Consider the following 72,089-nt stretch of genomic DNA (forward strand, 5'->3'; position numbering starts at 1 on the left):
GAGAACAACAAGCAGGCAGCTTGTCAGAAGTGCTGTGTGACTCAGACTGACTTCCACAAGTCCTTCTGCGCCATTAAATGTCTGTATTGTCCCTGCACATGTAGAGTAACAGATGATTAAACACAACCTTATTTTAGGAATCAAGTTAACGAAGCGAGCGCCGTGCAACGTGAAGGATTGTTTCACAAAGGCTTCTGGAGTCTCACAGTGACATTCTTCCCACTACCCTGACTTAGCAGGTGTATTTATTACCTGGCAGCTGTGGGCTGGGAGAAAACCCCCATACTGAAGTCATCTTTAATACAGAGCCAAATTAACATAAAACATGAAAAACAACTATTACAAGCTCAGTGCAAGCAACCAGCTGTGAAGTCTTGTAGGAACAAATGTAATTTCTGTAACTGGCTACTAATTGCCTGTAATATTTCCACACATCCCTTTCCCTGTGAATTGTCCAGCAGGCTCTTGGCTACTCTCATCCTTCAAATACAGGCAGTATTTTCAAGTACCACGTTTTGGGAAAAGGTGTTGAAATTCATGTTGTCTTTCACTAATCAACAGCTATTCCAGCCTGAAATGATGTTTAAGAGCCCATTTTAAGCCCTGCCTTTCATTCACTGTAACTGAAATTGCAAATCTTAAACACTTATAGGAGAATCACAGCATCAAGTCTTAATTTATACCTTTTGCAGAGGAAAACTTTTTACCTACTCTGATGTTTGGAATCAGATTTCCTTTCTCACCAATTTAAATGAAGGGAAATTGAGTTTTGCCCATTCAAAAGACACAAAGACTGACATCTGAATAAAAGGAAACTACGCTGTGAGATCTCCTGCTGCTGCCCTCTACTACAGCTCTTTCAGTCATCCAGGTTTCTCTGCAGCATTGCACCAGACACTACATTTGTAAGGGGAAAGGAAAAAAAACCCTGAACTAAATGCAGGATCCCAACCCTGGACCTACAGAACAGAGCTTGCCTTGCACAGGCATCTCCCTGCAGATGCCTATGGGAGACCATCCGATAGAGAAAAGCCCAGGAGAGCTGGAGGATGTTCAAGAACCATCTCTTCTAGGTTTAATAATGGTCTATGGCTACACACAGAAAAGCAAGCAGAGGTGACAGAAGGCATGGAAGCATGAACAAGGAGCTCCTGACTAGACATGAAAAAGCAGCATACAACAGGTGGAAGCAAGAGCAGGCCACCTGGAAAGGTGCAACAGCCAAGCACACACAGGTGGGGTTAGGAAAGACAAAGCCCAAATGAAGTGGAATGTGGCAAGGAAGGTGAAGGGAAACAAAAAAAGATTTAGCAGAGAGATCATCAGCAACAGGAAGACTAGGGAAAATATGCACCACAGCTGAGTGGGGCAGAGGATCTGCTGAGAGAAGACACAGAGAAGGCCAAGGTACTCACTGCCACTTTTGCTTCTGTTGTCAGCAGCATGAGCAACCCCCAGGAGCCCTGGACATGCTGCAGATAATGGCTACACCTACCAAGCTGCCCAAGTAGTGCTGCACTACTGACAGGACCCCCATCTGCTTCTGCCAACTCACCTGCTTGAACTTCACCCATCAGCGTTTCTCAGCTATGGTGTCCTTCCTGACAGGAGGGCTGCATTTGCATTTGCATCCATTGTATAAAATGGGTATTCAGCATATTTTAAGTAATGCAGTCAACCTTAATGTGACTTCTGGATGTGTAGAATGAAAACTGAACAAATACGTTGCTATGTCGTGTATTTCAACAAAGTGTAAAGATGCAAAATCTTCTGCTGTACAAAGTATTGACAAAAGTACACAACTTCAAAAAAACCCAATTTATTTTACTGCCAAAATTATTAAACACTAAAAAGACAATCTTGTAGCCTATACATTAGGAATGTAAGTTTCATGTACAATTAAGAGAACACTTCAATGCAAAAAAGGTGAAAAACTGTGCTACTAAAACAGTGTCACATAATGAGCTGAAGAATGAAAGTGTGGCAGTTGCTTAAATCCAGGTTCTCATGTGAAGATCAACATCTATAGACTGATGCAGATATTCCACAGACTTCAGGGAATATCAAGAAATGTGCACATCTAGTCTTAGAAGTAGAATTATACAAATACAAAAGGCAATATATTACACATCTATTTACAGCACTGTAAGCCTCAAACACTGGCAAAAGGTATTGGACAATTACATTAGAAATTTCTAGAATTTCTCATAGAAAACCTCCTTAGAGAAAAGTGTGGCTAAAATAGCTCTGTATTTCTGTACCTTTCAAATTTGTTAGGTAATCAAGGCAATTCAAGACATTTAAATCCATTCAGAAAAGTCACTGCAGTTCTACAGCAAGTGGTGAGAGGCCATACACTTTTTGCACAAATGTTACATATTCTCACAACAAAAATAATTCTTAGCTTCAATGAGTTTTGCAAGTGTTGCTGTTCAAAGCCATCCTTGGAAACAGTGCCCTCTGATTTAGAACAGTAAGGTCAGTTATAAACGCCAGCATTGAAACAACTTCTCTTGTTACAATGTGAGATGATTCACTCCTACATAACATTTTCCCTGCAGAATGGTGCAGCTGTGTACGTTTGGAAGGTATTCATCAGAACTACCCACTCCCAGGCAGGCTGTAATATGTGGTGTCTTAATAGGTTTCCTTTACACTGTTAGAAGACATCTACTTCTTTAACAAAGATTTTCCATTTGACAGTCTGAAGTGATTGTATAATGCTCAAACCCCCAGAGTCTGACAATTTTAGAAATATCTGCTTCCTGCCCTACTTCCCTCTCCCCACCCCTCTCCTAATCCTGCACCATGGATATTTGGACAACAAATAATTCTGCCCTCACTTTCCCTTATTGTGCCTTTTTTTTGTTTTCATTGTGAACTTTTCAATTTTTGAGAAAAGAAAGAAGCACAACTCAAAAGTTTTGGTACTCAGGAAAGAAATTCTTTAGACTGATCAGTAGGAAGGTGTGATGTCAGTCACAAAAACACACTCACTGGGTAATGTGCTCCAGAGAGCAATACATATGTGTTTATAAGAAGCCATATATGTATGGACAGAATAGTCTTTAGTACCAAGAACCTTTCATCATTTTCTCAAAAAAGCATGAAGATTTATGTTATTTCAGTTGTAGCAATACAAGCCTATGTCTTGGGTTCAAGCCAGACCAGCTGGGTAAAATAAAAGGATAAATTAACTTCATTTCAACATCATTTGGCTTGTAGCCAAGAGTACTGGAAACATTATGCTGCATATCTATACTTTATGGCATTTTAGATCCTAATTTGAAATCCTAATTATTTAGAGCTAAATCTTCCTACTATAATAAATATCTTTTATACCAATACCCAGCCTGAAAGAGTGTCTACCATGGAGGTAACAAACAATTATGAATTAAATGAAACAAACCAAAACCAGTAGAATTCTCAAAAATTCTAGCCCCTCAACACTACCTCACAACTAATACCATAACAAATATTTCTCTACTGCAAATTTATTTATCTATTCTAGTTTACATCAATTTAAATTACTGCAATTTTTTTCCAGCGTACTCTTAGATCCTGCAAAAGTGGAGTAGGAAACTGCTGTAAGTTCAGCAGGTTGTTTCTTTCCAACATCTAGATGCAATTTCAAGAGAAGGAAGAGCTCTACATTCAGTGTGTGTAGAGACAGCCAATGCCTACTATCAGCTGCCTAACACCCTGCTGCTGCTCGTGGTTAAACATGTCCAGCAGCCAGATGCATGAGTCAATGTGAAGCAAATGCTCTAAATGTGTATCGCAGAAAAACCTATTAAAAAAAGGCTGGATTTTCTACTGTAGGAAGTATTTACAAAAACAACCTCGAAGAACCAGTTTTTCTCACTGGCCAAAGTATTAAAAACTAAACAGGGCAATTTGCAGTTTATCCATTAGGAATACAAGTTTTCATGTAAAATTAGGAAAATACTTCACTGTAAAAAGGTGAAGTACTGCATTACTGGAATAGAACAGCGTCACACAACGAAATGAAGAACAAGAAATTGTGGCACATCCCTTTGAACTCGGGCTCTCAGGTAAATACCAACACCTACAGGCTGATGGGGTTGTTCTGCGTACTTTGGTGAATTCTCACAAATGTACACATCCAGTCTCTGGTCATATTAGAACAACTATACAACTTACTTACTCTTTTCATTAATTAACCAACTTATTAATTGCTATAAACATGAATAACATTAGCTGTTTAAAAGTTACTTGTGCTTCAATTTAAGTCAAAAAGAAGTATCTAAACTTATCTCCACGCAAGTGGGAAAGTCTACCAGAATTTTAGTGTTTGTTTTTCTTAACAATGTTCTTGACAATAATGGATTAACAGCTGCAGAAATCTGGACAGTTGGGAGCAACTATGCCTTAGATCTTCATCCTGTTTCTCCATTCATAATAATATATTGTCTGTTCATCAGCTAATAACTGCTACTGGAGTGGTTTTGTCAGCTACTGCTGCTTCAGATTTTTGCATAAGAAGTTTTAATGTCCATTTTTAATTAAAATCTCAACATTATAAAAGTTATTGTCAAACTCACTGAAGGTTAAAGGTTAGGTAAAACCTTGAACAGGTTGCTGGTTTAGAATTTTAAACTAGAAAAATAATAGATATAAAAAACCCTACGAATTACAGTGCTAGTTATATTTACATTGTAATTTCCCTTTGTGCTTGCAAGTTACTGAAAGTAGACATCCTTTGGTAGTATTCTCTTAGTCTCAAGCACGAAACTCATGTTAAGCACATTCACACTCCTGATTTGCTTGAGTCAGTGCAAAGGGCTCATATTTCTACCTAACATTGGTACATAAGCACATCTCTTCCCCACAGACAATAAAAATACTGATGACCGACTTTTCAGTGGGTAGTTTTGGAACTGGTATTTAAGAATCCTAAAGCAAGAGTCTGTTGCGTAATTTTTAATCTAAAGAGTGACTACTATAGCAATTGATAATAACTCCCAGCCACAAGCACTGCTGCTGTATTACTTTAGGCCCAGTTTTGAAGACATACAGGTAAACCAAAACGCATCTAAAATTGGACTTACACAGGCATAAAGACGTATGAACATTGCAACATGTACTAACTACCAATACAAAAGCCACCAGAACATCAAACACTGAAGTGATGCCTCTAGTTTAACCTTACATGTAAGCACAGCTTGCTCATGGCTAAAGTATGACAATGTTTGTTCTTGCAATGCTCTTCCAAAATTGCATGACAATACTGCAAGACTCCTCCTAAAAAGAACCCTAAGTACTTGCAGTTTTGCCTATGCCAAGTGGTAGGCAAAAAGCAGAATCTGGGAGAGAGGCTCTATTTGTTCCCTCATTGTACATCTGTAAGAAGCCACACACCTTGGTCAGTGACAACCAACCAATTAATGCTTGTTCAGTTGGTGAAGGTATAAACTTTTCATGAAGCTGTAAAGCTATCAGAAATTGACTCAAAATAATTATAACTGTTGTCTATTCACTATTACTGTCAAACATGAGCCAAGTGAGAATTTACGGGTTTGAGATTTAAGGAAGTAATGTATGGCATATTAAAGAGCTTAATGTACCAATATCAGGATAAAGTCTCAGTAATTTATTTTTCATACTGGCCAATTTATTATCAATCTGTTGACAAAGTTATGCTAATACTAGGAGGTCGCTGCTGATTAGGTTGTTTGCTTAAAATAGGAAGATCTGTTCTTTCTGTTCCATATATCAAATTTTCCTCCTGAAGACTGCAAGCTGAAAACCTGTTTGCCTCTGTACCAGAGACACCACCACGAATGTTTGGAACTGTGACACCACTGACCTGTTCAAAGGATTTACTAAACACAGTAGTGGTCGTTCTGGCCAGGCTATGGCTGCCAGGCTTAGGCAGGGACTGGCTGGTTGTCAGTGTCAGTCTCTTCAGAGAGACAAGCTCTAGATTCTCACTCATGGCTCTCTGAGTTTGTTTTCGTGATAAGTGCTCTCTGCAGGTTTCCCCTTCTTTTTCTTTTCCTCCAGGTTTGCTTCCTCCAGACCTTCGCTGGCTCTTCCCTAAGAGGTTCTTGCTGCTCGTGGTGCTGCTGTTAGATAGGGCAGACTGACTTGTACTGGAAGTAGCCCTGGAGTAAAACCCTTCATCGGTTTCAGATACTTCTATCAGTTCTTCTTCAATTGCTAACTCAGAGTTATCTGTATGATAGAAGCAGAAATAAAAAATTAGCAACTGACTGTCTCACAAACATCGATTTTACATATTGCTCAATTTTGATATTTATAAGCATGAAGCCATAAAGCAATAGAACAGAGAACAGAAGACAACACTTACCTATTCCATGACATATTGGAATTAAGGTTCATTAGGATACAGAGTTACAGCACGTAATGCTGCATTAACTACATCAAAAAGCATGCCCCCAATCTCATTTTGTTGTGATTTTGAAAGGGAAAAAAAAAAAGAAATGCAGTCTTGTTAATTCATGCAGGAAATTAGAAACTTAGAGATTAGAAAGTACCATACACAACAAAAAAAAAGTGTAAATCTCATTTTGAGCAAGTGATCCACTACACAATTTGGCAAAGCTTGTTAATTACAGAGGTATGTGATCAATGCCCCAGGACACCCAATATGGCACCTGCATGTTTAGCAACCCAAGAATGCTTTAGGACTGAAAGGTCACTCTCTGCATCACAGGTCTGGTGGTACCAGCTGGAAACTCAAGCACCACATGAGATCTCCAGTACACCGTGAAAGGTAGAATTTGGGAAATCTGAGTTACATAGCAAGATAGCTTTTACATCCATTTTGATGGATTTTTCATACCATTGATCACTGGATTTTGTAAACTCAAATAAATATGCTTAATAAACTCAAAGGTATGTTGAGTCTTGGTGTATCTTTCCAGATTAAATAGATCTACTTGTAAGTATGTCATTATCATCTGTGGCACAGACAAAGCTGTGTGCAATACATGCAACTGTGTTATTACACATGCAAATATATTAACTGCATACTTTAATTCTTGAAACATGCAGCAGTGACCCTTTCAATCAACAGCAGTACCTTAGAGTGCAGCTACAAGTGCTCTGCTAAAACTGCACTCTGCCAGATGAGTTTATTCCATCCTCCATCATTTTTCTTACAGATTTTTGCCTCCTGATTTCTGGCATGCTTTTGCTGTCAGTTCTAGGATCTGTAGCTGTTTCCTGTACTCCCTGTAAATGCTGAACATCATTCTCTGCTAGAGCTCTGCTCTTTTCCCCATTCCCGGTCCTCTCTCCAGCCACACTTGTGACACTAATCTCAGGTATGATAAAGTTGCCCAATTCAGTAGCATCATTACCATTCTCTGGTTGTTCTAGAATTAAAGATGGATAAGAAAAAAAACAAACAAAAGATGTCTGAAACAAAACATGAAACAAAAGCCAATAGATACAGATGACTTAAGCATTATAAATTAAAGCAGATGTACACATATTAACCTCTTGTTAATTAGCAACATTAGCAAGTATGGAACTTTGCTTTATTTCTAAAGTTGCAGTCTTCAATCTTCCAGTTACTAGCCTGCACCACACACTGGAAAGGCCCACACTTGGACTTTCAAAACTGAAATTTCTGAGGGTCATGAATCAGATTAACAGAAACCAAAGAAGAGTTCATAATTCCCTTTTATGACTATATTTTCTGTATCACCATGCTAGAGTGAAACTTACTTTTACAATGAAATGGCATATCGACTTCATGTATTATCATTCAAGACCAGAAATTCTACACGTACAATGTCACGATGCTGCACCACGGTCAGCCTCAAAACTAACAGTAAAACAACTAAGCCAACTCAAGCACACTTTGACTTCCATTTTCTTCCTACATTTCAAAAAACTATATTCAACCAGAAAGATATTTCTGGATACCCCAGAAAAACTAGTGGAGAAGAACGCCTGGCACAGAAACTTCACAAGACTAAAAATGCACAGCTCAGAATAAAGCTCAGCTGAATCTCTGTTTTATTTGTAACGCAGCTCTTTCAGACCAGAGGATTAAATAAGGACCACCCAGACTACACTGCCAGTCTGCTACTGCACATGACAGAAGCTGGCAGCACATTGAACTGACAGTATGAAGTCCAAAACCAGAGGAATTTACAATGAGATCATTTTTCACAGTGGCATCTCTAATGCTTTTAACTCGAGGGGATCCCCTCTTCCTCCTGTCCCCTCACTGAAGACTCTTGTGTAGGCACAGTGTACTTCTAGGTCAGGTGGGCTCCAGCACTGGGCTTTTCACTACCTTTGTGCTGTCTGCACTGATCACAACTGAGCCAGAATGTTATTCTGGCAGGGATGGACATCAGTGTCCCCTGGTGTAAGAGCTATCCCTTATTTTACCTGAAAATTCTAATCATCATAAGTCTTTCTAACTAATCAATGACCAATGAAAGTATCTATTTAACAAGCTGCACTATCCAAAGGAAATTACATTAATAACTGATGCTATTTGCCACTAAATTCCTGGTATTTGGGAGGAAACTCAAAATAAAACCATTTACTCCTAACAGCACTTTCTGCAAAAGTCTTCTATTGTTAGTAGCAAAGGTAACAAGGAGCACCATGAACTGCAATAATAATGATGTAAATAAACAATTGTGATAACGATACCACCATCAAATATAGCCTTTTTTTCCTAAAAACACAGGAGCAGAAAGGTTAGTGAGAAGACCAATGCTCTGACTGGCCTCAGTGCTCTAAATTCACCAGGATGAAGAACATGTGCCTTGCCTATGGCAATTTTCAGAACTCCTTCCTGCTGCCCCAGAGAGAGAGAAGGACGGAACAGAGTTTAACTGTCAGTCCCTTCCCCACCAAGAGCAGAAAAGCACCCATTATCCAACTCCAACGAAAGAAGACTCAGAGCACACAGCAGGAATCAGAAAAACAAGAAGATTGTTTTTGTTTTGTAAAAGATTTTGTATAAAAGCAACAGACAGTTATTGTTATTTGGTGGTGTGCATTTCTAAACAAAACATCTTGCTGTGGTATCAGCACTTTACCCACCATTGCTGCATTCCCACAGCTGTGTAACCATTGCTACAATGGACTGAGGAAAAAAACCCCAAAAACTTAAGTTTTACTCATTATCATTACATCTAAAGGAAATACACCTTTCTCCAAGTTTAACTGACTACAGGAGGAAACTAATGGAAAAAATGGGATGCTGGGTATCTCAACTCCCATTAAGACTGTCTACCATAACACCTACAGTCTCTGGGCAGGGATAACACTACACAATCCATGCCCTTTAGAGCAGCAAACTCTCCTTATTTTACAGCTCTTAAAACCATCCAAACCAAACTCTCAGCTTCATAGTGCTTGGTTGTGAAGATAACGCTGCTTTCAAGCTAGACAGCTCTGGGGGTCTAGCCTTGGAGAGAGAGATATTAATACCCAGTGCAGAAGGTAATGTAGCAAAAGAGAAAACCAAGGGCATTGCTGGATAGTGTAGAGACAAAACTGAATAATTATGTCAGTTTGAATGTTAACATAAATATACCCATAGCAGTTGAAGGAAAATGAATTTGGTGTCACATTTCAGAACGCTTTGAGTAGTACAATCAACCCTGATAAATGCATTTCATGTTTACTAACTGCTAAAACTTAATTCAAAATTACAGTCTACCTTTTTACTACACTTGCCCAAATTATTTACCTCAGTCTGCAAAGGCAAACTGCCCATTCAGATTGTAATTCCATTTTAACCCCCACAAGCTCAAGCGGCATGTCCTGCACAACTGTGTTAGCATATTTAATTAGCATAAAAGCATCAGGCTTATACTCCAAGATTAGCATTAATTTCAGATTCTTGCAAGTTACAATTATTTCAGGAATTAATACTGTTTAAAAAAAAAAAAGTAAGAAAATTCTCTCCACAGAGAGAATTCAAAGACTAGTATTTCTAAACCCTGTGTACTACATGAAAGTCAATTTCTGCAATGAAGAAAAAAGTAACTTCTTGTCCTTCTTCGCTAGTTGACGTCTTTGTTCTTGTGTTACCTATCTTACCAACATGTGGTTAGCTCTTCTCAGCCTGTTACATCAGAGTGTTTCTGTTACACACACCTCTACACACAAGAGCTAATGCTCCCCTTCCGCTGTGATAATTTACAGGCAATCCAACAGCACTAAATAATTTGTTGCTAAGTAGTGGCTAGTATCAGCTCACTCTATAAATGCTACCCATTTGTGATTAGATGGATCCATTTTGTAAATCACCCTCACCTTTAGTACCTCTAAGGTACCTATCTGTAAAGTCTGAATTCACAATACTAATTGAATTTAAAAAGTCCTTTTAAGTAAGTGCTCTTAATGAACAAATTACAGGGTTAAGTATCCCAAGAAGAGTCAATCTTAAGCTTTATTCAAAACTTACTTCAATCTAGAGTTCTAGCAAAGGCTAGCAAGATCTAATGTCTGAAAACTTTTATAGTGAAATTAATTTTTTAAAAGATAAAGAAAAAAAAGCCCATGCTTCTCAGCTGGAAATGTGATTCACTGGGATTCTTCTATTTTATTTTACACACAATTAGTGACTGAAAATTGCTGCCCTTGCTTCCCCAAGAGATAATTTGCTTAATCAGATCTCTGAGTCCACATAATGTATAACATCAAATACCTCTCAGCTGTCTCCTCTGACTTCCTAATCCATTTAGACTCATTTTTATTATATTAAAAATAAGAATAACCCCCCAAATACATTTTTCCCCTTACACTGTGAGAGAGAGAATAATGGTCAGGAGGTGCAAGATTTGTCATCTAATTTCTACCAATTCCAGTATTCATTTTAATTCAAGCAAGGATATCTAAGCACAAGCCTTGTTATTCTTTCTGCACGCCGACCGTGAAGATGTATTTCATACCCTTCTTTCCTCAGGAATTGTGTGGCACTGAATTCGGTTAGTAGGAATTTTGAAAATGGGATACCATCCACTCTGACTTTAAAAAGGCTTTCCAAGTCACAAACCAAAGTTTTGTTAAGATTTTATAATGAAAATTTTGAGGAGATTCACCAAAGTGATTTACGCATGGAACATTTACCATTTGAAACAACACAATTGGCAGTCACTTAGCTAGATACCACAGATTCAGCTTTGGACTCTAAATTAGCCTAATATTTGCACAGGCTTCAAATTTACCACTACTCCCACAACCTGCCACACATTCCACTCCAACCCACCCTAACAGCAAGTGATTTTCTTCCTCTTCATTAAATCCTCCACTGTTGAGACAAATCCAGCATTTTCTCAGAAACCCAAACAAAATGTTCACATGAGCTGTTTTGAAAAAGTCCTTCAATCTTCATCCCTGAACACTGACTACTCCTTGCTTGGATCACCCTAACTAGATTATTGCTGCTTCTCTCAACTTGTCCTACTTTGTAAGACTCTTATAAAACACAGCATTCCACCCCACTTCTGAGTTCAACTGGCATTCTCATTTCCCTTTCACCTTCCTGTTATCTGCTGCAGGGCACACTTGTCCCACACTTTTCTCCTTGAACTTCACCAAGCCACACTCCCTGCAAGGAGGCAGTAACTGTAAAAACTTCTCTATTTCTGTATTTGCTGAAAATTTTGCATTCTTATAAGGATGTCTCCAATACTCATTTTGTAACATTTTGGTCTCCTGTAAACACAAAGGGAACGTTTATTTTAATACCCTTTCAATTTCTCTGGATGAGCTAGCACTCAGTATCTCTGATCTGTGTTACCCTCCACCATCTCACTTGAACAAGCATCAAAACCACTCAGAAATAATACCTAACAAAATTGCCAAGCTTCAGATGACATTTGTCCATTTAAAAGCTAAGACAGCATACAGTTCTCTCACATCTGGTCAACAGTCCGTGCTTAATAAATTTAAGGCTGAAGAAACAAAAATAAAATGGTCCTTAGCAGCCTTGAGATGTCAGTAATGACCTGCTACTCCAACTCACTAAAGACACTAATGTTTTGCTCCTCTGGTTTGTCTGATAGTTTTAAGCAGTTTTTGATTAATTGAAATAAAATTTGGTTATTTTACCTTTCTTCTTTGTCCTTCCCCCCCTCTGGCAGCTTACTGTTGGTACTACCACCACAAATGTGTTCTACCACCAAGTGTTTCTCAACCCTTACCTGAATTACCTCTTGGCCAATTTATGACAAGTAACTTGGCAAAATTTTTCTAACTGAACTGTCCATATGCTACAAAAGCTCACAGAGTACACATCCTACAGAAATTTTAATGGTACTAAAAAATCTTCAGTGAACCTATTAGAAAAGCAGTCTTATCTACACTCACACACTTAGCCTATTACTAGGATTACAATCCCAAGAGAACAGGCCATTGCCAATTCTGATCGCTGGTCCAGCAGCTCCTTCCTTCACCTGAAGCTCTTCCTTCACCTGAAGCTCTTCCTTCACCTGAAGCTTCTGCAGTACATTCGGCACCACTTTTTCCTGCTTTTCAGCCCAGACTCGTGTTCTGCTTTGTGGAAGCCCTTACACTAGTTTGCCCAAATACATAGGTTTTGCCTGGAACAGAGTCAATTTTCTTCACAGTAGCTGGTATGAAGCTGTGTTTTGGATCTGGGATGGAAATTGTGTTGATATTTTGTTGATGCAGGGGTATTTTTCTTACTGCTGAGCAGTGCTTGCACAGATCCAAGGCCTTTTCTGCTCCTCATCCCACCCCACCAGTGAGCGGGCTGGGGGTGCATAAAAAGGTAGGAAGGGACACAGCTGGGACAGCTGCCCCCAACTGACCCAAGGGGTATCCCAGACCATGTGACATCATACTCAGTGTATAAAGCTAGGGGAGGAAGAAGGAAGAGGGGGGATATTTGGTGTTTGTCCTCCCAAGTAACTGTTAGGCATGATGGAGCTCTGCTTCCCTGGGCATGGCTGAACTCCTGCCCATGGGAAGTGGTGAATTAATTACCCATTTTGTTTTGCTTGCAGGCACAGCTTTTACTTTATCTCATTAACTGGCTTTGTTTCAACAAGATTTCTCACTTTTACTCTTCCAGTTCTCTCCCCCATCCCACTGTAGGAGTGAGTAAGTGGCTGTATGCAGCTTAGTTGTTGTGTGGGGTTAAACCACAACACCAAAACATTGTAATTTATCCCTCTACCCTTAATTCCAATTTTTATTTAAGTACTTTAAGACAGATGAGGTTCTGTGATAAAGCTGTTAAATATTACTTTGCTTCAAGTACTAGAAACTACTTTCCAGAAGAAAGCAGGAACATCATTTTCAAAGAGAGCAGTAATTGTGTACACCTCCCTTTAACAAAAAGGGTTTGTGTGTGCTGCATTTTTTTTTAACCATGGTTAAGTAAATAAACAATATACTTCATCTGAACTGTACTGAGATTCCCATTCACCAGCCAAGAAAATAAAATTCTCCAAGTTGCTGCTTGCCTATAAGCAATAAATATGTGAAATAATAAAATTCTCAATATTATTTTAAAACCATGGAAAAAGAATTCATTGCAAAATGTGTTTCTTACCATGCCTTTTCCATCTATGCCCTCTTATAGACATGCTAGTCACTGCATTTCTTGATATTCTGGATGAAGTAGGTGTAATTTCAACCTGAATGCATCTTGTACCTTCTTTACTAGATTTCATGGCACCCTGAGGCAGTGAAGCTTTTATTGCATTAGCAACCTAGAACAGAAGAGATGCACTTAAGTTCTTATCACAAAGGTCCAAATTTTACAAGAATTCTGCTGGAGATTCTTACTATTTCAAGAAGAATACTCTGTACAATTCCAATTTATGGTCAAAAAGCACGCCCCCCCTTTCGCGTGGCCTATAAAGAATGCTGGCTGCAATTAGCTCTCAGAACTAACACTTCCCACTTTCTTAAAACAAAGTTTCTAGTTTCCAGATGTTGCTACTCCTTCAGAGTTCTGCTGCACTATTATCTTAGTTCTGAAGGCTCAGAAGTATCCTACTGAAAACAGCTTGGTCACTAGGAAACATGACACCATAACTAAGTGGAGTGAAAAGCCCTGTGTAGTGTGTGCACTTACAGACCGAGCTGTGTGCACAAGCACAGGTTTAGGTTCCTGGTATCATCTTGTATCATGCATGGTCACAGGAAGGATTTCCCAAGCTAAAAATTTTACTCAACAAACTGCTGAAATAAAATACCTACCAGCAGAGGTTCTGGATACAGTTCAAGCTGTGCTCTATACAAAACATCATCCATAGCTTTACGAGCCAGATCCCATTCTCCATTATAACTGCAAAGGTAAAATTATACATAATAATAAGCATCAACAGATCAACCTTCTTGGTCACACAGCCTTCACATATCTGGTGTTCCTTGAGAGTTCAGTTTAGAGGATTGGAACTACTTGTGTTTGTTAGCAGTAAGCTTGCTATTTAGAGAACTTTGAAGTAGCATCTTCAAAACTTCAGACTTTGAAGTTTTATTTTCACTGGCCATTCCAAGCAGTTTAAAAATTATATTATTAGCTGTTGATCAGCTACTCATGAAATATTCTGAAAAACAAACAGGAATTTTTAATATTACTCCACCTTTTGAGTACTCTTGTATTACTAGTCTCCAATTATTTCAGTTACTAAGAAAGTAATTAAGGAAGAAATTAATTTCACATATTAACATGACTATCAAATGGTAGATGACATCAGCATTTCAGAAAAAAAAATAAAACCCCTTTTCTATAACTAGACTGATGTCAAAACTAACCTTGCAAAGATGTGGACAGCAGACAATGGCTGGAAAAGGCTTTTTACAGTATTTTCTTCCCATCAGCAGTTACACCTATCAAGTGCTGCTCTAACCATCTTTCCCAGCATGACACAGGTAACTTCATCCAGCTACTGTCTCTTCCCAAGGACCTTACTGCTAGACATATCTGCCCACTAGAAAATGAAATGGCCCCAAGGTAGCATGTCTGAACAAGTACACAAATTAGGCTGGCATTTCTCAATTTTGTATGCATATTAGAAAAAAAAAAAAAACAACTTACAAGGCATAATAGATCCCTGTTAGCATTTGCACCATGAATTCAGATGAAACTGGAATCCTGCTGTTGACTCCCTTGTACTTTCTCACTTGCTGGCGAGGATATCCACAGACACAAATTCTAAAGAAATCATATAGTTGTCATTAGCAAATACTGTGGAACCACCTTTGTGGTTTATGTACTTTCAATACTTCACCAGTATTGATTAGTTTTTAGAAGACTTGAGTTACTTCTTCTAAAAATGCAAGAATGACATACAAGTAAGATAACATTCTTATGAAAAGAAACTTAGTAACTGCCCCAATGTAAAAAATTTGGATTTACTATTTGAGATCAGCACAAAATACTTTGTGCTGTAGTTTTCATATTGACAATCCATGTTTGTAATTTAGGAAAGTGATAAAAATTGAATTAGACTTCCTAGAAGAAAGCACATTCATTGTAGATCTTAAAAGAAAAATCCCTAAATTCCACATTACTCAAACCAATTAATGGAGTTATTCTGTATCTTTAAATAGCAGAATATAAATTCCACCACATCCAAACAAGACACTTAAAGATATTCTGGACTTCTGACACATATTCCCCATATTCTAACATGCTGTCTATTCTAATATGCTGTCAGGGTAAGATTTTCAGTAAGCAGAGAAACAAGAATGACAAAACCAGTCAGGAATGAAGAACTATGAAAGAAGTTAAATTGTATAGCATTAAATAATTCAGTACCCAAACATTCAACATTTTGAAGTAGAAAGACTTGCTTGCATCTACTGGTAACTTGCTTGTGGTTTTTTTTGGATGCTTTAAAAATTATTTATTCCAAATACAATCAAAACTTCATCAAGCAGAATAAGCAACATCAGCCTCCTTTCCTCAGTCCTTAGCTTCTAAACATGTTTTACCTCATATTTTAGAGCAGTTTATCTAACAGAGATCTTGCAAAGACTCTTGTAAATATTGCCAAACACTCCAAGGTTTCTTGCCTCCTTTGAAGAGAAGGAAATCTTACAGGCAAAACATTATCATGCTTTAGTTGTGAGAGAAGCCTAGGAAGTACAACTAGAAGAAAGTTGCTGCAGTTGACTTCTGGGTCTCTTGGGTTTCCTGGGTTAAGGAGAGCATTCTAATTTTTCCCTTAACCTACAGTCCACTTCTGAAAATTTAGAGACAAACATGTTTACTACCCATTTCTCTTATTTGAAAAAAGAAATTGATCAAAAAATAGGCACTGTAATTAAAGCTGAGCTGTTTTGTTTTGAGGTCGGGGTGGGGGGTGTTGGCGTTGTTATTTTGTTTTTTTGAAGCAACAGAAGATTTTGGAAATGCTCAACGTATCCATAAAAATTGATGTATTTTTAGTTTCAACACCTACTATAATTTCAAGAAAGTTTCAACCTGCACAGCATCCAAATTTATTTAGCAAACTTGCAATGCAAAATACACCATAGTTTTAAAAGATGCTTCTGGTTTTCTTTAGTTAACAGAACTACAACTGCTGTTATTAGAGAAAAAAAACAGTTCCCTTCGAGTTCTCTTAAGGAAGATGCTTAACCTGCATATAAACCAGGTTATCGTTTCCCCATTTTGAGGTCTCAACCCAAAGTTACATAAGAGATACTTCAATAGTAAATAATGCAGCTGTAAACACTTATGAAAAGAAGCCAAGTTTAAAAGCAGCCTTTGGGAACTCGAAGCTTGTTTTTACAGAAAAAGTCCAAACTGATGGCCTTTCAAGTTGGAAATACCATTTTAAGTGTAAACAACCTACAGAAATTACCTTGAACAAATTTGACACAATGACTGAAGAGACATTGCAGGCATGTAGCTTAAGGCAGCATTGTAACAGAGCAGAAGGAAAGTCAGCACTTCAAACCTGGGATTTGAAAGAAACATTGGAATTCCATTACCAATTTTATTCTTTAAAAGAAAACAAGTTTACATGGAATTTTTAAGAGTTATTTGAACAGATTTGGCATTGCATTTCAATAAAATCAAAAACTGAGGAAGCTTTTCCTCTACATGCCCTGCTGATCTTCCTGCATCTACATTTACACGTGTTTAGAAATGAAAAAGCACATGACAAAACACAACATACACCTATTCTCCTTCAGTCTACAACTATACTAAAAATTAGAAGCTCAGATCCATTACGGACTCTCAAACAAAATCCCGTGATACAATTTCACCTGTTCTGGGCTGTCAGCATCTCCCTCTGAGGATGAGGTCCACTGTACACAACCCTGGACAAGCCATGCTGTGACAAAGCTCCTTCAGTGAGAGCCATGGAGCCAATGCTGGAAGGCTAAAGGAAAAAAGGGTCATTCAGAGCATGTCCACCTTAAATCTTGCTATAATGCAAATGAAAATAGACAATAATAAGTGTCACCATATTTATGTATAAATTTTCTACAGGTTTAAGGTTATCTGACTGTTTAGAGAAGTCATTTTACACCAGATAAGGTATATGGCTTCAGAAAAAAAAAAAAAAACAAAACAAAAAACATACTTGCTGCATGGGTATTGGAATTATGACTATTCAATCTTGGAAAGGCCTCAGAGACCAGTTAGCAGTACTCAGAAATCTGACAAACATGTTCCTATGTCATCATACAACATGTTAAAACTACTTTTCACTTTTGTTCTTAACAAACAGGCCTCCAAAGCATACTGCCCTTCTCAATCAGGAACTTCATTTTGTAGGTGTTACTTACTTCATGATAGACAGAAGGTTTGGACAAAGATGGAATTGTGAAACTCAGCACTTTGCTATGTCCCTCTTTGTCAACTATCTCCTGAAAAAGACAGAAGATACCAATGGTTACACCGTACTACAGAAAACAGACATCCAAAAATGTTAAATGCTATTATAAGGACTGATAGGGATACTGTAACAATCCAAGCTGCAAGCTGGAAATTATCTATTTGCTTTCTATTACAGCACATTTTGTTTGTTTATGAAAACTCTTCAAATAACTAGCCAAGGGCACATCCATTTGCATACATAATCCACTTTAAAAACACTAACAGGAAACATCATATTTAAACAGCATTATCTTTCTTTAATTATACACTATTTACTAATTGTGAAGGTTAACAATCAATAGTTCTGTCCTGAAAACTATTAACCATCAAGTAATCACTCTACAAGTAATTTGTTTTGGAAATATTACAGCTCTGGAATGATGGCAGCCTCATATGGTTTGACAGCAGCAGACCACAGCATTTGCAAAAGCCCAAGTCTGATAACTCTCTATGGAATTAAAAGAAGCATGGATGCAAAGTTTAGAGAAGCTACTTTCCTGAAAGATGACACCACAGTAGTAGACTAATAGGTAAGGCAAAACAAGATGTGGTTTTGCACCACAGAAGAGCACTGGAGTATTTCAAATGAAAAACTTCCAAAGAGCCAAAGCAGACTTGACCAGTAACAAACACCACATGCTAGATTTTACTTTTCTCTAATTTTCAGCAGCTGATTTCATATATCCAGAAGCAATAATTAGAGAGAAGTTTCAGTGTTTCCTAACACCCATGCCTTGGAAGGCTGGAGGTCTAGCTTCACATAGTAATTATTAAATCTCCTGTCTTAAAAGAAAATATGAAGTGGTAAAGGAAGACTGAAAAGGATCAAAAAGGCACAAAGAGCTGTTTCTTCTGAAAACCTGCACAGCTCCTCCACTCTCCACATAAACCACTAATACTTTAGTTTTTAATATTGTTCCTGCATCAATGTGGAAAAGATGTTCCTCAAAATACAAGAGAAATGAAAAGAAAATGGCTACATCCAAACTTCTAAAAATATTAATATTTGTATTCTTCATTCTAATCAAATTTGTAATTAAGTTTCAGGAGTGCACTTCAAGATCTGAAGTGTATTAAAAAAAGCCCTGAAAACTACAGCTAGGAAAGCAAAAAATTTCAACTGCATGCACTACCACAGTCCCTAAGCTGAAGGTAGAACAAACCAGTTCATGATCTCAAGGTTCAGCCACAATAATTCCATGCCCCTCACAATGTAACCAATTTAAAATCATTCTAAGCACTATTTTTCATTTTTTGTTTTCCTTCAGTAAGAAACTGCAGGACTCCAACTGAACATGTTAAGTTTCCAAGAGTCCACCGTACATATTTACATAGGAATTATTATTTATATTAGGCTTCACATTTCCTCTTGCTTTTGAAAACATAAAGTAGTTGGTTAAAGAGAAAATAAGTATCTAAGCAGGTCACCTACTACCTTTTCAACCTCTATACTAAAGAACAATACCATCATGATTCTTTCTGTTATAAATTTTATACTACATCAACAGCAGGGAAGAAGTCAGTGTGAGTGCTGTGGCACTGTTTTACCAGAAGCATTCATTATGTCTTAAAGCAGAATGGGGAAAAAAGTTCCCAAAAGTCACACTGATCTACAGCTTCCTAGAGAAGCTTGCTGTGGAATTCTTATGACCCCAGGCAGCTGGAGATGGAAAGCTGAGTTACTAATTGAGAAAGAAACTGTTCACAGCTAAGAGAGGATGCTACCAGACTGGTTTCAATCTTAACTGTAAATGTAATCTCTTCTGGGAGCAAAACAAGTGATTACAGCCACATCCATGAACCATCTTATTATTCCATGACTTCATCATGGATATATAAAGGAGTGAATCGCCTTAAGGCATAAGATAAGATCAAAAGCTTTTCAGGAACGTTCCTCTCATCAGATACAACTAAGCATACAGAAACAGGCAGGAAGCCCATACTCTGCCTCAAGAGGAGTGGAACAAGGCTCAGGTCTTTTAAATTAGACTCCTGGGTGAAAAAAACGTTTTCACTTGCTTGGTGAAGACACCTGTGATTATTTCTAGAAGATGGATAGCTGCCTTCTCCAGATTTTCAGAATGAGGAGACTTGAAGTTCATCACTATTTCACTTCACAAAAAGCCTTCCTAAAACAACCAGAAGAAACTACACTGACAAGAATCCCAACAGACATAATAAAACACTAAGTATTTTAAAATAACCATAAAAAGACTAAAATATGGTGCTTTTAAGGGTTCCTTATTAATTCTGTTCTTCAAAGCATAGATTTAGCAACAAACAGGATATTTTCATGTAAAATATTTTTTAAATGTCAAGGTTATTTCAAAATGGAGACCTTTAATTTCTCAAAGCTAAGCAATCTGTTCAGCAATCAAGTATTAGTTGAATGTAATTTTCTTGTGGTTTTAGTCTAGATAGTCAAAATACAGAAAATATGGGCAACAATTTCAAAAGCAGTGCCTTGAAAAGTTCTCAAGCAGAATGTGACTTTAATCACCATACCAAGAAATAAGTAATAAAAAATTTAAGAACCACAGAAGAAGCAGAGAAAATATTGACCAAAGAATAGAAAGTTCGTGTTGTACATTTCTGACGGACACTAATTTGAAGAGTTGAGACTGAAATAATCACTTCATTTCAATTCTGAAACAAAATCTTGAAATACAAACCAAGTTATAAACTCCTAGGAGAAGAGCCTCTATGCATCCACTGCTCTGCAAATCTCTGCTGGCTGAGACAGCAAGATAGCACCACATCAATTCTGGCAGAAACTGCAGTGTAAACCGTAGCAATTGTTCCTCACCACTGCGATAGAACTCAAAGAGCTGATGGCAAACTGGCTCCAGAAGCTGAAATACAAGTTACAATTGTGAATGAATAAAACATTACAAAAATCTGCAACTTTGTCTGGATCAATCCTTTAGCCAAAACTGTAAACTGATAAAAATGACATTTATTAGGGAGTGACTGATACAATAACTGCTCAAGTCACCTTACAAACCTTCATGCCCATAGTGTACTTTTGGATGATAAACGTAAAGCCATTCATCCCATGTGAATAAAAACTTCCAGTGGCTGCTTTGCCTCATTTTTGACTCACTTCCTCCAGCCTCAAAGGCACAAATAGAGGACAGTTATCACATACCTCATACCATGCAATTTCTCTAATATACAGGAAAATACCTGAACAAAAGGTCACAAGGTCAAAAAATACACCAAAATTGCTAGAAGCTTTACCCACCTAGTGACAAGAGCTGTATAACACTTGAATTCCAAGTATTACAAAAACTTACTACACAACACAGAATTAGTTTATTTTCTCACTCTCATTAAAATCTTCTAGAAGCTTCAATGTATTTATACATTTGAGACAGAAATGGGAAGCTCAAGAGTAATTTTAGAATCAAATTTGTTAAGTTAAGATACAAATGGGTGTAATGCACTGAGCTAGATCAAGTTAAAAAAAGATTTTAAAACAATGATGCTATCAGCCTGCACTGTGTCCCTGGATTTAATGTGCCTTCTTGTGCTACCACCTATCTCTGCTATAAGGACGAAGCACTGTGTTAACCACCACATGTCAATGTATGGAAATTAGGAGATTCCCTAATTTTCTCCAGTTAGAAAATATTGTCAAATCAGCAGATACTTTGAAAGCCAGCTGAACTACTAAACTCACTTCTGCTATTTGTCTAGGTCACAACTTTAGTTTTAGTATAGTAAGTTTGTAGAAAAATAAGGAAGCCAATTCTATATTCATCCCTTTACTGAAGCAAAGGAGGCAAAATCACCAGAAGACCGTGCTAGAAAAATACCTGCTTGCTTTCTTAAGCTTTTCCTCCTGAACACACAAAAAGTCAAGTCAACATTTCTTACCTCCCAAAGTTACTTCTGAAACTGAAAGATCTTAGCAGATTTGAGTTCTTTTTTAAGAAGTAATCTGGGACAATCTGATCCATTCTAAAAAAAGAGGAACTTTTAGCTTCTAAGAGATATAGCTTCACTTAGGGAAAAACCATCTCTGAAAAATCTACAGTAAAGGCAAAAAAGCCACGCTGAGCTAAATTAGTCACCAGTTTTAAGAGCAGTACAGAAACGATCCTTCTAGAAAACTTTACCAGCAGATCTGCATTCCATCTTCAACTTACATTTTTCACACAATTTGCATCCTTCCCGTAATGAAGTATCAGCTCTGAATGATGTGCTTGAACTTTAAAAGGCACATAAATAGCTGTGAAAGGTATCCATGTTTACATCGTTATCTCACTTGAGACAGCTTTGTATCAGCACATTTAATGCGTAATCAGTACAAAACCAGGTTTTCTTCCTCAAAATGCCACCACATGCTACAGCCTAATATCAAAACACACTGATGACTGTTGCTGTTTCAAGATACCATTTTGAACTGCAAAGTTTTAAAAGGTATGAGACATTTTTTAATGCTGGAACAGAAGAATGTCCAAGCAATTTCATCCCTCTCCCTTTTAAGCTGCACCCAAGTGTGTCAGACACTCCAAACGCTTGCTGTTTCCTAATGCAAATGCCTGCATGGCTCCTATCTAAAAAGACAGCAAGAGTGTTTTAAGTAAAAGGCAAAAAATCTTCAGTGTTTTAAGAAAAACCTGTCACATATTTATTTAATTATTTTTTACTGTTGGGAGTTTTTAGTCAATTATAAGTCCCTTAAATCTTTGCATCTTCTGAAGACTCCTTTGATTTTCACCTAGTAGTGGCCCAGGAACCTCAAAAGTAACATAGTCTTTACTAACACAGCTACTATGCAGTGGATGTTAAACAAGTAGTACATTTATCTTACAAATGGGTAATTAATTTTTTTGGAAAAGCAAGCCAAAACAACCCATATGAAAAGAAAATATGAACTAGCAGGAAAATGCAGTTACAGATGCAAATACACATTATTACTTTTCAAATACTTAAAAAAAAGAACACATCCATCCCACAAAACAAGATGAATGACAATTTTACAGTACTGATAATTATTATAAGTACATATATTCAAAGGTGTACAAATGGGGTTGTTTGTCCATTTTTAAACCCAGCAGTATTTGCAGTGTTGAGGCATTATCCTTCCCCTTTGCAGCACACATCCATGAGATAAGAGAGGACAGCAAGCTGACATTACACAATGCAGCAAACAGATCTCAAAGAGCAGTTAAAAGATATTACTCTTCTTTTTAACTGCTAATTTGTGATTATTTTCACAATGTGGAAAGATCCAAGTAGCCTCTTCCCCAAAACAACAGCTACTTGGGGAACTGCCCAAAAAAGATGTTAGGACTTTTTCCCAAGACAGCCCAACACTCAGTGTCAGCACCGGCTTTTCATTTCAATTCAAAGTCTCACTAACAGAGAAATACCTTGTCCCTGGAATTATCCCAAGAACCTTTTCAAGCAGAATTAGCAGCAGAATCCTGCTACTAAGGCCCCTGAGAAACATAGTGATAGCCAGAACTAGTAAGAAATCAAAGAACATATGAAAGTATTAATTAGGCTATCAACAGGGAGACTCATCTGATTAATTTACATTTTGATACACATTCTGAAGACCAGACAGGCTTGACTCAGTAGTTGGAATGACTCAGAATGCCTTTCTGAGCAGCAAATTAAAATTACATTTGTTCTTTGCTGGACAACCTGGGAGTGTCACTATCAGCATTCTCTCTAAAAGCATGTAATTGAAAGCATTTTATCCTCTGACCTTTAGTACTGGCATAATCTCAAACTTTGGAAAGATGCCTTGGGTATTTTCAGAAGAGGAATCAAGGATTTGGTGCAATTTTAAAATAACGCACAAAAGGATTTCTGGATGGTAGAAAGCAGTTAACAACACACAACTAAACTCGGCTCAGGATGTTCTGAACACACCTGGACACTTTTAAACAAGGGCAGTCATGGGATATGGAACCTTCTTGGTACAGGTACTGAGAAAACCTGCCCCTTTCCCCACAATTTTTTTTGTATTTTACCATCATTTTAGTAAGGGTACATCCACTGTACAAATCCATGTCTTTATATTGGATGCATTTCAAACAACAAAGAACCTAAAACCTAAGGAACAATTTAAAAAGGATAGCTAACCTATCTAACTTTTTTCTCTTCCACTGTAATAGACAAGCTTCTGACACCTAGAGATCCACATTCAAGTGATAATTACAGAAAGAATTCTGTCAGACACAAACATCTTTTCAATTCCTTAATGTATTTCTCTATTCTATATCCAAGTCCTGAAGTCCATGAATGTGACCTACAGGATTACCTACAATCAGCAGGCTACAAAACTTACAATTTTTTTTCACATGATAGTATGTCATTGCTAAGAACAAACTTTCTGAAGGCGACTCTTCATCAATTAACTAGCATGCAAGGTCTTGGTTTCATTCTGCTAGTGTTATGTCAGACCTATGTTTTGGGTGAGAGATCCAAAATACTCACTTCACTCTGTGGCTCCTGAATTACTTTGTAAAGAGATGAAATCAAAGCAGTCTTGTCTTTCAAGCTGGTAGCATAGCTGGATATGGATGCTTCTGGCAGTGACTGAAATAAAAATATTATAAGCAATTTCTATCATTAAAGTATGACAGCTATTTCAACAACTATTTTCCATCACAAGTTACTATTTATCAGAGTTTACTATAAACTAAACTTTGTTTCACAAAGAAATCCTCACATTTTCAGACCATTGCCAGAAGACACACTGCATCCTATCATTTTGCAGTTTCATACAGAATGTAATGACAGCGGATGGGAAATTGATAAAAAACAAGTTGCAAAAATGCAACCCCCACTGAAATTTCACAGTGAGATGTCAGTCCTGTGAAACTTTTACAGTTTTTATATCCATACTTCAAGGAGTTCTCAAGACCAACTGTACACAGGTAGTGAACATTATTACCAGATACAATATTACTCTGGAAAAACACAAATTCCAGTTGACGCAAATTCCAGCTCCTCTCTAACACTAAACATATTTTCTGCCAGTACTTAAGAAGGTAAAATCTAATCTTTTTAACTCTTTAGAAGACATACATTTAAATGTACATAAGTCTTACAGTACTTTTAACTCCAGTCCTTCAAAGGACTCTACTCCACAGACAGGAAAATGTATTTCTAGTGTATCTAAGCAGACCAGGAGCAAAATGTAAAGTCAAGTCTGATATCCAACCCAGTAAAAGCATTCACCTATGATATACAGTTTCACTGCTCTCTGCCAGGAAGGACATCACCCCAAAGAGGCAAGGAAAAAAATCCTTTCAAAGCAGACATTTGTATTTATCACATGATCTCAGCAAAACCCAAGTGATGTTATGAAGCCGCTTTACTCCTTAACCATCCGCTCAGTGCCCAAGGACGCTGTGCCTTTCAGACGGACCCGGGGCCGGGGCCAGAGCCATGGACCCGAGGGGGCGTTGAAGGGTTCAGCCCCACGGCTCGGGGGTCTCTGGGGCTCGGGAGGGAGCGCGCTGGGAGTGCTGTGCTGCTCTTTGGGTTTCTTTTGTGTTCTGGCTACCGGGAAAAAAGGTTCTGTTGGTTTGTCTTGTTCTTTTTCCCTTCCCTTCCCCCCTTGCCTCACTGCCTCCCTTCCGTCCTCGCCGATCCAGGGAGCCTATGGGTGGCCCCGGCTGTTCCCTCTCCCAGAATTTGTTGTATTCTGAGGTTTTTTTTTCCCTGTTCTACCCTGGTTTTGTTTGGTGTTAATAAACAGTTTGTTTTTTTCCACTTCCACTTGCTGAGACCCACTTGTCTTATTGGTGGAGGAAAAGGGGAGGCCCTTTTCCCTTTGGAGGAGACACTCACTCTGGAGTGTTTCCTCCTTAAGCTTTGTCTCCAAAACTGAGACATAAATTTGGTGCCCAACTTAAGGGGCATGTGAAAGCGGAAAAAACCATTTTGCTTTGACTCACTTTTGGAGTGAGTTCACAGCAGTAAGACCATGCTGTTTAATAATTTTTCTGTGGAACTTAGCCATAAGTACATGTCCACAGCTATGGGCAGTCAGGTCCTTGGCTTACACCTTTTGTAAGTCAGGAATAAGAATCAGGACTGCCATTTTAATATGCTTGGTGTTAGTGACCTCTCAAAGTTTGGCTGAAGTAATGGAAACCATTGAGAATGTGTATGTTATGTTGTTTTCCATCCTGGCCTTGGTAGTTTCCTTTTGGAATGTATTAGCAATTACACCCAGTTTGTTAGGGGCAAAGCAGGGGATGATAATTCCCAGCCCTTCATCTCCTTCTTCCTCTTCAGATCTGGCACGTCACCTTTTGAAAGTGTCCAGTTTCCCCTGGACGTTAAAGATACCACTTTTTAATGATGTTATCTAGCAGGGTTCCTCTATGTGGTCTCTCTCTAAAATAAGGGGTGAGATTTCCAGAGGGGTTGCCCAGACACCTGCCCCAGTTGTGGAAAATCCTAAGTGGTGTGGGGTATGGGAGGACATAGGCCAGACGCTGAAGCAGTTTTCTGACCCAGTAGCCTGGAATTTTCCCCCTGAATGAGTTCAGAATCCAGCTGAGGTGGGGAAGTATCTGAAGGAAAGCTGCGATAACAACACGGATGAAAAGAAAAAGCTCATTGCCGTGTGCTGGGTCCTGGCTAATGCTTACCGCATCCTGCTAGATACTGTAGGGCAGAAGATACAGCCAGAGGAGCAGGAGAATAAGCCTGCAGACACCCCAGTCACTCTGGCTGCAGCTAAAGCAGATGGGGAGCCTAAACCAATAACGATTGCCCCTGCCCAGTGAAAGAAACACAAAGCCAAATCCATTTGCCCAGTGGATGATGACAGGCAGCCAGGACCTTCACAGCCAGCAGAGGAATCTGAAGCTGAAATCATCACTGAGTCCCTGTCCATAGAGAGCCTTTGTACCCTAAGGAAAGATTACACCCCATGGCCTGATGAAACTATATTAAGTTGGATGGTCCAAATCTGGGATGCTGCAGGCGATGGTACAGTTCTGGATGGCAATGAAGGCATTTGGGATCCCTGTCATGCGACCTAAGTATTGACCAAGCGATGACAAGGGGCCCTGAAGCTCTCAGTCTCTGGACATGGCTCTTAAGAAGTGTGAAGGAAAGATACCCGTGCTGGAAAGATCTCCAGCTGCAGCTAAACCCCTGGAAAACCATGGAACAAGGGATTCAATGCCTGAGAGAACTGGCAGTGATAGAGATCATATTCTCAGGTGACCAAGCAATTAGGAGCCCTGACATGGTAAAATGTACACCGGTGGTATCGCTGAAACTTGCCCGACGCGCGCCACCAGAACAGGCCCCTGCTTTGGCAATGATGACATGGAATGATGGGGATGAGACAGTGAGTTCTATGGTGAGGAGGCTCCGGGTGTATGCAGACACTGTGCACAGCCCAACACAAGCAAGAATTGCAGCTGTGGAAGAGTCTGTCAGAGACCATACAGAGGATGGAAGATAGGATGGACAAGACTTATCAGAAACTCAGAAGGAGCTGAAAGAGGGCCTTCTCCAAATCGCATCCGTGCAGACCAGAGGCCCTGTTACCAGAAGCAGACGTCCCATGGCTAGGGAGAGAGGGTACACCCCAAGAGCTGAACTGTGGTTCTTCCTGTGTGACAATGGGGAAGACATGAGGAGGTGGGATGGAAAACCAACTTCTGTCCTGGCAGCACAGGTACATGAATTGAAGGATGGTAATGCTGAGAGAGGGAGTTCCACCAGAAGGGAAACAGCTCAAGGTTCAAATGATAACCAGGACTAGAGGGTCCCTGCCTCTAGCCAGGCAGAGGCCAGGGAAAATCGTGTCTTTTGGACAGTGTGTGTCCGATGGCCTGGCACATCAGAACCACAGAAATACGAAACCTTGGTTGACACGGGCACGCAGTGCACCTTGATTCCATCGAGACATGTGGGGGCAGAACCGGTTTGTATTTCTGGAGTGACAGGGGGATTGCAGCATTTTCACTGCTTGAAGCCGATGTGAGCCTAACTGGACAAGAGTGAAAGAAACATCCTATTGTGACTGGTCCAGAGGCCCCGTGTATTCTGGGCATAGACTTTCTCCAGAGTGGATATTTCAAAGACCCAAAGGGACTCAGGTGGACCTTTGGAATAGCTGCTGTGGAGGCAGAGGGCATTCAGCAATTGAACACCTTGCCTGGGCTGACTGAGAATCCTTCTGCAGTTGGGCTCCTGAAGGTAGTGAAGTGAGTGCCAATTGCCACCTCGACAGTGCACTGATGGCAGTACCAGACAAATAGAGATGCTGTGATTCCCATCCACACAATGATTGGTGAGCTGGAGAGCCAAGGGGTGGTCAGCAAGGCCCACTTCACTCACTCAAGGCCCCATTTGGCCTGGATGCTGGTCAGAAGGGGGAGTGGAGATTGACTGTGGACTATTGTGGCTTGAATGAAGTAACTCCACTGCTGAGCGCTGCCGCGCCAGACATGTTGGAGCTCCAATACAAGCTGGAGTCCAAAGCAGCAAAATGGTCCGCCACCACTGACATTGCAAATGGGTTTTTCTCCATTCCTCTGGCAGCAGAGTGCAGGCCTCAGTTTGTTTTCACCTGGAGGGGTGTGCAGTACACCTGGAACCGGCTGCCCCAGGGGTGGAAGCACAGTCCCACCATTTGCCATGGACTGATCCAGACTCCACTGGAAAAGGGTGAGGCTCCAGAACATCTGCAGTACATTGATGACATCATTGTGTGGGGGAACACAGCATCAGAGGTATTTGGGAAAGAAGATCATCCAGATTCTCCTGGAAGCCAGCTCTGCCATCAAAAAGAACAAAGTCAAGGGACCTGCCCGAGAGATCCAATTCCTAGCTGTATATATATGTATAAACGTGTGTGTTTAAAGTTGAAATGTATTAATTTGGGCATTGTGCAGACGGTATGGAATAAGGGGTGGAATGTCCTGAGGTGATGTTATGAAGCCGCTTTACTCCTTAACCATCCGCTCAGTGCCCAAGGACGCTGTGCCTTTCAGACGGACCCGGGGCCGGGGCCAGAGCCATGGACCCGAGGGGGCGTTGAAGGGTTCAGCCCCACGGCTCGGGGGTCTCTGGGGCTCGGGAGGGAGCGCGCTGGGAGTGCTGTGCTGCTCTTTGGGTTTCTTTTGTGTTCTGGCTACCGGGAAAAAAGGTTCTGTTGGTTTGTCTTGTTCTTTTTCCCTTCCCTTGCCCCCCTTGCCTCACTGCCTCCCTTCCCTCCTCGCCAGTCCGGGGAGCCTGCGGGTGGCCCCGGCAGGCCCGTGGGGTGGCCCTGGCTGGTCTGAGCCCAGGTGTCTGTTCCCTCTCTGGGCATTTGTTGTATTTTGAGGGGTTTTTTCCCTGTTCTACCCTGTTTTTGTTTGGTGTTAATAAACAGTTTGGTTTTTTTCCACTTTCACCTGATGTGACCCACTTGTCTTATCAGTGGAGGAAAAGGGGAGGCCCTTTTCCCTTCGGAGGAGACACTCTGGAGTGTTTCCTCCTGAAGTTTTGTCTCCAAAACTGAGACACCAAGGTAACTATTTTTCATTTTCTACAGGATGCAAGTACTCCTGCATACTTCACTAGCAGTGATACAAACACTTCTGGCTAAATACCCGAGAGTGTATTACCTTGAACTCTGATAACCACTCCTCCACAACCCCAGTATCCACAGCTAACATCTTCCAACATCTGCTTCAAAACCTTCAGCCTGAAAGAGTAAGCAAACACAGTTTGTGAATACTCCAGTCACTGCATTAAGCAGATGATGAAAATTAAGTCTCTGTGAATATTTCAAGAATCTTATCATGCTTTTACTTTTTAACATTTTACATGCTGACATTACTTTGAACTTTTATTGTACCTCACTTATGCACGCTGCTGGAAGCATTAAACACAAGAGTTTTCACATACAGCAGTTTAATAAATTCCAACTATGTACTGTGTAGGAAGCTCAGTAAGTCAAAGATTTGCAGAAATGGCACTCTGAAAACAAAAAATATTACATCTTCAATTTCAATTTATTTTTCAGCTTACAGAACTTGAAACTGTATGGACTGAACAGAAATGACTGTTCAGGTTTTTCCTAGTCAACTGCTATTCCTACGTGGAAAAGGTCACTGAAATAAAGGCAGATGGAAAGCTTTCAGTCCTCCCCCACCATGGCAACTGCAAGACAGTGAGCCTGCTGCCTCAGCATGGCGCCTAAGACGGACTCCCCAGCTCAACACTCTACCCAATCTCAGACAGAGGGAGGTCATCAGCAGGACTTGAACACAGGAGATGCTGAGTGGCTTCTGAAATTAGTTTCTGATTTCTCTTCAATTTTGAGAAACCACTTAAAAACAACTGTCCCTTGGAGCAGCTTATTCTGACACAAAAGACCATATAGCATTAAGATACAAAACTACTAAAAGTTAAAAGAGCATGCTGCTAGCTTATCCAAACTGTGCCCATGGATTTCAACCAGAGACAAAATTAAATACTCATCTGAGAAAAAAATAAACACTGTATTGATGAACTGTTCAGTCATGGCAGATATCCCGTCCTAATGCCTTAGGTTTTAACTTCTATATTTTTCAAATTCTGTATTGCTTGGTGTAGTTTCTTGTAGCCTGTTAATTTCTGCTCTCTCATGCTAGGTAGACATAACAAAGCCTCTCCGGCCCTGCTTTCCAAGGACACCAAGACTGTCCTGGGCAAAAAAGCATAAACCAAAGAGCCTCTAAAGGGGGGCTAAGCTGTGGGGAAAACTGAAGCTTTAATTGGAGAATTAACCCTGCTATGCAAATGAACCAAACCTATAAAAGAGTGAAGAACTCGTGACCTGGGGTCCATCTTGGGGTCCATTTTGAGAATAGCTTCAGGCTCCCCAGGGTGCACCTTTGAAGGCCTTTCAAATAAATACCTCTTTTATTCCCTTACTCCTGTCTAGTCTCCGTTTCTAGGAGGCCTCTTAACACATCAATCCAGTTTTACTTTGCCAGTTTAAAACTAGTTTTGAAGTACTGATATCCAAGTATGGGCTTGTCCATGAATGACAAGCAAGGAAAAGACAAGAGGGAAGAACCACCTTTTATAATACAAATACAAATATTTTGTTCTGAAATCCAGACTGTAGTAGAGCATGTACAGACTATATACAGTACACTTTAAGAGCCTAAAGGGACAAGAACCAGATATGATAATAGCAAGAGCTCACTATAACCCTCCAAAGCAAGGGGAGTGGGGAAGCACAAACTTAAATAAGGCTTTAAGTAGTGACCAAGAGCTTTCAATGCACAGACATGGTTGTGAGGAAATGACTATTCAGACATCAATGGCAAAAGGAATCAAACTGAACAGGCTGTTCAGCAATTTCATTTTAAGAATCATTTTAATACACAATAATATCATAAGGCAACCAGAGACTTCTATGCCCCCTTCTCCTCACTTGCATGATCATTAAATAACAGACCTGGACAGGTGAAATCAGCTGTGGCAATGGCCTCTCACCACCCTAGAAAGATACACGAGTGTGCACAAAGCTTACAAGAACACTGCCTTTGGAGGATGAAAGGACAATAGGGAAGGACCAAGGAAGTGTAAGCCCTTGATTTTTGGAGACTAGACTACTGCCATGGCTGAATATGGGCTCTTTAAGGATTGTGAGGCAGGAAAGCCATCCTTTATTTGGGAGAGCAGCAGGGACACATGGAGCTTGGCCCTGCTGCTCTCCCAAATAAAGGATGATGAGGCAGCTGGGAGCTTACAGGTCACAGATGAGAGGGCAGAACAACATGGGTGACATTATGGCAGGTGTTTGCTACTCATCACCTGAGCAAGACAAAACATAGGAAGCCCTCTTCATACAGCTGAAGAAGCCTCACATTTACAGGCACCTGGTCCTCACATGGAGCATGAACTACCCTCTTATCTCTTGGAAAGGTAACAGAAGAGGAAACAAGCAACCCAAATGGTTTTTGGACTGCATTGATTATCACTTCCTGAAACAGCTGACTGAGGAGCCAAGGGCAGGCCCTCTGCTAAACATCATAATTACAAACATGGAAAAACTGGCCAGTGATGTCAATCAAGGCCAGGGCATACACAGCTGCAATGACCATGACAAAGGAGATCACAGGATCCCAGTAAGAAGGATCAATGCAAGAAGGAGGATCAGCAATGTTCTAGAATGGTTCATGGGCTTTTGCAAAAATATCATCAGCAACAGGAAAACTAGGGCTCCATGACTGAATTAGCAAGGGATCTGCTGAGAGAAGATACAGAAAAGGCCAAGGTACTCACTGCCACCTTTGCTTCTGTTGTTACCAGCAAGAGCAGCCCTCAGGAGCCCTGGATCTCAGAGCACAGAAAATTGCCTCAAGTGCCAGAGTGGCTGAGCAGTCTCCATCCCTGGAGACATTGAAAACCCAGTTTGATAAGATCCTGAGCAGCCAGACACCTGTTTCAATTTTCACTACTTTGAGCTAAGGTGGCTGGACTTCAGAATCACCAAACATCCATTCAAACCTCATCCATCCTATCACCCTTTATCAACAAAGAAATAGGAAGGATTGCCATGAAGAATATTCATCTAGCTAAATACCAAGTCTTTCTGATCAGCACTGACAGTCTCTGAAAGTGTAACAATGAAAATACAGAGGAGCAACCTCTGAATACTCAGCATAGGTTGTGTGAGAGACTCTGCTGTGAAGGGAAACTTTTAAGGATAATATCATGTGCTAACAAACACAAAGGCTAGTCCTACTACAGTTACTGAAGCAAACACCTTACCAGTTCCTACAGAAGCCCACAATCTACTAGCCCTACTTTCATTCCTATGAAGGTGGACAAAGGTTTTTGCAGCGTCTCATGCTTCAGCACAGCTGACAATCGTAACCATTCCCTACTGAGCCCCACTAACACCACAAATACCTGTCCTAATATTGATTGTTCAAAGCAAAAATCCCATTTTTGGGGTCAAGAGGAGTCCTGGATATACCAAGTCCATAGCTGATACCTCATTTATCTAAGAGATGCATTTTTTTCTCAGCTATCTCTAGTGATTCATCAAGCATTATTTTCAGATTAAAGGTTCCCAGAGCATAGAGGTTTCATTTGACCAGTAAAAACAGTAAGAGCATCCTTGGCTGGCATTATCCATTGGAGTAAGAATAATGCATCAAGTTTTTATGACTAATTTTATGACTAACTATTTAAAGGTGACCTTTTTTTTTTTTTTTTTGCAAAAGCATGAACTTTTGAAATGACATCTATAAAAAAGAAACAGCGCAAAGTTTTTGCTGATCAGATCTTTTATATTTATTTTTAAAGTAGCAGAGGCATTCCATTGAGAGTTAAGGCAGTTGAAACTCACAGGAGATAGACTGTCCATATTTTACTTTCATGCACTAAAAAATCCATATATACCTGTTTAGCCCACAGCAACACACATTTGAGTATCACAAATAAGAAGTCTAACTTTAGAAATATTTTCCATGAAAACAAAGATTATGTGTTAGATTGATGTCCCCTAGAAGGAAAAAAAAGCCTCAATTTCACACATCAGCTGTGTGGGATCTATTTAAACAGGCAGACAATCTACTGCTTTGCTGAAGACTGCCTCATTTTGTCCTAGTTAAATAACAGATCAAGTTGGACCGGCACAATATTTGGACAGAGTTGGAAAAACGAAGACTGTTCCAAAAGAAGGATTAACAAATTTCACTTAACAACACAATTTTTTGCTGAAGCCCACAAAAAGTTTACAAAAAGTAAGTCTAAAATGGGATTTCTAACACTAAGTGGACCAAAATAACCTTTTACAGAAAAAAAAAAAAGACCCAGAGGATTAAAAAAGCATGCCTTAATTACAGCTTTGTTGCAGTGGATATAACTGCAAGATATAGGCCACTGTAAGCATGAGATGTCCCAGTCACTACAGAATTAAAGCAACATAAAGTGGATAAAATAAATACCTGCTACTTTGGGGATTATTAAAAAAAAAAAAGTAAAATTGTATTAAGTATGTACTTTATATATGCCAAAACTGTAATGAAAATTCAAATACTACACAGCATTTTTCCAATAGAAGTCTTGTTTTAAGATACATCAGCATGTTATTGTCTTTAAATGAGTATTTTTGACTTGGTCTCTTCCTACTAAGTCCCTGCAAAGATTTCAAATGAGTGGAGTTTGAGAATTTCTTTAAAAACAACTGCTTTTGCCACCACAAATCAAACAACACTTTGATTAAACATGACAAGCAGCTTCAAATGTCCCCATGCTCCTTGTTCATTTGGATGTCCTGATGAAGATTGTTACTGGAAAGATCAAGAAGTCTCAGTTATTTAAATACCACACAACCACTTGTGATGCAACTCAGTACAGCCAGGTGGTTCATCTCTGTTCAATTTTTGTTAGACACATATATATTATTAACTTATCTCACACATGAAGTAAAGTCACTTTAGGTGATACTCTCTCATTGCAAGTCTTATCTTCCTAACTGCCACATGAAAGCAGGCATAGCTTATGCAGTCTAGCCAACACATGGCTAATTGTTTATATTTATATGGCTAATACAACCTGTATGCTTGTGCCTTCTGAGTTAAAAGCACTTTGGAGTATTTTCCACAAGACTCTCAACTTGGATTAGCAGCCAAAGAAAGGATTTATAATAAATAATAATTAACAATGCCCAAGTCCTAAGCAGCCTCTGAGAGCTGTCAATTGGTCTTGCTCTAATACAATAATATAAGTCTTATAATCTCCTTATAGAACCAGTTTTTGTTTTGTTTCAAGGTGAGTAGTACAACTCAAATAAGATACCAAGGAAATTTATCTGACAAAAGCCAAGTCTCATTTAGAGGAGACTTCTGCAAAGTCCCTAAGAAGGTAGTTTTCCCCCCTCACCCATTACAGCACAAATACATCAGGAACTTACTGAATTTCCTGTTTTTTAATAGAGGAGGGAGAAAAAGTTACTAGGCACTGAGCTGGTGGAGGGCCAGCCAAGACAAATTAAGACATATTCTCTGGCAAACTTACTAATGCATCCATCTACTTAAATGGCTTTGGATTTTCATACACGTCACTCAAGACTTTAATATAATAATATCAAATCATGTGTTTGAATGACATCACAGACAACACATGCACAGGTTTTTCTTTAAAAATAAATTCTCACAATAGGTGGCTTTCTTGCTCTTTACAGCTATCCAGTGTTTGCAGAATTCATCCACAGAATGCATGTGCATCTGGATTAAGTACAAGGAGGCTGAACTTGGATAAAAATGAGCTCTTGAGTTCTGCAGAATTGACCTTCTGAAACCGCAGTATTAGGTATTTGCTAGGCAAAGTCACGAGCTGGAAAGAACAAAACCAGGAGCCAAAAACTGCTTGAATCCCACCCTCTGGGAATTGCTGGAAGAGAAGAGAAAGCATATACTGCATCCTTACCTAATCTGTAAAGTATCTGCTTGGAAGTCTGTATTATTTGCTTAAAAAAAAAAAAAAATTAGCTTGAGGGAAACATGGAACAGAAAGTTAAGCTATTTATGAACCGTCAGCCAACTCACCCCAGAGTAGGGACAAAGTAAACTTGTGAGCATTCCATTAGGATGCATCAGACCCACAAGAGACCCTCAAGTCCCTAGTAAATGTTCATCTTCTGTTCTGTAGTAGTTTGCACACAGAAGTAGGGATGGGCCAATTAGGACTCAATTTTTCTTACCTTTAGAAGTAGTACAAGTAGTATTAGAAACCTTTTAGTCAGCTCTACTTGATTTATCAAGTTCACTTAAGGACTACAGTCTGCACTTAAAATTCACATTGCTGAACCCTTTTCTCTCCTTGTTTCAGAGACAAAGACACAATCCCTGGTAAAGCACAGAACAGGAAAGAGCACTCAGACAAGTGTGGTCTTGATTCAACTGCCAAAGAGGAGAATGTATTTTCCTGATGTCAATGCACAACTCATTCTAGTGATACAGTGATCTGTTCATTTACTATACAGTTTTGAATATGGTCAAGCTGTTCTGTTCAGATACTTGTAGGCGCAGTAATGGGTAGTAAAACATTTGAAGTCTCTTGAGAAAAGAAACAGATGCTACTGTGGACTCCAAAAGCCACTCTAACAGGTTTCAGAAACCACAAAAGCGAGGTCTGACTTCTTGACTTTGACAAAACCCCAACAAAAACCCCATTGTGCTAAGCCTGAAACAGTCACATGCTCTATTCAGATATACAACTGCAAACAGTGCTCAAAGACTTGGTATCAAATATTCTCTGATAATTGCCATCTTCAGTTTAAAACAAGACAGCCATGGTGCACCAAGCATCACTGACTCAGGCTCAAGCAAATTCCTAGAATGAGAGATGGTTATTCAGCACCTTCTAACAAGAGAAATAACAAGTTTTAGGTGATACTATAGGTGACAGGCTCAAAACAAACAGAGTTACCAAAAACAATGTAGGAAGGAAGTATGCATACAGGTCTGAGTACATTAACTTTATATAAATGCACAGAAAAAAAAGCACCTGGACATATGCATGGAAGGATCTACTCAGAGCCACTAAATACATAAGCACTTCTAGTTCAGAAAGCTGGAGTCAGAGGTTGCTCCCCAGCACACTCTTCCAGTTTTCTCTCAGCTCCTTTCTTGGCCTCTATTAACAGCCACTGTTAGACAATAAGGTTTCCGAAATTCTGGTCTGATTCACTACGGTCATTCTGCAGTCTTCTGCATAATACAGTAGTCAACACAACTGTTCTAAACATTTGTTTCCAGTGGTTCGTAAAGATTACTGAACCTTAGGAACTGAAACTGCAGTCAATTTTAATTTCATCTTGCCCAGGGCGTTATTCAGTTTTGCTTCCCATTTTCCCCTCCCATCTGTCAGTGACAGAAGCAGCCTTAGATAGAAGCTCTTATCTAGAACTTACACTTTATATCACAGTATGGAACATCAGCCTTAAAGGAGTCAGGAGTCAATAGACTTTTCCATGATATAGATTTAAATAAGACTTCCTGATCCTGTGCACATATGCTTCTCAAACAATTTCCACTTGGAATATGATGAAGTGATAGATACTTGCCCATCAAATAGAAAAGTCCTTCTGAATGATAGCCATTACAGTTTTTTTGAAAAGATCTACTAATATTCAGCCACAGATGAGAGACCTCAATTCAGTTTTGATGCCAGCAATTAAGGAAAAACATAGTCTATAGAAAGCAAGCATATATCAACTAGACCATACAGAAACTATAAATAACTGTCTTAAATGCAGCTGTCTCTTCTGCAAAGTATCCAGTACCACAAGATACTGCATGGAGGTTTCTGGGCTGTAAAGCATCAAATACTTGACATATCAGAGTATAACTCAGTCTTCTATAACCTTTGAATTCTGTCAAGAGGGGAAAAAATAAAAAACAACAAACCACCTATGGCTGAAGTCATGAGGTTGCAAGGCCATTTACAATGCTGGCAAATAGTCACATGGGCACACATGACCCAAAACATTCATGATGAAAGCTTTCTAAAAAGTCTCAAACAGAAGGTAAGATTCCCAATAGCACAGGCTTTTGAAGTTTTTAATCCTGGTCTTTGACTCCTGGCAAATTTATTTGCTTAACTTCAGATTAGCAATCAATTACAAACCACATTTGTACTCAATTAACCTTGTATTTACCCTTTACTACCAAGGGGAAATCTCTCCCAAGACAACCAAATGACTCACGCCAGTCAAACAAGTCACCAGGACAGAGATATGAGACTACAATCATTGATATATTCACTTGAATTTATACAAGCCATAGTAAATCAGATCTATTTTGTTTAAGCAGGACAAAAGCAGCCCTAACAGTACAGTGCCAAAATGAAGTGAGAGAAAATAACTTCCACTTGAATTTTATTTTTTCATTTTCCTTAACTACTTCCTCCTTGCTGCCTTTTCTAATCCTGCTTTACTATTTCTTCCCTGTTGCCTACTGCACCAAAGCACATCTGCATATTGATAACCATAGTCAGTCAAAACTGACCACCTGTAAGACAACTTAGTCCAGTCAGCTTACACCCCATTCTCTGGCATGCAGAATCCCTACTCTTTCAAGCTATTTAATCTGGAGTATATCCTCAAATGTTAGCTTTTCTATCACCTGTAATATATCAATAGTTTCATTATAGGGAAATAAAGTAAGAGCTATTACTTTCAAAGCAGTTTTTCTTAGCACCTAAAATATACTTGCTTCCTCTTTTACTTCATGCAAACATTACTGTTTACATCTCATTGACTCTTTAAGAAAGAACAGATATAAACAACATAATCTTAAATAGAATAAAACACACACAATTGAAAAATCTTGTCTTAATTTAAGTTCTTGCTTATTCTGGATTAATATAGTTAACTGTTCAACATATACAAAGAAAAATCAAGATAATAACTATATGCATCATAAAGAAAGAGAATTTAAATTAAGTAACATTAAAATGAGTACCAGCACAAGTTTAACCAAATGAATGAACTAGAAAGCTTTAGAAATTTTGTCTTGTTTTCTATGTATCAAGACTTCCGTAACTTGTGTTGAGAACATCAGTGCACTGGCAATTCCACAGTAACACGACACAGTGCTCTTATCACTTCTGTAACAGACAGCAGTGCTGCACAAGTTCACCACTTGCAAGAAACACTCTGTACAGAACCCCAAACAAACTTACTGTTCTTTTGTACCTTCGTTCCCAAAGTACACTACAACCCTATGAAGTCAGGAAGCTTTCTCAAAACCCAAAGGCAAATTTAAAACAGTGAAATATAATAAGCTTTAGAGAGAATAATTGTGTTGCAGCTTTAATTTTAGTATTGCATGTAAGTCTTGAACCAACCAATGGTCTTTTCAAAAGCATGGAGCATTATTTAATAAGCAGTGCTGTGACATGTAGTTCCTTGCCTTCTCAACCTTCAATGCTACCACAGCATTACCTTTACAGGCAGTTATTCACTTTAACTATTTGTGAAGTCGATTTGCTGCAAGCTAATTTTAAAAACCAAGTTATGATTTCTAAATGAAAATTGCAAGCCATCTCAAGTTAGAGTTTGTTCAAAACAGTCAGTCACATATGAAAAGAAAGGTGTTGTGTAATTCAACTGCTGAAAGACACTCAGTGTAAAGCATGCACAGGCAGATGCTGCACAATAGCTTGAGTATGACTAAAAAGCATGTGGAGAACTGAGCAGGGGCTGTACTTCATCTCTGAGCATGAACTGTAAAAGACACAATTTCAACGCCTTCTACCATTACAGCACATAGTTTCAGCTAATACAAGTCCAGAAGCATTCATCTGGCAAGTAGTTTAGCAGGGACCTATCAGAAGGAAAAAGACTCAGTTGACAAAGCAGGGGCAGGAGTTTGAGAGACTCTTCACGTATTCTTTAGCAGCAACATTAAGAATACAAGACTTTTGACCAAAACATCCCAACTCTGCTGGCTAAGAATGAGATTTTAGGAGACACTGCCTATTTCCAACCCTGCTCTAGGTATCTGCACCTCATTCAGTTTGAAAAGCAGAGATGTCTACCTGCAAGCCAGACACTGACTCTAGAAAATACTACACAAACCACACGAGGAAGACATTTTGCAGCAGCTCTTGCGACTTCCATTTCAACTGAATCTTCCTTCTGCCTCCAAAAAACGTGAGGAACTCCACAAACTGAGAACTGGGCTGCAGAAGTCACAGGTGCTTCAGGAGTGATTTATGTCAGGTTCAGGCCAGAATGGGGTTAATTTTTGCAGTAGCCAAGAGGGGCACGGCCAGGACCCAGAGGCTATTCTGTACCACCTCATCAATTCGGGGAAGCACTGGGTTAGCCAGTTCTGCATGGTGAGCGGTGTTTGCCTATTTTGTACACTTTGTTATTGATAGTGTAGCTGTTACTGTTTGCTTTCTTATTCCATTGCTGTTTCCAGTAAATTGTTCTTATTTCAACCTGTAATCTTTACTTTCTGTGCCCCTAATTCTCCTCTCCATCCTTATGCAGGGGAAGGGGCAAGGAAAAGGGGGACTGACAGAGATGCTGTGGTCTGGAGGTTTCGGTGGGAATTCTAAATTGGGGAATACCATTCCTATGCCAGGACAGCCTTATTTGGTAAAGCGCAGGCCCTGCTTTCAGGCCAAATCCATTCCAGGGCACCCAGCCCTTCATAAAGAAAAGAGAACTCTCCCCAGGGCTCCCATTGGCTTCTCCAGATCGGCCGTGCCACCGCACTGGGCTACCCAGGGTAGATCTACAACATAGCATAATATCAGACATGATCAAATACAACTGCAATGGAAAGGTTTGATTTTGACTCCAGAACCTTTATTTTAAATGAGTGCTATGATATATCCCATCACCCTAACCCTACCAATGCAGCAGCATTAGCATTCCTGATAGCTTTCTATCTGCAAAATATTATCTCCATATGCCATTCTACCATTTCCACAAAGACCATGAGAGAAAAGTAGGAACCTTGCTATTAGGAATACATCCCAGATTTTATAGCAAAAAGAGGTTTATGGTAGTCTACTGACAGGTGTTTTAGTAGCTCATTTTCACAGGAAAAAAAAAAACCACCCATACAAAGCTGCGTCTTCCAGAAGAGGGGTGCATCAATACTGCAAATTACCTTAGGACTTAGGTTTGGTGGTTGATAACTGCTCCCTGTTAAATTAGAGAATTAAAATTATCCATCAATATATGCATGTAATGCATGTATTTAGCTGTGTTAAACAGTTTCAAGAAAAATATGCTTTATCTCTTCATGACAGTTCTCTTATTCTTCCTCATCCCTTCCCTTTCCCCCACCCCCACAACAGCCCATCCACATATACTCACAAGACTGGACACACTCATTTGAAAAACATTTCAGAGCAACTAAGAACAATTTAGTGGGTTTTTACATACTTTACAAGCTACAGAAAAACATGACTTCTCAACTAAAATTTTTAAGAAGAGCAGACCCACGCTTCTGTCTCATTCAGAAGATACATCCAATACATTAAATGCTCTATTGTCATATATAAACGCTGTAGCACAGACAAAATATATGCAACTGAGTCACAAGACAATTTACTACTATGTGTGCCTTGCTCTGCATTGTAATTTAAAAAAAAAAGTCAAATCCCAAAAGCATAATAGTGTCAAAGCAGAAAAGGATTATAATTGTCTTACGTTAAGAGATGTATTAATTTAGATTGAATTCATGTTAGATGAAAAAGCTTTTAAAACAAAAAGTTCCCATTTCATGAAAGCATTTAAATCTTAGAATATTAATTACTCCAAGAAAGCTAATAAAACTCAAAGTATACAGGTTCTGGAAGGACTCTCTGAGTTCAGATTTCCAGGGTATATTATCAAATAGTCTGCCATTACTCCAAAGCCACAACAACAGAAAGTTTCTAAGGAATCTGTATTGTTATCACTTGGGTAGCAGAACACAGTTTAAGATTAAAAATAACAGTGTATACATTCATCTTCTTTTCCTGTTTATCTGCATTCTCATTAAATCACACAATGTCTTCTGCTCAAGACAGGTCTGACTTTTAAGAGCATTCTTTGAGACCTACATATCTTGCAGTGCTAGAAGTGAGCGGTGTTTCTATAATTATCAATTCAGAGTCCTGGCTTAGAGCACAGAATTAATGATTTACATCCAGGCAAATACTTCTGTCGCCTAATTACAAAGTGGTCAAAATTTGTTTCTACAATAATCTCGAGTCTGTGAACTTGGGAACTTGATTAAGTGTACTGTGCTTATGAGAGGCAACTGAGAAGCCACTTGAATGGCAGACACAGTTGTGCCAATACATGGAAATTGGTCATTGATTGCACTTGTATTTGGGGCACAGTGGACTCAGATGAACCAGAGCCGAAGGACACCAAAACAGCCTAACAACCCTTGGACACAACATGTTCTGCTTGTAAAAACTGTCATAAACGTATGAAAGAAGTGTTGCAATGAACCAAGAGCAAAGCAACCCCCATCACACTGGAGGAAAAAACCAAATATAATCTAAGTGAATGGCCACTTTTCAAAGAATATGACATTTGAGGGGTGGGGGTTGATTGCACAAAACAAAAAGATCACACCCCCATCATTTTAACATCAATAGACGCATTTAAAGAACTTCTTCAAGGGTAAGTGTGGCATCACTTGGTTCCTGTTTCATCACTTAGTTAACTTCCTATTCCCACTTTTGTCAGATCCTCTATTTACTGTACAAGCAGGACGTTCATCTAGGTTTCCTTCTTCCCATGACATCAAGTGTATCCACATCCTACTCCTACTGAATTTATACAGGACTTTACCACACCAAGAAGCAGCTGTAAATGGTTAAGTTAGTCCCTGCCACTGTTTCACTGGATTGCTGCAGCTTTGTGAGTGTAGGTGAACTAGCATCCATTTCTTTATCAAACAGGACAAAATCTCTAAGCCACTTCTGAATACCACTAAAATAGGAATGAACCAAAGATTTCCATTACTTTCTTAAGGAATGAATGAATGTGTGCATCATGTATGCAAGGCAACTTCACAGTTTAGAGATCTCCTCTGATTATGTTGTTTTGGGTAGAAAATCATTATCATTTTTCCCCGTGCAGCTACAGTTTGCCAGTAACAGTCTGGGAGAAAATATCACTGCATATATAACCACTCAATTCTAGTAAAAACCCTTGGTAACCAATGCAAATGCTTTAGAGACTCTTACATTTTAGCCTAAGAACAAAGAGAATAATATTGAAAATATATATACACCAAACTAAAGTCAGTAAGGCAGCGAAAGAAGTAAAAGTAGCAGAGACTGCAAATTTACTCAGCCAATCCCTAGCATGATGCAGAAGTGCTGGAAGAGTTCTGCTATATTTGTACACATTACTGAAAATTCAACAAAACTTCAACCAATTCCAGCTGAGACAACAGAATCCTGTTACTTCAAGCTGTATCATTGCAGACTTCACAGAACAGATGTTTCCTTTGTTGTGTTTCACTGAGTAACAGAACAAATTTGATTGTCTGAAGTGTCTCATCACAACACAACTGTTGCAAAAATACCCCTCATTTACAGTACTGACACATTATGCTGCTGAGAAAACAGGAAGGGGGGGTAAAGAAACTCAAATTTTTTTCCTCAGCTTTGCAATCAAATATAAATCACATTCTCTTAAGACAGGCAGAAATTGGTAAATATTATACCAGCACTCACAAAGCTACAGATGCATGTGTAAGCAGATGTGCAAAATTACTGTCAAAAGTCTCTCACCTGCTCCTCTGGCTGCTGCACTGGGAATTTAGTTCAAAGCAAGGAAAAAAATGCAGGAGCCTATTAGTCTTTCTAGACCTGACATACAGTCAATATAATTAGGAACATGAGAGATGCGAGCGGAAAGACTGCAGCTTATTGAGCCTAAAAGCTATAACTGAGTAAAAACAGTAGCACGTCTGCAGCATGTGACATGAAGCAGGCAGGTCTTTCGGCACATCCTAAAGAAAGTCAATAAGAAATACATTCTTTTAAGTGAGTATACAGTAATTGGTTTAACCAGATGTGCTACTAACCACAAACCGTAGGATAAAACTCAGCATTTCACTGGCAAATCGAGTCTAAATTGACTGTAAGGAACATAAAATTGTTGCTTTAGCACAAGTACCAAGAGCTAAGGAACTCCCCAATACTGCTCCTTCCCACACTTTGATTACACTTTTCTCCCCTTCGTCACAGAATACATGATGCTGCAGTCTACCTATTTCAAATCTGGAAGAAACACAATTTCCTTCAGCCAGCAAATACTGCAAAGGAATATTAAGCAGGGGAAAAATAATTATTTTTATACCTGAAGATCCTTTAGTCTACTTCCTCAGATAGAGATGTTACTGTAATATACCTGATGTGTCTTACACAGCAGACTGAAAATATTCACAGTATCCTAACTGACAGAGAAGGTGGCTGGTGTTAAAAACCTGTCAAATGCAATTTTTCAAAACTTACTAGGCAACTTAACGCTTTTACACATATTCCAGTCATCTCCTTTAATATAGCAAATAGTATTAAAGGAGTGAAAAGAATTAAAAATAGAAAGTAATTGCTGTTACTTATGAGAACAGGATTCAGCTGCTTGAAAACAAATCACAATGACATAGTACAGCCTTGTCCATTAACCAGATGCTCATGAAGACCTTATATTATCCAGCACTAGCTCCTGTACAATACTCAGACTACTAGACAGCTTAATTTTTGAGTATTATATATAATTCTCTACCACATATTTAAAGTGTAATGGGATTTTCCCCCCCTTCCTAAAAAAATGAACTGCAATAAAATATAGCAAAAGTAGTGAATCATGATGTTTAGTATTAGCAAAATATTAAAGTTGTATGCACTGTTCGTCAGGTTGAAATTAATGCCTTGCTGAAGCATAAATATTTATCCAGTGCAAACAGCAGGAAACCTTAGGAGACAGCATGGCTTTAAGCACTGAAGTGTGTTAATTAGTACCCAGCGCAGTTTCAGAGCATGCTATGCTATTTTTAAATAAAGCTTAGCTTCCAAATAGAAGGAAGTAAGAAAATGTAAAGGTAAAAGATAAGATAGCCTAAGAAAGCTGTCTTTAATAGCTATCAAAAGTGCCCCAAATATACTTTTTTTTTTGTCACAAAGTTTAGAATGAGAGCTCTTGTGCCAATGAGGCTGGAATACAGACACTTAGCAACTTTTGCATCAGCAATAGGCACGTTTTACTAGCACTACTTTACCTAAACTCCTTCACCATGCTTTGGTTGCTACACAGCATTTCATATAATCAGAGGTTAGAGATGGAAAAACAAAAACATACATCTGTTTTGAAGAGATAACCCATTTCCAAGACTTTGTCTCAAAAATCAGATGATTCTTCAGCATTGCTGGTCATTTATAAATTAAGAAGTGTTTCATGCATGCCCTCACTTTCTATGGCATTCTCCACATACAAGAGTGATGATAATTAAATATCTGTCCAAATTCCATGTCCTTTATTGATTCCAGTTCTAATAAATAATGCTCCCAATAATAACTGTTTATTGAACCCGTCTGTTTTACATTTGTATACCATTTGTAAGTTACACTGAAGCCTTATAAACAGAATTCATCACACAAACAACTACACCAACATCCCCTCCTTTCTGGCACTAAAGGACAAAATAGGGTCACATTCAGACAATTTCAGAACTCACTTGGCCGTAAGTCATACTGCTTTCATTCACTATCTCTCCAGTTGTTAGCAAAGCATTTAAGTTCATGTGGGGATGTTACTAAAGAAATTGCCATAAATAACAGTTGCCCTCACAGACTCGGCCAAGAAGCTATTTTTATTCTGCTCCTCTTGAACATGGTCCTGATTAGGGCAAAGGCTTCAAAACAGTTTCACCAGAAGTACAAGAAAATACTTCATATCCAGCACTAACTTAGAAATGCTATAAACTGAAAACTATTACAGTTGTTAGATCTTTCAGATGTTGGTTTTGGTGTTCTGGGGTTTTTTTAATATTTAATTCAAGAGTATTTGAGTTTTCAAGCAAGTGAAGTTCCAACACAAATTCTGATCGAAATCTGATCTACAGAAAGAGCAAATGCAGTAGCATTTCACCTGTCAGCCTTGTGGAAAACTTTTTAAATTTCAAATGTTGTCAAATAACTTTAAATAATTCAAGTGTCAGTTATTTATAGAGAAAATCTCAAGTTCATGCAGAAGTACTTCATCTAAAAAGTGTGTGCATACACTTACAAGTTCTGGAGTAGAGGAAAGAGTCTGGTCATTGCAGGAATAAACATTTTAATGGCATGCAGAGCTTGAGCAGCAGCTTTAAACGCAGCTTAGCAGCAATATGCAGTTGCTACACACTAAAAACATTTTCATACTTTAGTACTCCTTGTTTTCAACAACACTGACACAGAGTTCTGTCCTTATCCTGACACCTTGTTGCTGCCTTCCAAGATTATCTCACAAAGCATTTCAAATAAACTAATCCAATTTCAGTTTCTAAATAACTGATGCTAATAAAAAAATGCTTTAATTCCAACACATTCTCCAGTTCCAAATGTGCATTTCATACGTCACCATTTCAATTCTAGCAACTGAGGACAGTCAATGCCAAAAGGGCTATTTTTCCTGGAACAGAAAGAAAACACAGATTGAAAGAAAAGATCTCATGCCTACAATTCTAATTTAAGTGGTCTTTTATGCATATATATATATATACACACACACACTTGCACAATTAAACAGAACAGCACTAACAAAGCAAAAGCTGTAATTCTCCTAAGCAGGGAAACTACAAAATTCCAGTAAACCAAACTCAAGTACATCCTAACAAGTAGGTACCAACACACTGAAAGACCCTGCATATGAACTGCAGGTTTTAAGCATGCTGTATTTCCATAATCCCATGGAAGTCTCAGAGATTAGACAGAGTCACTCCAGTCAAACTATCTAACCTGAGAAGATAATTACAGATGGGCAGTCTTCAGTTTTGCACTTTGAAGCGTATGCAGTTTGGACTCTAGTTCTCTTAACTTCAAAGAGAACAAGAGTACGCACACAAGGAAGGTCACAGTGTCAGGGTTCTCATTTCCTATACAGCAAGATCAGATCTCCTGCTTAAATTTCATGCACGTTTTTCCTGGAAGACTGACTGCTTGGTAACACTGAAGTAACACACGCAGTGCAGTGATTCACAGGTGTAACCTCCACTTCTGCCAACAAAACTACCTGCACAGTCCCATGGGAGACCTAAGCATAAACTTTGTACCCAACCTTCCATTTGCGAGAGAGCAAGCATGCCAGGTTATGTAGAGAGCACATTTGTCAAAGGGAAGGGCTGGGAATGAAACCTGGCCTGGCAATTCACCTAACGGATTTAAGTCTAAGCTCTTCCCGATAGAGGCTTTGTATGTTTGCTGAGTGCACAGGTGATCTTTGTTAGGAGCCCAAGAGCTACTGCATTTTAATATTCTCATCAACATAAACATTTATGCCTCATCTGAAAGCCTCAAATACTCCACAAGCTCTTAGTCCCAAAGGAAAGCCTGGGAACTGTGACTTTTCTCTAAGAAATCATGCAGATTTTGCAAACTATGCATTTTCCATACAACCTCAAAAAACACAGTGTTATATCAGGCCATGAAATATATGTTTATTTTCTAATTAAAATAACCAGACATCAGCCAACATTCGATAACTAATAATTTAAACCTCAAGAATGAAAAGGTCATTTTCACACTGCATGCACTGAAGTCAGTAACACATTACAAAGACAACCTAATATTTAACTTAAGGTTCACTTTGACAACAAGTAATTTCCTGATATGAACAAGCAGATGGTTCAAGATACGGGGGTTTTAGAGGAATGTGTACTATGAAACAGACTTTAACTCAGTGACTTAGTATTAGGTTTGACCCAGCCACATGCATCAGCCAACAGGCTCTTCTCCCAGCTTAGAGTCAGCCCCACTGTGCTAAGTAAAACACAGATGACACATACCACTTGTAGTGCCCAGCCTTGCAATATCTCACACACATGTTTGTGATACAAGCCCTCACCAAATTAGAATCCAAGTGACTTAACTAGCCAGCTATGCCTGAGAACATGTCTCCCAAGGACTCTCTCAAGTGAAAGCAAACCCACCCATTTAGGAGACTACAGCAGAATTTCAACATGATTCTGTCCCTGACAGCCTTTTTCCTTGGAAGAAGCTTTCTGATTAAATTGAATATGTCCCTTTAAAACAGCTCACCGCTGCAAGGAAGTGAATTGTTACAGTTAATAAATTATCCCAAGTAGTACTGAACTTCCTCAAAATTATCATCCCTCTGATAAAAGGCCGATTAGAAGTGCCTTGCCTCACAAAGAGATTACACAGAAGAGAAGCAGATGGATTCTGTATTTCAAAATTAGCATTTTTACTTTTTTTTCCTACTATGGAGGAAAAAATACATCCAAAAACACTGCCAGAAGGATCTAAAATTCAACTTCAAAGTATATTACTTTTACCAAAACTATTTCACTGATGAAACTCCAACAGACTGCAAATTAATTTGACCACATCATACAACACTACTTACTTCTTGTAACAAAAGAACTTGTTGAAACGTGGAGGGAATAAAAGTAAGGCACCCTTGGAGGGGTGAAACCGTATGATCTTTAAGGTCCCTTCTAACCCAAACCTTTCAAAGACATTGTGGAAAGCACAAACTTCTGAAAAAACACTATAGCGTCCAAGTCCATTATTGGAGGGAAAAACTGCAGAAAAGCTTTTTAGATGACATGAAATGCAGCCATCACGCTACACTTTGCTTCGTAATACTGATTTTTGCCTCTCTGCAGTGCAATTTGCTCAAGCTGCCTTAAAAAAAAGTCACTAAATCTGAATTTGCAGCTAACAACCCTAACCCAAATCGTGTAACAGAAACTTTCATATACTCTGTTCTTCTACAGTCATCTCCTCACGCACTCGCAGTGTACGTTAAAACTTCTGAAAGGTCGACACTAGCAAGCCTTCATAATCCTCAAGTACACAAACCTTTCGCCTGTGAACCTAAGGCTCGGGAGCTTTTTCACCATAGAGCTGGAATTCAATTGTACGGGAAACAAACATGACGGCTGTCAGGATTACACGGGACAAGACAAGTCCAGGGGCACTATCTCTGCTTTCATCGTCACCTTTGAAACAGAAAGCACATAGAAGGTCACTTCAATTTAATGTGCGCCACGTGAAATCCCGAAGCCCACGGAGGCACAAGCCCTGCAGCCTGCGGCTGCTCGGGAGCCGCCAACTCCGCGGTTCTAACTGTTGCTGCCACCTCCCGCATCCCCGCGGCGGGCACCCAACTCACCGCGCCGAGGAGAGCACCAAACATGCCCACAGGACGGGTTAGGATGAAGGCGTTTCACAGCACGCCGCCGAACCATGCCCCAAACCTCCCCACGAAGGTCTGCAGTGGAGCCGAGAAGCCCGCTGCTAGGCACCGCGCTGCCTGCCCTGCTCCGGGGACACCGCGGGAGCAGCTCCTTTGTCTCTCCCGCAGCCCCGGCCGCCTTCTCCCGGCGGCAGAAGGCGCCGCTGCCTCGCTGGCCCCAGACGCCCCGGCGATGCCGCCGCTTGCCCGCTCTGCCCTGCCGGAGCCGGACCGTGCGCGGGCGGTGCGCGGCGAGCGGGCGGCCAGACACGGCCGGGATGCCGGCGGGGCCCCGGGAGGACCCTCGGGAAGGGGGGGAAGATCGCAGCCGGTACCGGAGCGGCGCCCCACAGCCCCGCACCAGGGACAAGGACCCGCCCTGCCCCTCCATCGCCCCCGGGCACCCGCCCTGCCCCCGGCAACTCCGCCGCCCCCTCCCGGCCTCCCTCCCCGCGCCCTTCACCCACCGCCGCCCCGGCGAGTCACGGCCGCTCCAGCCGCGCGCCGCCGGCTGCCCCAGGGTGGGGCGCGGGACCCGGAGCCAGAGGGGCTCCGCTCAGTCGGCCGCGAGTTCCCCGACGGCCACGGCCGCCTCGTCGGGATGCGTCAGCCCCGCGCGGGAAAAAAAGTTGTCCCCGCGGGAGCGGTCGGGAATCGAACTCACCCTGCCGCCCGGCGGCGCGGCCGCGACTCAAACTCACCCTCCCGCCGGGAGCGGCAGCGGCGGGCGGGCACCGCCCGGCCCCACCGCTGCCTGGCGGCGGCCGCAGCCAACCGCGGCGCGCAGCGCGGTCACGCCAGCCAATAGCGCGGCAGAGCGGACCGTGCGCGCGCCCCGCTCCCCCAATGGGCGGGGCCGGCCCGCTCCGAGGGCGGGCGGCGGCGGCGGGGCCGGGTGGCCGCGGTGGGCGCGCTGGGAGGGCGCCCCGGGGGCGGGAACGGAAGCCGGAGGAGAAGGCAGCGGCTCCCCGTCGCGGGTGGGTCGGGAGCGTGGTCCTGGCCGAAGCTCTGGCGGGGTCCGGAGCGCTAAGCAGGGTCGTGCCCCGCGGGGAGATGCGCCCCCCGGGGCAGCGCCCGCTCCCGAAACTGCCCTGCGAGCGCGGCTGGCAGCGGGCACTCGGAACAAAACACGGGCGGCAGAGCTTGGGATGGGTTCGAGAGAGTGGCTCCAGAGCTGCGTGTGTTCTGCCGCCGTCCCAAATCACGCATTCCCCCCGGCCTGACACTTTTAAATAAAAACAGAGCTGGAGGCAGGAGCAGGGGGAGGCAGAGTGATGTCTGACTGCCCCAGCCCAACAAAGGTACGGCTGACAGCTCCACAGGAGATGTTTCCAGGCACTCTGATGGAAATGCCACAGAATTGAATGCTGCTTAATTTCCATCAGGCGTGTCTTAATCATTATTTAGATACTGAATTCTTATCAGCCTTCCCTAAGTGAAGCAATTGTGGGCAAGTCTCATTCCACAGCACTCCAAGGCCTTTTCAATTACAAGTACTATTTTTCCTCCCCCCGTTTTTTTTTCTACTGACTTCATCCTTGGACTGCTCTGAAATCCACAATCTTGAAATAAACTGCATGCCCCACAAATAGCTACTTTTGATTTTTACATCTTTTTGTTGCCACCGGAGTTTCTTTGTAAGTATGCTTTCAGGGTGTAAGTTTTATTCCTCAGAAGCACACACTTCTGGTAATCTTCTGGATTAATAAAGATTAAATTAATCAGTAATCTAACTGCTGTGTGGTGAAATCAAGGCAAAGAGGCTGTGATTTGGCCTGTGTCAAATACCATGTAATGACAGAGCCTGAATTAACACCACCAACACTGTCACAAAGTGCTGTCCCATATGATTACTCATTTAAAAGCCATGGTCTTCTATGCCTTGTCCATGTTCATTTCTTCAGTTACTCTGTACAGGTAGATAATGTGTTCACACCCAAGTTTATTAACTTCCTTGGAGCCTTGAACCTGAGAAAATACCAGGTTCAATGCACTTCCTCAAGTTTTTCTTGGCCATCCTGCACATGGACATCAATATCATTCTGTCTGAGCTGTTTCTAGACTTGTGCTATTGTACCATTCATTTCCATAGGTATGTAGTATATTAATTTGTTGACAATAAAATGTGTTGCTTTCAAGGACCTTTTATAACATAAACCATAATACATAAAAATTGCTTTTAGAATATAAATGTCTTACTAAGCCATTTGTCTTTAGAATACTCCCACTGTGCTATGGTCTAAATTCAATCTGTCATCAGTTTCTATGACACTGGATAAAATAGGTCTGTTTTCCTGAAAAGATAGATACTAGTTCCAACAAAGGTTTAAAAAAGCTGTATTATTTCACTCAGATGAAGAGAGACAATTGAATGACATAATCTTAGGAACAACCAAATGGAACTTTTAAAGGGAGATAATAAACTTCTACCTTCGAAAGAATATACATCTTTATCACAGCCAGAATACTTAACAGTTTGGGGATTTTGTTTTTTTAAAGCCCTTTGCCTGACTGACTTTCTCTGCATTCCTACCACAATTTCTGCCAACAACATTGCAGGCATACACAGCTTCCATCACAATGTCTTGCCCACCTGCTGCCTGTAGCTATTCCAGAGACCCTCCTGGTTTTTCTGACCCAACAGTTACCAAAAAAAGGCCAAGTCAATTAAGTCTGAAGGGAACCAAGTTAAAAAAATCCACATTTCTAAACATGATTCTGTCCCCTGAGCTGGTTTACTGCTCAGTTCTGCAGCTCTGAGAGCAGCGTGGACCAAAGAACAAGCAATGGAAGCAAAGACACAGCAGTGCAGGAGCAGTTTATTAGCCTGCATGCTCAGACCCAGTGTCAGGAGGGAGACAGGTGCTGATGTGGCTTTTGACATACTGAGTGACCCTGATAATTGCAAACAGAGGTACTGAGATCACACTATCATTAGTTATTAATTTTACTGTTATTAATGTGTTGTAACTGTAATGATTACCAGAAGTAATGAATCATCTGCAAACAAAAGGCAGGCAAATTATTCTCATGCAGCAGCTAACTGTTCTTCAATGTCAGGTCACATTATCAAAAGAAAATAGTTCAGCTTATATTACTTCCACAGATTTTATTTTTTTAACTCCTAAATAATTTTAGTGTTTCAGGCATTCTTAGCACATTAGCCTTAATATTCTAGATGCACAAAAAAGTATGCAATAAATTTTCCTTTTAATGTGTTTAGATTTTTGTGCAGATATGTACACATCACTTACTGCAGTTTAGTCTTATGTTTAGGGCAGAGTTTTTTTGCCATTAGCAATCCATTTCAAACTGCCCTCTCAGAGGAGGACCACAAAGAATCAGAACTTTTGTTCCACTTTCCCAACAGGCAGGACTGCTCAGTGCTGTTTCACAAACAGTATTTCCAGGAAGAAGATCTCTTCAGATTTCATAAAACATTCTCATGTCTCAAAAATATCATTTGGAACCTAGAGCTTCTGCCTGCTTCATAATTTTCAATCTCTGCCTATTCATTACAAGTTCTTATATTTAGATATATAATGGAGTTGTAAGCTTCTTTAAAAATAGAAATCCTTGATAAAGAAATACTTAACAACCTTAATCTCTGTCATATGACCATGTTCTTAAAGCTCAAATCAACACAGAGACCATTTTAAAAAGATAATGCATCTGGACCATGGGAAAAAAATAGCAGTTATTTCTAGTCATCTGATCTCAGACCAAATCTGTAGCCTAGGCCAGGCTGGCTGTGACCACAGTAACAGCACATGCTGCTCCATGGATGGGAGCACCATTGTGGAGCAGCCCTTCTGTTTTGATTAGGATGGAGCAACACTCACTGCAGAATTAAGAGCAGTCTGTACGCTTGATTAGAAATTCAGCTAAGATTTTTCAAAGATGCCCAGAACTCACATTGCTCTCCTACAGAGCCTTTGATTAACTCCCCTAATTGGGTCTACAAGGAAGCATCGAGTCGTTCTTCAAATCAGCAGAGGTCCAAGAGCTTTGTATCAAATGCAAAAGGCCCTGGTCCGACATTCTCCATGAGAACAGTTTCAGTAACCAAAGCATGTAAAAAGTCAGGAAGAAGTAAGAAAATCATGCTGACCTAGGAAGAAAAGACAGATATTCTGAAATTTCATTTGTAATAGAAATAAGATGACAGCACTTTCTGTAAAAAAACCGACAAGTTCTGCAATTTTTATTTTAGGACCTCTGAAACAACTGACTATGACATTTTGACAGTGTCAGATGCTCAGTTTTGACTTACAGTTTTCTTCCTTATATTCTTGTTTCAACCATAAATAAAGTATTTCAATAGCTTTCTCTTGAAAACATTAAGGAAATCAGTATCTTCCTACAAAATGTTACATATTATCAAATCCACGTTTTGACAGAAAATTGCTCCAGAAAGCTCTTTAGCAGATCTTTCCAGAAAGTGAAAAATCACTAATATCTGTTTGACTTTGAAACACTGAATATCTCATGGTCTCAGATTTCTCTTACATCACAAAACATTTTAAAGGAAACGGTTCGAGAAGGAAGGATTCTATAAGCATTTCATTGGTCAACTGATTAAATAAAGTCCTTTTACTAGAACTTCAAATTAAAAATAAAAAATTTATATTAGCATCGAACTATAAAGAAGTATCCTTTACTTCATCATTTCTGGTAAGTTTTGAGGGCACACTGAGCCAGGGGAAAGCCGGGAGGGAGGTTTGGCTGCGCCCTCACCGATAGCGACTCTGTAGTGCGAAGAGCGAGCTCCTCACCCCAGGGAGCTAGTCCCAAGCTAAGCTGTACAGGCGGAGGCAAAGAAGAAAGAGAGACTCTCCATATGGGTTCTACAAACAGGCTTACTAAAGGCGAAAGATCAGGGATGAAAAGCATGTCTGAACACAGGGTCCAGGGATTTTATACTCAGAGAAATTGGGGTGGAGAAAGGGGAGATAGCCAATAGGGTAGGGCAAGAGGAGAGGCGTCTATGGGGAATTAACCAATGGGGAACACTTGTAGGAGGGATAACAGAGAACAACCAATGGGGCATCGAGTAACACAGAACTTTCCAGAACTAATACATAATCAACTAAGGGGATAAATATTTATGAACTTATTCATAAAACTAGGAGGGGACAACAGAAACCAATCAACTTACAACAGGCAAGTCAGAGAGACAAAGGCTTGTGGGGAATTGCCCTCACCACGGAGGTTGTCTTTAACCATCAGTGCCTGACCACCAGAGTCTGGATTTTGTTGTTTCCTCTGGGGTCATTGTGGCTGCAGCCACTCACACTGCAACAAAGTTTCATATATTCTAAATAAAGATAGCTTTTGTCTTACAGCTCTTACCAGCCGGGAGTTCTCCTGGCAACCTGGAGTTCTCCTTACTTAGCTTTCCATGACAGTGCTTACACACAGGCATACCGCTACTATGGCTTGATTTGCTAAGACTGCAAAGAAATATTTATTACAAAAGCACTACAGTAGAATTAAAAACAAAATAGTTACTTTATTTTACTATGCAAAGGCTTTCCAAAAATTTAAATTCACATAACTCAAATTTAAAACTTGGTCTGACTTGCTGTTGAAGGCCAGTTATCTGAACAATATGTTCCGTATCAATATTTTGTACTAAGGGATGATGCTTACAATACCTGAAAATACAAGATAATAGATTCTGATTTTGATTACATTTTAAGGGGAAACTACTATAAGGATTTGACAACAGAAAAAGCTTTCTCTTACTGTACCACTAACATAAGGCAATACTTAAAAAAACATAGCAACCAAATCATCATAAACATAAATAATATATAATCTATCCTTACTACACAGGAGCTAGGATATCCATTACTTTTTCTTCCTCACACTTAAAAAGCAGAGGTTAAAAGCATGTAGGTAGGTTTGTAAGCACAGCAGTTGACAAGATTAATTGTTTGAGTGGAAAGACACAAGCATTGCATCAAAGCCTGTGTAGTCCAAAATGTTAGAAATGAGCCCTCAAGGTCAGGGAGGGGAACAGAGGAACAACGTGGAGATTGCTGTTATGAGAAGTACAGACAAACATACAACATCATGACAGAACTGACAGTGGGAGAGGCTGTATTTGGGACAGGGAAGCTAGAAGGAGGAGATAAGGATCCACTACAGCAAAGCATCTCCTGCGAGTCCTGTGGCACACTCCCCACGAAGCACTACAGTTCTTCCTGCTCAGCAAAGTACTGAAAGAAAAGCTGCTACCCACAGGCCTTCTATGCAACACCTCTGCTTTGGTATTAGCAGCTCAATTAAAGTATCACAGCTATCTTAATTATCATGACTGAGCTGGGTTTCCTCTTCTTATAACCACAACTGTTCGTAGTGCCTGACTGGGGGCTGCTCCTTGCTGTATGCACAAGGAGGAACAGGGAGGGCTGGTGAGGATGCTGTGAGAGTGAGAGAGATGAGGAAAAATGTTGCAAAGCAATCCAAGGATTTTTACGTTTTCATGGTTCTTCACATGCTTGCTAATTATTACTCCTACAGAAAATTCCTCTCCCGCCCCCTCTGTGCCTGGGCACGTTGACAGTATTCTGAGTGTGTGTATTTATTGTCTTGCTGCCGGACTACAGAAAATTAACAGCTCGGTTTACAAGGGCCGTCAGACACCCTGGCCAGCTGCATATTCTTTTCGTGAGAAACTCACAGTGATGGGCTGTTTCCCAGTGAGCAAGCCAAGCCGTGTCCCGCCGTGCCCCCCGAGGGGCCCGGAGGTGCCCGGGAGAAGCCGTGTCCGGCTGGGGCAGCGCCCGGGGCCGGAGCGGGGCGGGCGGGGCGGTGCGGGGCGGTGCGAGGCTGCCCGGCTGCGCTCACCACTTCCTCCCCTCCCCAGGCGTGTGGGGAGCTCGTGAAGGGGCTGTGCTTGTGTTCAGCGCTACCAGCTGGCATTTCATTACTGCTTACTCTTGGCAGCTTTGCCTTTGAATCCCAAGGGCTAGAAACACATGCACAACTTTTTATATAGGAAGCTCTCCCTTCTGATGTAACCCCACTGGCCCCAAAGTCAGGGTGCTAGAGCCAAGCCTACAAAGTTCATGTGTCTTCTGCTAACCCAGAGAAGCAGCCTGGACACCCTGACACCCAGCCAGTGTTGGGAAGTCCTCATCACATGTACTGTGGTTGGCTCCACACAGAACTGTGGAAGCAGCCTGGAAAATCAGCATCAGTGTGTCTGTATAGAAACATCTTTTGGTCTGACCCAACTCCACTGCCATGGCCGCATCCTACTCTCAGTTGGAGCTCTTCCAGTGCACAAGAACCAGTACTGGCTTAGAGATTCACATTTCAAGCAATTACCCCAGGAAAAGTTAAGGCTTCAATTACATTGCTAAGTTTCATAATCCTGAGAGAGATTAATGTTTATTTTAAAGCAGATAGGATGACAAATGACAAGCTAAGCTGCAAGAGAGACAGAAGGTTGGCATTAGGAAATCACAGAATCATAGAACAGTTTGGGTTGGAAGGGACCTTTAAAGGTCATCTTGTCCAACATCCCTGGAATGACCAGGGACATCTTCAGCTAGATCAGGTTGCTCAGAATCCCATCCAACCTGACCTTGAACGTTTCCAGGGATGGGGTGTCCACCACCTCTCTGGGCAATCAGTTCCAGTGCTTAACCACCCCCATTATAAGAAATTTCATCCTTATGTCTAGTCTCAATCACACTCTTTTACTGTAAACCATTATGCTTTGCCCTATTGCTACAGACCTTAGTAAAAAGTTTGTCCCCATATTTCTTGCAGGCCTGCTCTAACTGTACTGATAGCACTGCAACTGCAGATCACAGAAGAAAAATGTGCAATTACCATAGCTCAGATTTTTAAGAAAAGCTTAGGCATATTTGACCCTGCTTTAAGACAGATACAGAGAACTGAGTGATGTATCTTCATGTACGCTTCCGAGCTTCTGGGCTTTTACTGTCATGCTTATTCTGTCCTCTCAAAGCAATCATTTAGAGACTGAACATTTTAAGACTTAAGTGAAATTAAATTATAGTGCTATGAAATGCTTTTAGAAAAAGTATGGGAACACTATTAATGGGAAAATAAGTATTCTTTAATAGGACAATATATGTAACAAAAATCTCATATATTTGAAGCAGAATCCAAAGTGAATGTGAGCTAGGTAGTTACCTTTGTTAGCTTTTCCGAGAGATTATAGCTAAGTTTGTCTCCTGCTTTTATAGTTAATAGTTATATCTTCACAGTTCTTAAAATGTTACTGTAGGGTTTCTTTACAGTTTGCTTTCATTGTTAGCTTTCATAATGTAACACCCTACATTTCCTGAGGATAAAAGATATACTTTTTTTCCCATGTTCTTTGACAGTGCCCAGATAAGGTGGTAACTTACAAACAAGAGCATTCTTTGCAACCCTTTCATTACCCCATTTATTTTAATAAAATTTTATGGGCCTTTTCTGCTATTTTTGCTTACTCAGAACAGCCAGACAGATGTCTGTTCTTGTTCTGTCAAAAGCGTCAGTTGCTTGGTTTTTATTAAATGTGTTGTTTTCCTGCTAGCAGAGAACCTTTCCACTTGGTCAAGGACAAAATTCCAGCCAACATTCTTTTAAGAATAGGAACAATGACAAAAATCTTGCCAATAAGAATTGCTTTCCTCTTAGTGTTGAGAGGTCACAAATTTGGTCTAATTATCTGGCCATTTCCCCTAGAATTTATGTTGGTCACAGAGACTTGCTTCAGTCTCAAAGACTGGACTAACAAGGAGAAGCAGACTCTTAAGTTAATCAGGCCATTAGTGCTCTGCTTTCTTGCTATCTGCTTCCCCAAAGCCTGCCATTTAAAAAAAACCCCTTATTTTTCATAGGGCTGTTATCTAGACAAAAGAGAACATTCAAATTATGTACTTATTATTTGATATAGCTGCACCCTGTTGATTTTTAGAAAGTCACATTTCAGCTCAAGCAGCTTGCTTCACTCGGCTCAGCTTGTGCTCTATTTCATCTGACGACATCTTACATATTGTCAGTCTGTCATGAAGAACACAGACACAGCACTGGCTAAAATTAAAAAGGGACAACACTCACTAAATACATACCACAAGTTCAATCAAAAATGCTGGGACTTCTAAGGTGGGGAAAGATGTCTGATATTTTTTTCTAATCCAGAACTTCATGACCTTTCTGAGAAACTCAGGTCAGCTATTGAACAATTGCTAAACATATTTTCAATTATTCAGTATTTTTTTTCAGATTATATCGATGTGGATGTTGCAGCCTTGCAGCCCTTATGCATGTAAAACTGCCAGTGACTGACTCTTGGCTTTTCTGGGGATTTGTTCTCTGTTGGAGAGATTAAAATACCTAATAATAATACAGGGTTGTGGATTTACTCACTGCTGAACGACCCACTCAGGCAGCTACGAACCTTAAAACTGACTGGACACCCAGCTCAGGTGCTGACAGGTGTGGAGAGATTCACTCATGGTAAAAATGAAATAGGAGGATTTGGGTTTTCCTTTGGAGAAATTATTTCTAAAGAGGATTTGGGCAGGGAGGGGGGAAGTAGAACAGAAAGGATGCGATGGCTTTGAGCAAGGGGTGTCATACACAAGAAACTGTATAGTTGAGGAAAAAACCCAAAAATCAAAGAATCGATAAACTGAGTATGGCATGTGCATTCTGCCCTTATATATGTATATTTATGACCATCTTCAGAACATATAGACACCACTGCCATGGACCACAGTCCTGTGTGGCCTGACTGGCGGCTTTGTTTTACTAGTCAACATGTTTTTCAAAGAATTATAGAAAGGAAAAGCTCTCCATAAATGCAAAACGTTGAGTCAATTACCTTGTTTTGACAGAAACAAAGTCTATTACTGCAAAGCTTTCTTCCCGCCTTGGCAAAGGAGATCTCATTCCCAATATCCCCAGCAGTATTCTCCATTGCCACGATGACATCTACTGGAGGGGATAGGGTTGAACAAGGATTTTGCTGTCCAAGTGTTATGGCTTCTAACATCAGCAGGGTTGGTGTAATTTCACACACTAAGAACTACTACAGTATTGAAACGTGTGAAGAGCAACACGACAGTGTTAGTGTTCCAGATATTTTAAACTGCAACTTCCTCAAGAGACACATGAGAAAAAAAGATTAGAAGAAACAATTCAAACCTCATCTAATATGTGTAAATAAAAATGGCTCACCTGGAGAATTTTAAATTATTATATGAAAAGAAACTTGTTAAATATCTCTTGAAAGATTCAAATATGCATTAACTGTACAAGTATATGTATTATTCTGGCACTCCAAAGAGATGCTAATCTGAAACACAGGTTTGTTAAAACAAAGGAGATATTAGAAATCAGTTACGTAAAACAGTATAAATTGAAAAGAAAAGATATGCAATGCTTTACATGTGAAGTTTTTAGTCTTCTCCACAATGAAAATACCAGATGTTGGCATGAAAAATAGTGTATATTCTTGCTACATTTTCACTTCATATTTGCAAATGCAAATAGATCTTCACAATAACTGAAAAGGAGAATTGAGAATTAGTATGTTTTCTGAAGCATTATATCTAACTTCTTTTGTTGGAAATGAGCTTCTGCAATTTGTTTAAATGAAACTGAAGTCACTAACCATTCAAGATTTTCTCTCAAAATTTTTCAGGGAAGTACACTTACTTTCCTTTAAGCCCATTCCACTGCCAGACTATGGCTGCACCTTGGCCGCCTCCTCTCAGCCTCTGGAAGTCCACCACCTGCATGAGGGATGGCATGTGCCAAGTCATTCTATTATCCTTTTGTTCACTCAATTCTCTTCCTTCTCAATGGACAGGAGCAGAGAATAATGGTGTGAGGCAAATGCTGTGTGACAGCAGGTGGTGTCTGCAGGCTGAGTTTGTCTCTGGGATGTTGCAGGTGTGTGTGGATTCTGGCTCTTGCTTCTGAGTAAGTTTATAGAGGAATTTCCCAGGAAAGAAGTGCACACACCAGGCCAGATTTTGCCATGAAACCAAAGCAAACTAAACTATTCCTGATCAAATAAATTTGCAAATAAATCCCCAAATAACCCAAATCCTCCTGATTAAATAAACTTACAAATAAATCTGCACAAACACAGATTCACTGTAAAAGAGGGGTTTAATTAACAAAAGAAGTTTGTTTGCCTCCTGGGACTCCTCTTTCTTTCTTGTGCAAGACGAGAAATAGTAACAGATGCCTGCAGATGAAGGGGTAGTCTGAAATTAATAAATTCTTCAGAAAAATCACAATATACAAAATACAGATTTTTTTTTTTCCACATGAAGAAAATTCACTGCAATAATAGTGAGGTGAGGATAGAAGAATAACCTGAAGGAATCGTTCTTGTGGAAAGTAAGAGGAAAGAAAATGAGAATAGAGTGAGTATCACGGGGGCTTTGACAGCAAGGCCCTGGATCTTAAACTTGGCAGTAGTTAAAGAGACACGGAAGGCTTCAAATGGCAAAATTAGATCTTGGTACTGACAGCAGTGTGAGATAATGCAGGATGAACTGGGATAAAGCAATGTCTGTGGCCAGCAGGCCAGTAAGGAAGAGCACCATGTATGACCCGTGCTGAGCAGTTGCTTGGTCTGCAAATAGTTAGGGATCCTGATGTGCCCTTTGTCAAACTTCCTGAACATGCCTGTCCTGGACTCCAACTTGTCTAGAAATCAGAAGAGCATTGGCAAAGTAATTTGGCAGCACATGACTGCTCCTAAAAGCAGCCATCTACTGCCAAAGGTGTTAGGGTTGGCAGGCTGGGAATGTGCTGTCACTGCCTGGCATGTTAGGAACCAGTCACAAGCTGAAAAGAAACCCAGTAAATACTATATACCTCTATCAGAAAGATAAGAAGCTGCTTCTAGAGGATTTTACAAAAGTCTTTTTCAAACTACTCCACTTAACCAATAATGAGGTTAAATCACACATCTAGGAAACACTAGTGCATTTTCTTTGGAGGATATCACCCACCTAGCTGGAGGAATAGTTACAAGAACTACTGGTACATGCTACTATCTAACAGGCCCATTCATAAAATACTACCCTTAGGAGGATTATACATCTCAAAAAAGAGAAGACAGCAAAGGTAAAATCACAGATATGGAGTAGGAAAAAGACATGAATGGAAGAATATAGTCCTTTTTTCTTTTTTTTTTCTTTCTTTTTTTTTTAATGGAGAAGTGTTGCTTATTAGCATTGCTATACTTGAAAAATACCTCTGACGCCAGTCTGAGCAAGTTTCTTCCCACATGCCAAGCCTCTAGTTATCATCTCTTTATGTGTGTGCGATGAAATGTCATGATGCTTCTTCTTCCTGCTGGGGTCCTGTCTGCACTTCCAGACTATTAGTTATGACTCCACTAGTCCTTCACACATAACTGTGCTTCTGTTGTTTCCAGTGTAGATGACAGAGGTGGCCAGCTTAAATCCTATGGCCAGCTTAAATCCTATGGTCTATTACTTGCATATGAAAGATAAAAATATCTCTAAAAGTGTGAAACTGTCCACATGTACAACTGGCAGGCTTGCCATTTTCCTGGCCTGGGGAGGCTGTGTTAAGGGAGAATGCCTGAGCATTCTCACACCATTCAAGGAGTTGCACACACATGACCCAAGACTTTAACTGACAGCACTGAAGTTCCTTTACAGAGGGCAGCTCCAGTGAGCCACTGGATGATCCCTTTTGACTCCTTGTTCACACACACATTCATTCTCGGGTGTTTTTCCTTCTCCTTCAGGCTCAACCCTAGGTTTCCCACAGCAGAGTCTCAGGCTTTGGATTTTTTAAGAATAAATAATTTAATAGAGTGATACAGCAGCAGAGTCAGCTCGATCTGGGTGCCTTCAGAGAGGTACTGCCAAAAAAGACATCCCTGGGCAATTACACCCTTATGATTTATGCACCCATGCCTCATGTGCTCTGCACATGACTTTCTAGTTCAATGGTGAATTGTGGTCTGGGTTGTTCTAACATCATATGGGATTCTTTCTTCATCTCCACACAGAGGCCATTAACTGTTCTTATCTCCTCGAGTTCCATCTTCTGCTGCCAACGGTGTCCTCTTTATCTTCTGGTTTGTGCTTCTTTGTGCACCTGCTCACCAGTAGAGCATGGAAAACTAAAAAAGTCCTAAACCTAGGAAAAACATTAATAAGAAACAACTAAACCATCAGTGTGTTATCAATATTATTCTCTTACTGAATCCAAAACACACCACTGTACTAGCTACTAGGAAAATTAGTGAGAAAGCAAATTTTACTCCAGCCAAAAGCATAGATGAAAGTTCACAGCTTGTGGCCTAAGGCTTCAGCAAATCCAATTACTCATGCTAAGAAAGTAAAACTAAGCAAAGAGCATACTAAATCATACAATATTATAACTTGAATTGACTCATTCTGTTAAAAACTTATTTAATCTAAACAACTAACATCTCTCAACAGTCGGATATATTTAAATTCTCTTTGCAATCTCTCTCCTTCAGTTTGTCTCTACAGGGAATTTTTGTGTCTTCTAGAAGGGTTTAGAAGTCTTTCAACTCCTTTTGATATTCAAGGTCTCAGACTGAAGTTTGTTTCTCCTTGGAGATTGCATGCAATGTCCCTGAATCCTGCTAGTTTCACTCATTATCTTTTCAATGTAGGCTTGTCTGTTCTTGTGTGGGAACAATTACATGTTCTTTGTTTGCTCTTCCCACAGCCTCAGGCTAAGTAAGATGAAGATGGGACACTCAGAATCCATCCTGTACATAAAGTGTTTTCCCTCGGTGATTCAGATCTGTATTTTTCACCACATTGTTTCATCTCAGTGCTAATAACTTTATTACATACTGTCATTTTTTTCAGTAACCCATTGTAAGCATCCCAAACCGCTGTCATTCATACTGCTTGGATCAAAGGTCAGCCTAAATGTGACTCTGCACAAAGACCATCATCAATAGACCCTCGTTGCTGATGTTTTATTATGCCTCTGAAAGTCCTCCTTAGTAATATGTAAATACTTCACTGTGTAACTTAAATGAAGGTTAGAACTGTGAGCATTCTTGCACTGTTGGAGTTTCTTACTTACACAAATGTCCATACAAAAAACTCATTTTGACTAAATTAAAAGCAGCCATATTTTTGTTTCCCCTGAAAGGTCCTGTTTGCTTATCTTTCATTTCAACACTGAGAATACAAACTCCTGAGAAAGATGCAACTTCAGTGGGAAGAACTGGAGTGCAACTCCCATGCAGCTGCCCTGATTAGAGAATGGGATCAGCACAATCTAGTCTAATCTAATGTAGACACAGTCTATTGGAAGTAATTTCTTGTACCAAAGGTCAAACAACTTGCTCCAGTGTGATTCAAACACAGCAATGTTGGTCTGGAAGCTGGTTCTGAAGCCGGTGGAGATCGGCACCTTCTCCATTCCCATGTGGAGTTTCCCTTCTTCTTAAGAAAACAGAAAAAAATAAGTCCTTGCAATCAGCAGTGACTGCTCTGAAGCTCAAACTTCTGCAGTGTTGGTTCTCTGCTTCACTCTAGGTTTGTGTAACTCAAGGTCAATGGGACTAATGTTTTTAGACACTTGGTAAGATCAAGCCATAGGGACTGCCACTTGTAAAATTAAGAATATTTTGAGCAGCCGTTTGAACATCATAGTCATGCTTCTTGCTGGCCATGCAGGGCCTGCACCTCTCTGCTATGCTCCAAAGCTCTGGCATTGTGGGATATCACGTTTATTGGGCCCTTGAGATCAGAAGTTTTATTTCTCCTCTTACAACCTCAAACTTGTCCATGGTGTATCCAGTTCATCCAGCCAGACTCTTAATTTGCTTCATAGAGAGCTTCAAGGATCACTTACACGAGCAGCTGCTTGACAGCACAGTCCTGCACTGCACAGAACAGGAAAAAACATATACATCTGGAGAAAAACTGAGGAGAATTTTAGATAGATAGATGCAGTTGTTCCACTGAAATTCATCCAAAGAACCACCGTGAGTTGGACTCTCTGTTTTACTAAGTGGATACAGCTCTGCTGACGTCAGTGGATTTGCAGCTGTTCACAACAACATGAATTTGGCCTTGGATCTTACAATCTTATTGTTTGCAGGGAGGAGAGAGAAGGGTTGTTTGTTTGAGATAAAACTGGGTCAGTGATTGTGTCGTAGCCCTGCTCACTGCCCGGTGGAAACCAGTAAAGCCCCTATTATATCCCAGTAGCACTGGGGAGACACTGCCACAACTGAATAAGGGAGATGTCGTAAGTCAGTGTGTATCAGGCGCTTTTATATACTCATAAAGAATTTCATTAATTTCTTTGAATTTCAGATGATTTTATAAAGGGATAATAATACGCTACTGAAAGCAGCCTTACCATTCCCATCATCCCTGCAGCATGTACTCAGTTGGCACCATCCGGGCTTGGATACAGACAGATTACTGCATCCTGTAACCTCCTGTCTAGTGAGTCTTTCAACCCTCTCTTGGTCACCTCGTCTGTCAGCCCCCAGGGGTTCAGCTGTCTGTGCCAAGGATCAGGTCCAGCATGTCCTAGCTGCATACCCTTGGCTCGTACTTCGAGAGGATTGCGAGGTTGTGAACAAAAGCTGTGAGGAAGTTCAGGCAAAAGGAAGGGAAAATTACAGAGAGGGTTGCTGAATATGGGTAATAAGGAGGTCCAAGAAAATCCAGGAGGAAGAAGACTAAAGAGGAAAGGCATAAAATATTATAGGTAGGGAAAAACAGAGGTACCCCTGTTGCTGGAGGACTCAGTGAAAGATGGCCATCCAGCCACCCTCGTGATTGTTCCAGAAAGCAACTGACTGCAGAACAGCTTCTTTTAATCACTGTTAATTGTTTCTTTCAAAACGAGTTTCTTCCTACCCACAAAACAAATGTGCAGTCAAATGAACATGACAAATAAATCAGTGTCATTCTAAGATGATTTCTCAAAGCCAGTTTCTCCCAATAGCACATACATTATTAGCACCAACAATCCCTACTCCTCCAGCAGTCATTCAGCATCCAGGCTATTCCCAGGCTCTCAAGTGTTGGAGAATGGTTAGAGGATCAGGGACATGGATCACTGATAAAACAAATCAATAACAGAACTGTACAAGCAAAGGCCTGCAAGCAAAGGCCTGCATGAGAAAATGCCTGCATGAGAAAATGCCTGCGTGAGAAACAGGCCTGAGAACCAAAAGGGAGTTTTAAGGAGGTACAGTGCTGTGCTGATAAGATGTACTGACCATGAGAAGGGAGGAGATCTTTGCTTTCTCAAGTCAAAACATAAATAATAGCATCTTGCCAAATGTAGCCTTTTATCTAACCCAATTATGTAGAAGTAAGGATGCGCTTTTATAAGCTTAAACCAATCAAGAGCTGATAAGCATGTACTCTCACACTATATAAGTGCCTCTGTATTGCCAATAAACAAAGCTTGCTTTATCAATCACATTGATTGTCTGCATGCCTTCCCCCGCCGAAGTCAGCACTCAAGGTCCTCCACCTCTGTCCTATTGAAAACCTCAAAAACCTCAGCCTCGTGAGTGAATGGAGAGAGAAGAGTTCGAGGCGCTGGGTACTTCATTTTCTTCAAGTAAATGCTGAAATGACAGAACTTGCCTGTGTAGTGCCTTCACTTTGCTAACTAACCAGTGTTTTCTGGGTTTCCTTCTACACCCCTATTTGCCCTGGGTCCTGTCAGTTCCTGGGAGAATGGATGAAGTTCAGCTCCCTCTTGTGCTAGCCCCATATGGCACATGCATGCTATCCCAGGAATGATGAGACCAACAGGATCCATTCCAGTAGTAGGATGGAACAACAGCAGTAACAAGAAAGCGTTACCACTGTACAGGGGCCTGCTGACTGCACAGATGGATTCCACACACTCCTTCAGTTGATGCATCAGGTCCCACAAAAGGATCTTTCTCCTTCTGAATAAGGTGTACCCTTGTTTCTATTTTGTGAGACCCTCTATCCCACACCTGCAACAAACAGGCTCTAGCATATACTTACCTCTTCTCAAAGCTTTCTTTTCTTGCATTAGTTCTTCCATATCTCTCAGAGTGAAAGAACTAAAAACTAGAGCCAAGGGTTTGAGAAAGACAGCAAGCATTAAGCCCATGTATCACTGGGAATTTGTGAAAATCTATTTTGTAATAGTATTTTCATAATACAGAAAGTACACAGAAAAAAAGAACAATCCACACAAGTTTGTGAGGGTTAACTTACCTGCCAAATCCATAGATGAGTTCTTCATCTGCCCTAAGGTTTCCACATTAACCCTCAGAAAGTATCTTTTACATTCAGACATTCAAATAAGTTTCTAACAAGGAGTAAAAATTTTATGAGTCTTAAATGATCACAGGCTAATACTTCTTAGCATAATCCAGAATAAGCTATCACTGAAATGGCATTTTAATCTTCATGTGATGTTATTCTAGCTTTTAACATCAACAACTCAACATTAATTCTTACTGTCATAAAAAAACAGATTGCTTCTAAGGCCGTTGGAAAATTATGTGAGTAACATAATACTGTTTATAATTGGATATTTTGGATGGATGTACATGGCTTTGTTCCAGAGGAGGTGCCTCAGTTGTATGTCTCCTGAGGATGACTCACAGATTGTTTCCTTGAAGGCATCCTCTTCCAGGCAGCATTTGGAGTGGAAATACGTGATTTGTTTAAAAACATATATAGAACTATCATTTATATCATATATATTTGTATAATTTATATTTGCGTTTATAATATATAGAACTATTGTTGGGGCATAGAGGCTGTGAGTTCCTTTAAACAATGGTAGAATTCAACATGACTGTGAAGGCAGTTTTGCCATTTCCTCTTGTGCTGCTATTGAAAATTTAAATTTGTGCCCTGCTAAGAGCTTTCCTTATATGAGAGCAATCTTTTCTTCTCCTTTTTTTTTTTGGCCTGTGAACAAGAGCTTATTCAAGTAGAAGGGCCTGAGGAATGCCCCTTGTTCACCCTGGGAAATCTGTAAAAAGTTGTGAATCAGAATTGCTGATACCAACTGTTCTGTTCTGCAGCCCTTCATTGGTAGGTGAGGTGGTGTAAACTTTGCTCAACTGTTAGTGTTGCACTCCTTTTCTGTACCTCAGTCTAGCTGTGGGTAAAGCCCACAGAGCAAAGCTCAGATAAACCCAGTCCTTGGGGTCACTGTTCCTACATTGCTCTGTATGTTCCTACTTAAAAAAACCCCAAACTTAAACATACTAAGTTATAAATTTATGTTGCAAATAGCCACACTCAAAGAGCTCATTTACAGATTTTTATTGGAAGATCAGATAATGTTATTTGGCTGAAAACATATCCCTGACCTGATGGAACCTTTGTTGTGGAGAGACTGATGTTCTCTGTAACACAAGATAGCAGTTTTACCCATCCATTTGGACTTTTGCACAACAGTTCTACTACGCTCTGATCCAGTTTCCAGCACAGAGACTCACCCACTGTGAGCTAAAACAAGTTCAGACACTTAAGCATACACTGCCTGAATTCCCCTGCTTAGCAAGAGGATTATTAACACTGAGAGCCATCCCCAAGTGGGGCTATTTAGGTGTAAATAATCTTTCCTGCTAGGTTTCTCCCAAGAAAAGACTAGTTCTCAAGAGGAGAGGACAGCTCTTGGCAGGCACTGGGGTTGTTAGAACATGCAGAAGGGCAGAACATGCTGGAAGAAGACAAGGCAAGATCCTATTTTATGTTGTCTCTTTAAGCTTATGGTATTTCAAACTCACTAAAAAGAATGCATGTTTAAGTGTTCATCAAATTGATGCCCAAGAACTTTAGGCAATAAAATCAAGAAGGTTACATTTTTTTCAATTCATTCCCCTGTACACTGAATTTTTTTTTTTTTTTAATCCTATGCTTAGTATGACCTTGCTACAAAAATCTCCCTTGCTAGGGTTGCTTGCTTTTCCCTCTCATGGGCGAGGAAGACCAGGCCATTTTGCAGTATGCAGAAATTTGTCAGCAGGTTCAGGCTCCACAGGCCCAGCCCCTGGCAAGCTCCCGTGGGTCACAGAGGGCAGGAGTCTGTGCTACCAGCAGGCAGCAAAACCAACTCCAAATCCTTATACTTCAGAGACGGGCTTGCTACGTTCAGCTGCTCTACTGCTGTGTTGGTACAACCCGTGCTACAGTAGTTACTGAACTGGCTTTAAGACATACCAAATATTATCTTTTCCCTTGACAAAAGGGCAGGAGAGTGGGCTGGATTAGAAGCATTGCAGAGAGCCTAAGTATCTATTGTTCTTCAGAGTGGAAAATCTAAATGAAGGAAAAGGTCTGGAATTAGTTCCGAACAACACCCAAAGCCCAGGAAATACATTCAGCTCCATCATTGAGATGGAGATGTTAATGACTTTGTGTAACACCTCTTGTGGCAGAATTACCCACTGGCTGAGGTCAGCCAAACAGCAATACAGGGAATCCTCTGCTTTCTGTGTTTTGTTTACTTTATCTGTTCCTGAAAGGAGATTGTTTTCAGAGTTTTCATTTGTCACAGTAACTGCCTTTGGCTGGCTCTGGCGATAAATTATTCCATAATAATCTAAAATGGAAGTGCTGGCATGAGAAAGGACCGCTGCCTGACGGAAGGCACGTCCTATCCTGGCTGCCAGGACAAAGCAGCCTGTCACGTCCCGAGCCTGACCACTAGAGTACAGAGGAGTTATATTACAACCACAGTACAATTAAACAGCATTAAATTCAGCTCGGGAGAATGCAGGAGGTACACTTTCAAAAACAAATACATTAGGTGTTGTCTCGCTGGAAGAACTTCCCTCATCCAAACTGTTGGAGTCCTGAGCACACGAGCAGGCTTCAGTGCCCTGACCACCCTTGCCCAGGACTCCCTCTGGTTGCCCAGGGACTGCAGCTCCTTGTCACTTCAGCTCCTCTGGTGACCACTGGATCATCAGCAGGTCCTGTCCCAACCCTGGCTCTGTTCAGATGTGGGGGAAGGCACCCTGCCCAAGAAGGCATTCACGTGCCAGGATGGGGTCTCCTCCACAGCTGGCTCCCTCCTGGGGCAGCCCTGCCCTTCCTGCTCCCTGACACAAATGTGCTGCTTTCAGATAAGCATTACTGCTTGGGTGAACAAGCAGTAAAAATTACACAGTACACACAGAGTGAAAAGTGCCAGTTGGGGCTTCAATTGTAAACTATTTCATGGTCCAAATATTCAAAGAGGACCTTAATCTTTAATGCAAAAAGGGAAAAAACCCCCACACCTACCTTACATCATGAATAAACTAATAAAGTACAAATCCATTTTAATGTCTCTTCCCTTTGCCTGTAATGTTTTAATGCAACTGATGCATCTGTAAGAACAGAAAATTTGGGATGCCAGGGGATGTTGTAAGCCATATTTCACATCATGGTAAGAAAACAAGAGTTTTCCTTTCATTAGCACTGAAGGCACAAGCCTAAAACTTGAGAGAAAAAAAAAGTGAAGAATTTTACTTTAAACAGAGAAATAAAGCCATGTGAAAAGGTTACTTGGATTCTAGAAACAAGCAGTGAGAAAGCCTCCATTCAAAACATTAGAAGAACTCTCCAATGAAAAAAATCAGAAGGACCTCTAGTAAACTGTAGAGGAGAGAGTATCCTGGAAATACTTCAAACACAAGGAAACCGTTCAGACCAAATTGCCCTCATGCTCTGGCACAGCTTGGTGGGACAAGGCATCCTTGCTCAATAGAGGCTGCTGGCACCCAGTAAGACCATGCTCCTGAGAAGACCAGCAGTTAAGAATGTACCAGTCAATATGAGTTCAGGAAGTGTAAGTTCTCCCATTGCTCATGGGAGTATAAGGAAATAAACCTTTGATCTTCTTAATGTACACGGTAGGGCACCCCGGCTAATGTGGTGATAAGCTCATTTTCTCCTTGAAGTTCATGCCTCTTGTAAGCATCAGTGCTATGACTTGTCCTGGCACTCCTTCTGGCATAACAGTCTAAATTCCTGTATGTAGCTGTATGGAAAAAAAAAAGGACTGCTCTGGGATAAACAAAGAACAGCCCTGAGATTGTTTTTTTTAAAAATAAAAAAATCTGTGATGGGTTAAGATGAAAAGAATCAGAAACATTACCATTTGGAAAGTATCTTGCCACTGAGTTAGAAATATACCTGAGACCCTCATGCAGTTCACTTCAAAAAGTTAAATCTGCTGACAATCCCTGGTTTAGTACTGTCCCAATTAAGCATCTATTTGCTTCTTTGATGTCCTATTTCCACTAATCCAGTAAAGTCTCATCTGAGCACTTGTCACTGATATTTTTGCACTCTGCTGTGACAAGTTAGTTTGTATTTCTCTAATCCATTGAATACAAATGGATGACACACTCAAGAGATGTGGTTTTAAAAACAGTGTCTGCTAAATGCATAATTAGGGCCTCATCTGGGCAATCTTTCTTTCATGCCAAATATGCCAGCTCCTCTTCAGTCAACATACACTGAACAAAGGCTGTTACCAATCCCAAGTCACAGGTTTCTGTTTGATTTCCCTGCTTCACCTGCACTGTTGGCTCTGCTTGTGACAGCAGCACTGCTTGGACCTGTCAGTCATCCACGCCAGGTGAGTAGACGGCACTTGACCTGTCACAAAAGCTGACCAAAAGCATTTGAGTCTCCCACTACACTACTGCCTGAAAAAAGATCATAGTACTGCTAGGTGTCATAATAGAATGAAATCTTTCAGAGAGCATCACTGTGCTTTTTAAGTGAGGTGATATGGCATGGGAAGAGGGACTCCTCCAGATCTCTCTGAGAAGAGTGCAGGGTTCTCTTTGCAGCTTTCCTTTCAGGGCAAAAGTGGTACTGCAAGTTGGTATGAGAGGTTCTCTCTATCCAGCACAACCCTCCCCTTTTCACTCACATTCCTACTAGGACCCACAATTTTTCTCTTCTTCCCCATCTTCTCAAACACATACACATTGCCCACAAAAGGCAGAGGCACTACAGGCAAGACAATTCATAGCGTGGCTGCAGATTCCATGCAAAGTGCATATCATTGAGACATAATTGATGTCCAGGCGTTAGAAAGATAAATTACTTGTCGGTAGAATTGCCTTGTTAAAGCTTAGAGCTTGAGATGCTTTAATAATCTCAGACCAAGGGGGAGGTTAACAAAGCCTAGGGAGAAGGATGTACCACTGATAATGGGCACAAAGGATGCAGAATTTACAGGCCACTAGGACATTTGGCAGCACCCCCAAGATAACAGAGAAACTAACAAAACCAAGTCAGCAGCTGTACTGATTGGGTAACAGGTAACAGCTCTGATTCGGTGAAAGGTAACTTCAGCGGGGGAAATCTGTGACCACCGACACAAGAAACCCACAAATCAAAAGAAAAGAAAGACTGGGTATGCAGACTAATTAGCATGAGAAGTGAAGGAATCATTAACCATAAAAGAATACTAATTAATAAAAGAATGAGATAACTTGTAGCCAATGAACATTAATGCCTTTGTTTGCTAAAATGTATAAAGAGCGAGAAGTTTTGGTAGTTGTAGTGATGGCTTTGTGGATTTCCCACCCAGCACCCCTTTCTGTGCAGAACCATAAATAAATTGACTCTGTGTGTGGACTGGCCTCTTGCACAATGGGTGGAAGACCTTATTTTGGTGACATTATGAGATATCACATACATTCACATTCAGAACTTCTACATCTTGTCTTACTTTGTGAATCAGAAAAAAACCCAAAGCACTGGCGAACTGTTACCATTTATAAACAGTAAATAACAAATTATTAGTGACAAAGTAACTGAGTAGCCTTCCTCCTGCCCAAAGAAGCACATGCACCCCTGAGAGAAAAGGATGCCGTAAGCATCTTAACTTTCATTCCTGGGCTAGCATAAAGAGCTGAACGTTACCCTGTGTCATTCTGGATCTGCACTGCAAAGTCAGGCCTTGCTAATCTTCTCATTTCAGTACAATATGCTTATTACTTCAGCTTCTTGATGGAAAGATCTCTACCACAAGTATGTATTAGAGACTATTAGATTAAACAAACAGTGTTTACTGAACATTTCAGGATATCTATCTATCTTGCACCGGCCTGTTTAGCAGCATTAGTTGATGGCTTAAAATGTAATTTGATATGTTTTTGAAACCACAATGGATATGATATTGTTTGTGCCAGGCCAATGGTTTTTCTGTCATGAGCTTTAGAGGATAATCCTTTTCTATTTTTTATTTCAACTTCCGTTTGTGAATTGAGGGATAAAATATCATTAAACTGTTAGTGTTTGTAGAGTGCTTTGGGAATAACAA

At 40.3% G+C, this 72,089-nt stretch overlaps 1 protein-coding gene across 9 annotated transcripts; it reads right to left on the reverse strand.

Annotated features, from left to right (window-relative positions):
* Positions 1-1,803: 1,803 nt before the first annotated feature.
* HYCC1 (hyccin PI4KA lipid kinase complex subunit 1) lies at positions 1,804-49,511 on the reverse strand. 9 transcript variants are annotated; one of them, XM_069007099.1, is made up of 12 exons: positions 49,429-49,477; positions 48,389-48,528; positions 29,449-29,528; positions 24,299-24,400; positions 20,515-20,694; positions 17,752-17,832; positions 17,227-17,342; positions 16,818-16,913; positions 15,044-15,160; positions 14,203-14,290; positions 13,550-13,709; positions 1,804-6,198 (listed from the first exon to the last, which is right to left on the reverse strand). In XM_069007099.1, the coding sequence occupies exons 3-12, from the start codon at positions 29,497-29,499 to the stop codon at positions 5,642-5,644; spliced, it is 1,548 nt and encodes a 515-aa protein (XP_068863200.1). In that variant the 5' UTR covers positions 29,500-29,528; positions 48,389-48,528; positions 49,429-49,477; the 3' UTR covers positions 1,804-5,641. The 9 variants fall into 9 exon arrangements, with proteins under 9 accessions (XP_068863200.1, XP_068863201.1, XP_068863199.1 ...); XM_069007100.1 differs by lacking the exon at positions 49,429-49,477 and adding an exon at positions 49,232-49,398; XM_069007107.1 differs by lacking the exon at positions 48,389-48,528 and adding an exon at positions 7,150-7,364 and having other exon boundaries at positions 6,096-6,198; positions 49,429-49,511.
* Between the last annotated feature and the right edge of the window lie 22,578 nt (positions 49,512-72,089).

The sequence above is a fragment of the Aphelocoma coerulescens genome, chromosome 2 (assembly GCF_041296385.1).
Source record: "Aphelocoma coerulescens isolate FSJ_1873_10779 chromosome 2, UR_Acoe_1.0, whole genome shotgun sequence".
In the NCBI taxonomy this organism is placed as follows: domain Eukaryota; kingdom Metazoa; phylum Chordata; class Aves; order Passeriformes; family Corvidae; genus Aphelocoma; species Aphelocoma coerulescens.

Bases quoted from the DNA above. Each gene is read 5' to 3' on its own strand.
- HYCC1 (XM_069007098.1), bottom strand. From the start codon at position 29,499: ATGTTAGCTGTGGATACTGGGGTTGTGGAGGAGTGGTTATCAGAGTTC. The intron at 24,401-29,448 runs GTAATACACTCT...TTTTTATTTCAG, and splicing joins AGTGGTTATCAGAGTTCAAG to TCACTGCCAGAAGCATCCAT. The intron at 6,199-13,549 runs GTAAGAAACACA...TCTATCATACAG, and splicing joins GCATAGATGGAAAAGGCATG to ATAACTCTGAGTTAGCAATT.